Source organism: Calidris pugnax, unplaced genomic scaffold (genome assembly GCF_001431845.1).
Source record: "Calidris pugnax isolate Ruff unplaced genomic scaffold, ASM143184v1 scaffold103, whole genome shotgun sequence".
In the NCBI taxonomy this organism is placed as follows: domain Eukaryota; kingdom Metazoa; phylum Chordata; class Aves; order Charadriiformes; family Scolopacidae; genus Calidris; species Calidris pugnax.
Genome location: NW_015090990.1, coordinates 1,921,192 through 1,992,842, shown reverse-complemented (window position 1 = coordinate 1,992,842; position 71,651 = coordinate 1,921,192). Strand labels below are relative to the sequence as shown.

General features: G+C 44.4%; 2 protein-coding genes across 8 annotated transcripts; both read right to left on the bottom strand.

Annotated features, from left to right (window-relative positions):
• Positions 1-5,075: 5,075 nt before the first annotated feature.
• Positions 5,076-8,593, bottom strand: RPL37A (ribosomal protein L37a). The gene is made up of 4 exons (XM_014954074.1): positions 8,449-8,593; positions 7,730-7,858; positions 6,499-6,581; positions 5,076-5,230 (listed from the first exon to the last, which is right to left on the bottom strand). Exons 1-4 carry the CDS (start codon positions 8,449-8,451, stop codon positions 5,167-5,169), a joined length of 279 nt encoding a protein of 92 aa, XP_014809560.1. The 5' UTR covers positions 8,452-8,593; the 3' UTR covers positions 5,076-5,166.
• Positions 8,594-11,552: 2,959 nt separating this feature from the next.
• Positions 11,553-54,033, bottom strand: SMARCAL1 (SWI/SNF related, matrix associated, actin dependent regulator of chromatin, subfamily a-like 1). Of its 7 annotated transcripts, XM_014954740.1 has the most exons (19): positions 53,990-54,033; positions 52,142-53,084; positions 51,420-51,470; positions 49,111-49,173; positions 48,455-48,715; positions 47,222-47,272; positions 43,212-43,392; positions 42,117-42,267; positions 39,239-39,397; positions 37,384-37,449; positions 29,395-29,535; positions 23,706-23,924; positions 22,835-22,905; positions 20,533-20,635; positions 19,244-19,426; positions 18,636-18,736; positions 17,036-17,132; positions 16,551-16,656; positions 11,553-11,687 (listed from the first exon to the last, which is right to left on the bottom strand). In XM_014954740.1, the coding sequence occupies exons 2-19, from the start codon at positions 52,992-52,994 to the stop codon at positions 11,596-11,598; spliced, it is 2,949 nt and encodes a 982-aa protein (XP_014810226.1). In that variant the 5' UTR covers positions 52,995-53,084; positions 53,990-54,033; the 3' UTR covers positions 11,553-11,595. The 7 variants fall into 7 exon arrangements, 5 of the variants coding, with proteins under 5 accessions (XP_014810226.1, XP_014810223.1, XP_014810225.1 ...); XM_014954737.1 differs by lacking the exon at positions 11,553-11,687 and having other exon boundaries at positions 15,525-16,656; XM_014954739.1 differs by lacking the exons at positions 11,553-11,687; positions 53,990-54,033 and adding an exon at positions 53,485-53,626 and having other exon boundaries at positions 15,525-16,656.
• Positions 54,034-71,651: the final 17,618 nt, after the last annotated feature.

Genomic DNA, 71,651 nt, shown 5'->3' with positions numbered 1-71,651 from the left:
GGCGTGATTCCTTAGACAGATTCCTGCCAAGAATTTGCAAGGGGAAAGTATATTTAGCAATCCAAGGCATGCCAAAGCCTTGTCAAGAGAAAAAAAAAAAAAGACAAAAAAAAAAAAACCACCTTGAATATGTGGAATAGCAATTAGACATTTTCTAAGCAGCCATTTTCAAAATGCACCCAGGCATCTAATAAGGGCACCTGAGGCATATCCACAACTCCGCCACACTCCAGGCCCCAACAGACATCCGCCACGCATCGAATACTCGGAGGAAGGATACGTTACCAATGGCAACTGCCCACTTCCAGAGCACTGGGGCTGGTTTCAAGGAGGAGATTCTCTGTCACCCTGAACCGCTGGAAATGCAGGGTCTCATGCCATCGAGTATCACTTCGTAGCATTCTTTAAGGAATCGTTTCTCCGTGAAAAGCTGTGACCACACTGCAGAGCTGGGAAGCAGAGAGGTGTTGCCTGCCCACTACTTTTCATGGGAGCTGGACCACCAGCTCTGTGATGCTCTGATTCCCCAAGCGGAGTTGCTGAACGTGCAGGTGAGATGAGCAGCAGGTGGAAGCCAGGACAATATGTAAAATCAGATGATGACTTGCAGGCTGTTAAAGCGGTGCTCACATCATCTCCCAACTCTGGCTGATTCTCTCACTGTCCAATGCTTCGAGCTGCAAAGCCAGCAATAAACTTCATCACTCAAGCTCCTTTCTTTCTAGGGAGAGACCTAGAAAATTGTCCCAGGACATGGCATACCTGCCTCAGAAAGGTGACTCACCTGCATTGGTCACTCTTGTTTCTGGAGTGCTGTTGGGAAGGTCCCCAGGATGCAGCATGGAGGAAGAGGCATGAAGGAGCTCAGGAAGGCAATGGGCAGCACTTGATCTCACACAAGGATGAAGGCAGCCAATCATACAGACACCTGCTATTCATATAAGTTAGAAATCACACTGGCATATGCTTCTTAAAACACAGTGCCCATAACTTACAACCAACTGTCAGGCTATATTCCAGTCAGATCCCCAAGACAGACACAAAGCCAAAAGGAAGCACTCAGCATGGGCTGAGTTCACACCATCTTTAAGTCAAGACCCACAGAAGGGACAACCAATGCCTGTGGCTGAGGCTTCTCATCCTCAGGAATCCTAAGCCCCAGCAGTCTTCAGTATGTGGCAAAACACAAATGGTGCCTACAAGGCTTAGGGTCATGATCCCCTACAAACCAAACAGGCTGTGAGTGAGCAGGAGGTGTAAATTGGGTAAAGCCAAAACCATTATTTTGTAAATGCTTAACAGAGATCTCAGAATGAGGGAATTTGCCCTGCGCTCTTTCAGTTTTTGGTGTGCAATTTCCTTTAGGCTCCTAAAACATCTTCGGGCACCTGAGAAACCACTTTGGTTACATCCTCCATCCTGAAAAAAAATAATCCCATGGGACTGACACAGATCACTCTGAGAAAGAGGTTCCTCTTATCAACTGCTCTTCAAAAGCAGCCAGGATCATCCAAACCCCTCAGCCACATCTACAGATCATTCAATCAGATTCAAAGCCCCTGTTTCCATCAAACCCTCCCCCAATTCCCATAGCTGTAGCAATCCAGATGGGTCAGACGCTGCTGTAAGCTCCAAGACAGGTGCCAGCACTTTGTTCTCTGCTCCTACAACATCAAAGCTCAGCATCAGCTCTGTCCAGGTTCCTGACTAAGGCTCAATGAGAAGCATACTGAAAGTGGTAAGTAAAACTGCAAAGAATTCCTGTTTGCACCCTAGATTCACAGAGGAAAGAATAAATTTTGAGGATCACTTGGCCAAATCACCTGGTTGTTGATACAGCAAATTCCTCTAGGATATAGACAAGGTTTGGACGGAGCAATGACACAAATTCAGCTTTTTTATAGGTGACAGGTGACCACAAAACTCCCGTCTCCAAGCTCCGCGTTTGCATTTCTACCTCCCGATCTCTTTTGGCACAGAGCCCTATTTCAGCGTAAAATCTCTGCCACCCACTGCCTGGTTTGGGGGGGGCAGCATGAGAAGCCGAGCAGTGATCCCAGGTGAGCAGCGCCTTCCCTCCCGCAGCAGCCGGGGAGCGGGGGAGCTGCGGGGCAGCAGCAGGCTGGCAGGCGGAGCGGCAGCGTCGCCCGCTGGCCGCTCGCTGCATCGACACCCCGCGGGGCTGCGGACACGGACACCCTCCTCCCGCACTCCTGGGGACAGCCCTGAAGCTTCACCAGCACGAAACATCTCTGGTGCTCCTGGGAGAACACAGCAAGCCCAGGAGCAGCCCATTTAGGGACGCAGATTAGGAAAAAAAAAAAACACAACACCAGTCAGTATCAAAAAAACCCATCTCGTACCCTTATCTTCTCTTCCTATTCCCACCCTGCCCAGCTTCCACTCCCTGCAAAGATTAATCCCAAAGGTAAGTAATAACTTCCTCAGCAGGAATGGAAGGTCACCACAGACCTTGGGGACCAGACCAGAGGGGAGACCTTGTTTATAAGTACCTAAAGTATAAGTACCTAAAGTATATAAGTACCTATAAAGTACCTAAAGAGTGAGTTGAAGGATGTTGGAGCTGGACTCTTTTCAGTGGTTTCCAGTGACAGGACAAGGGGCAACGGGCTCAAGCTGGAACACAGGAAGTTCCATTCAAATATGAGAAAAAACTTCTTTATGGTGAGGGTGACGGAGCACTGGAACAGGCTGCCCAGGGATGTCATGGAGTCCCCTTCTCTGGAGATCTTCAAGACCCACCTGGATGCAGTCCTGAGTGACGTGCTCTAGGCAATCCCGCTTTAGCAGGGGAGTTGGACCAGATGATCTCTAGAGGTCCCTTCCAACTCTGACAATTCCGTGATTCCGTGATAAGGCATCTGTGCAATCATCCTGTGATATCAAAACAAATCCCCTGCACCTGTTAATGAATGGCTACTTCATAGCAGTGGGGTGGGTGTTAATCAGAAATCTGTACTTTAATTATGACCTCTGCATTAACGAAGAAAGCAGAGGCGTGCAGTTATATCTCAGCACTCAGAACTGAGAGGGGTGACACAGACATGGAAACGTGACCCAAGCATGCTTGAGCCAAGAATAAAAGGCAATATGGGGGACAACTGCTTGTCAAGAGCCGGTGACAGACCCTCACCCAGCAGCTCTCACAGCCTACAAGCCTTCAAGACAGCAGGTACATCCAAATTTGCCAGGAGCACGCTCACCAGCTTGCACTTACATCTTGGTTTAGCAGCTCAAGAACTCCAGGAGAGAGGAGGACACGTTTAACCAGGGAGACACCTGCAGCTGCTCCAAGGACTGAGCAGCACTTTGCTCCAGCAGATCACTGAGGCACAGCAGTGACTTCCTTGTGGCAGATGAGCCACATCCATGGTCCCGGTATCGCTGTGGGTCCCTGTGAAGTTTTGCTCCAGCAGGAGCACCTCATGCAGGTAGTGATGGAGTTTTGGAGCTCTTCTGCAGCCTGACTGAAAGCAACATTCCCCTCTCCCGTCCTCAAGCCCACCACCCAGGAAGGTGGGCTGCTGTTTCCAAGCCGTGCGGTCTCCCCTGCCTCAACTGGCTGCATGGTGCCTCCTTGTGGGAACATGGGCAACCCAAGCCCCTCAGAGCCTGAGCTCTACAGCCACATCATCAGAGGAACCTCCCCCCCAGCACATCGAGTGTTTTACCCACAAAGGCTTTTGCACAATGAATTAGCAGAGCCATGAGTGCTGATGTGGTTTCAGCACAATTTCCAAACACAAGGGCTCAGGTGAAGACACCTTTAGCATAATGGAACTTGTTTTTATTTTGATGCAGCTCAATAAATGTTGTCATTGCACTGAAACGCTCTCGACAGCGCTCTCCCATGGTGATGATACACAGAGGCACGGCTGGCTTATGAGCTGGCAAATGGAGTGGGTTCCCCCCCATCCACTTCACCCCTTTGGCTGGAGGTCCAAGCAGGACACAGAGCTGGTTCTGGACATCCAGTCTGTACCAGCTCCCCAACCCTTTCTCCCCCCTGAGGTTTCCCTGAAGGATGGCTCAGTTACCTGCACGGCAGCTCCTGGACCACAGCATTTCATGAACCTATGTAGGAAGTTAAAGCTGGAGCAGGAGCAAGGAACCGCTATGCCACCTGCTTACTATTTTTCCTCCAGCTGCTATCAAGATTATTACCAACACTTGTTTTCTCTGAGCTGTACTGCTCAGGGCAGGAAAGGTGCTGCAGTCACCAAAAAGACCGGACAGAAAAAAACCCAAACCAAATAAAAACTCACCTGACAAACACAGCATAAAAAAACGTCCCAGCATTTTAAGCTTGGTAGTCTAAAGAGATGATTTAGAGGCAATTATTAACTAAACCAGCAGCTTTTCTTCCACGACCGAATGTCCCAGGAGTTGGCTCAACATGAAATTTATTGTTGCAACCCAGTGTGGATTAGGGAACTTCAACAGCCGGACACAGGAGCCTGCTGTCACACCCAGGAAGAACAAGCCACAGGGCACATTCAGGTGGACTGCCCTCAAGATCTGCAGACACCAGAATATGCTATGGGCTGTAGTAAGCAATTGTCCGTAGCTGGTGCTGGGAACTAGTGGCAGCAGCCAGCAGAGGACAATAGCTGCTTTTCTATCATTCCAATCTCCACCCCCAAACCAGTCATGATGCTGTTCTTCTCTCCACCTTGCAGCACACACCCTACTCCCCTGAGCCCTCCTCGAAGGCAAACGGAAGGAGGCAGAGTGATGTTTTATATCTCTTCTCCTCCCCCCTTACATCTGTCCATTCCTCCACTCCTGGAGCTCCAAGCTATTCCTCAAGGCACAAACTTGAAGGACATACCGAGATGCAGCAAGGCTTCTTCGAGCTACTTAAGCTTTCCTCAGATTCACCTCAGTGCATTCAAGCAACAAAGTACACAATTAACTGGAAAGGAAAAGTGGTTTTTAATGGCTTCACCAGTAACAAGAGCCACTCAGCTACTGGACTGAACTACTAATGCCTCCATAGTAATAAATACAGTACAGCAAAACAGACAGGACTTTTTGTAGAAAGACGGACATGATTCCACTCCATTATCACCTTTTTATTGTTAAAAGGACAGATCTTGACAGTGGAAAAAAGGGATGTTTCATAAAGAGAAGAGGATGCAGCTTCTACTGGTCCTTCAGTTCCTTCAGTCTTCTGATCGCAGACTTGACTGTCACTGCAGAGGTGGTACTGGAAGAAGAAGCAGAGTCATCCGCACGTGGCAGTAGAAAAACCCGCACCAATATTCTTTTCTGGAGAAAGCACTAATCATTCCAAATAGTTATCGCCCGATTGCACTGTCAACGGGGGGCTAATTCCACTTTGATTTTCGTGACAACAAAGCGTAGGCCTTTGTCTACAGAAGCACATGCAACCTCACAAGCTACATCTCAACCCAAATTACCCACTCATGCATCGACTACACGCACAAGTGCGTGGGCTCAAATTCCCAGCGACTGTTACGCATGGGGCAACAGTGTCTTCTACCAGAACTGGGGAGGGGGGGGGAAGGAAAGGAAAGGAAAGCAAAGCAAAGCAAAGCAAGGGAGTAAAGCAAGGGCATCACCACAGCAAGGATTCTAATGATTCAATGCTTTTAAAACAAAAACAAAACATGGAAATAATTTTCCTTGGAGTAAACTTGGTTTTGCCTATTCTATGTGTCTCTGGACTGAAAAGGCGAGGGTAGCATCACCAAAAAATGTTTCCTAGGCTTTGAAAGAAGCAAAAATTCCCTTACACAATTATAATTTTTATACAGTCAAAAGAATCAAGGAAGGAAAAGAAACCCCCAGCTCAGAAGCATAATTTATTAGAAGCTGTTGAGGCTCTTTTTTGAATAGGTCAGAGGTACATCTGTCAAAGTGTCACCTGTACAGATGACTCCACCCTGAGACAGCTGGATGCACCAGCCACCCTGATCCTTTTCTTCCAACATCACCAAAAAACTGGCCCAAGTGTAGTATCTCGTACAAGCAACACCCATAGTTCACATCTCCAGTAAGAAATGCTACTAGAGCTGAGGCACAAAAAAGAACACTTATGTAAAAATATTTGTTTCAGCATTTGTAGCTGTTTCCATTTCCTTACCTGAAGTTTGGGAAAAGATGCAGAGCTTGCATTTTTTAAGAATGAAACAACTGCTTTGATAAAGCCCAGAGAGATAAAGAAATTTTGAAGGATCACCAAAACGAGCAGCAGTAACATTATGGACAAAATGCAATATTCTCAGAAGCTGCACAACAGATACTGGAAAGAAAAGCAATCAAATCCAATTTGACCCATCTAATGAATTTTAACCATGCAGGTAAAAAAAAACAAACCCACATACCACTAGTTCAAAACAGATCTACTTAATGGTTAGTAGTTTTGGTTGTTTTTTTGTTAAAAAAAAAAAGCTGTATTATGCCTCAACTATGTGAAAATAAATGCTGACAGGAGCTTCTTCATCTCCTTACTTGTAAGTCCAGGCACCACCAGCAACTGTCTTCATGCAGGATCCACAGTGCCAGATACCCACAGCCTTCCTCTTCATTTTGGTCTGTAAAAAAAGAAAAAAAAAAATTGCATTCTCCCATCAGCTGAAAAAGGCAAACAACAAATTTCAGGCGAGGACTTCAGCATCACACAACAGTATCACCTAAAAGATTAGTTAAGACAGGCAAAGGATAAGGGAATGTTTTTATTAGGATTCTACAGAACAGGGAAAAGTCCTTCTGAGACACTTTCATCCAGATATAGAGCAGGTCATTTTTAAGTGCATCATCAAAAAATCAGCTTATTTTGAAGGAGAAAAATAATAAGGAGTTACATTGGTCACAATAACTGATATTCTCACCTAACAGTGAGAACATTGGTGATAAATGTAATACCGCTATTGTTAGTGATCCCTGGACATCCCAAGATTGCTTAAACCAGCTCCCCTTTGAATTGCATCTAACGAATGACTGGTGGGTACTGAGCTCCTTTCACCTGGGCAAGTCTCCATCACCTCGTGAAGATGACACTGGGTTTGCCTAGGGCTCCTATCAAATGGGCTTATCAACATTCTCATTTCACATAAGAAAGACACTATATAATATATAAAAATATATATATTACATAAATATATAAGTTTATATAACATGTATATATAAAAAAGATAGAAGTCTTTTTAAGTTTCCAGCCACTTAAAGATACCTACTTCGTAGAGTGAATTTTGAAAATTACTTATCAGACAGTTCTTCCCCATCCAGAGTTATACAGCACACAAATACAAGTAAGCAACTGCAATCAAAAGTTTTAAGTAGGAAAAGCAACCTCTCTTCCTCCCCCAGGCAAGCTGTAAAGTTACTGAATGGAAAATAAAACCCCAAGTCATGCCTTAGTTATCAGGATAACAAGCATGTTGTTTTAATTCTGATACCTAAAACGTATAACATGACAATATTTCTCACTATTCCGTGTAATAAAATATAATTTATGTTTACTTTCATTTAACTACCACTAAGTGTGCACATGAAATGTCTACTATCTCTTTTAGTTTTATAAGGGATTCTGACAGCAGCCTAAAGCTCACAATAAACGAATCACTGACTCAAAACTATCTGACTTATCCCTGGTAGAAAAATTACCAAAGCTTCAAATTGTAAATCTAGCATCAATAACAAAGTTATTTTAAAGGCTATTTTAGAGAAGAGGGTCTCTCACCTTGCCACAGAAGGAGCAGGTATACTTGGCATGCTGGCTAATTTCAATCTTCTTCACCATTTTCCTAAGGGACGCACCGTAACGGGTACCATATTTACCCACAATCCCAACCTTCTTGGTGCGCTTAGCCTGTTGGGAGACAAACCAGAACAAGGCCCGATTTTAGCGAGAAGGCCACCTCCCTCGGCTGCTCCCCTCTCCTCACACACGGCAGCAAAGCGCTCAACAACAGCGCTGTAGCCGACAAACGCCTCTCCTTGTAAACAAGGTGTCAGTTACGGAGGGGCGAGAGGCTCACGCTGCCTCAGGGCCGTTCGGGCAGAGGGCCGCGGTCCGGCAGCCGAGCCCAGCAAAGCCACCCCGTTCCTCAGGGCCAGCCCGCTCTCACACGAAAGGCGGCGGCCGGCAGAGCCCCCGTACCCCGCTCCGAAACCGGGCCCGGCCTCCTCCAAGGACGCCTATTCGGTCTCCCAGCGCCCCCCCCGGCCCGCCGTTCCCCTCACTCGGCCACCTCCCACAGGCCACCCGGGCGGCACCGAGCCCCTCCGGCAGCGGGAACGGGGCCTGCTCGGGGGCTGGGCCCACACCGCTCCCCGGCTCGCCGGCCCTCCCGGTCCGCGCTCTGCGCCCCGCCACCCACGCCGTGCCCCGCGGCTCCACGGCGGCGGCCCCGGGGGCGGATGGTGGCGGATAGGCCCCGGCGCCCCAGCAGCACTCACCATCTTCCTGCCCGGCGCCGAGGCGGAGAGGAAGGCCCCACCGCGCAGGCGCAGTATGAGCCGTCGCCGCCGGAAGTGACGCTAGAGGCGAGCGCGCGTGGAGGGGGGAGAGAGAGGAGTGGCGAGGGGCCTCTCTGCAGCGTGGCGGTGCCGTGCTCTATGGTCGCGCTGAGTAGTCTGTATATACATTTCGCCTATAGCTATAGGGTTATCTCAAAAGACAGACACACACACACACACGAAAACACCGTGTTTCGATGGGAAACCCTAGGAGGACAGCAGCCCCGGCAGAGAGAGAGCTCGGGTGCCCGGGTTTCCACCCAAGGAGGTCCCACCAGGAAAGGATCCCCTTCACCCACCTCACTGTTAAATAAAATAGGTGGTAGGGAGAATTAAAAAAGGAAGAGGTGTCCACAGGCAGATTGACTGACTTCACTCCTAAGAGAGAAGTGGTGAAATATTTATTAAGGTGAAACAGTGATTTAACAAAAGCAGTAGTAAATGTGACAGTGTTTTAGGAGGTTCAGTGTCAAGGTACACTGGGTTATTTACTGCTCAGAGGACAGTGTCAGAGTTCACCCACCTCACTGTTAAATAAAATAGGTGGTAGGGAGAATTAAAAAAGGAAGAGGTGTCCACAGGCAGATTGACTGAGAGAGAGAAGTGGCGAGGGGCCTCTCTGCAGCGTGGCGGTGCCGTGCTCTATGGTCGCGCTGAGTACTCTGTATATACATTTCGCCTATAGCTATAGGGTTATCTCAAAAGACAGACACACACACACACACGAAAACACCGTGTTTCGATGGGAAACCCTAGGAGGACAGCAGCCCCGGCAGAGAGAGAGCTCGGGTGCCCGGGTTTCCACCCAAGGAGGTCCCACCAGGAAAGGATCCCCTTCACCCACCTCACTGTTAAATAAAATAGGTGGTAGGGAGAATTAAAAAAGGAAGAGGTGTCCACAGGCAGATTGACTGACTTCACTCCTAAGAGAGAAGTGGTGAAATATTTATTAAGGTGAAACAGTGATTTAACAAAAGCAGTAGTAAATGTGACAGTGTTTTAGGAGGTTCAGTGTCAAGGTACACTGGGTTATTTACTGCTCAGAGGACAGTGTCAGAGAGAACTGTCAGGGAGACCCTCCTGTTGAGTCACGAGGTTCAGAAAGGACCTCCTTGCTTTCTAAACTCCTTTTCAGAGAAGAGTCTGGGTGAGGCTGGATCCAATTACAGAATCATCTAGGTTGGAAGGGACCTTCAAGATCATCTACTCCAACCATCACTCTAACGCTGACCGGTAGGGAGAATTAAGAAAGGAAGAGGTGTCCACAGGCAGGGTGATTGACTTCACTCCTAAGAGAGAAGTGGTGAAATATTTATTAAGGTGAAACAGTGATTTAACAAAAGCAGTAGTAAATGTGACAGTGTTTTCGGAGGTTCAATGTCAAAGTACACTGGGTTATTTACTGCCCAGAGGACAGGGTCAGAGAGAAGTGTCAGGGAGACGCTCCTGTTGAGTCACAAGGTTCAGAAAGGACCTCCTTGCTTTCTAAACTCCTTTTCAGAGAGGAGTCTGGGTGAGGCTGGATCCAATCACAGAATCATCTAGGTTGGAAGGGACCTTCAAGATCATCTACTCAAACCATCACTCTAACTCTGACCAAGCACCTCTGTGTCTTTTTTGTGGTAAGGGGCTCTAGTCCCAGACTTGGTCAACAGATTATATATGCACAATCAACCCTTTCAGTTTTTGCCCATTCCAGTGCTTGATAACCCTTTCAGGGTAAAAAAACCAATGCTTGATAACCCTTTCAGGGTAAAAAATTATGTTAGTCACTTACCGAGAATCTGTTGCGGCGAGGAATCTCTCAACCCTCAAGGAGCAGAACCTCAAGCCAGTTGACTTGGGAGAAGAGACCAACCCCCACCTCTACAACCTTCCTTCAGGAAGTTGTAGAGACCAATAAGGTCTCCCCTCAGCCTCCTCTTCTCCAGGCTGAACAACCCCAGCTTCATCAGCCTCTCTTCATAAGACTTGTGCTCCAGATCCCTCAACAGCTTCGCTGCCCTTCTCTGGACCCGCTCCAGCACCTCAATGTCTTTTTTGTGGCAAGGGGCCCCTAGTCCCCAGACTTGGTCAACAGATTATATATGCACAATCAACCCTTTCAGTTTTTTAGCTAAGGTTTCAAAGTTTAGCATGCTGTTAGTCCCTTCCCGAGAATCTGTTGCAGCGAGGAATCTCTCAACCCTCAAGGAGCAGAACCTCAAGCCAGGGCCGTCCCTCAAGGGAAGATCCTGGCGTGCAGCTTGCTGTCAGCCTCTCTTCATAAGACTTGTGCTCCAGATCCCTCAACAGCTTCGCTGCCCTTCTCTGGACCCGCTCCAGCACCTCAATGTCTTTTTTGTGGCAAGGGGCCCCTAGTCCCCAGACTTGGTCAACAGTTTATGTCTAAAGGATTATATATGTATAATCAACCCTTTCAGTTTTTTAGCTAAGGTTTCAAAGTTTAGCATGCTGTTAGTCACTTACCGAGAATCTGTTGCGGCGAGGAATCTCTCAACCCTCAAGGAGCAGAACCTCAAGCCAGTGCCGTCCCTCAAGGGAAGATCCTGGCGTGCAGCTTGCTGCTGTACAGGAGAGCTCAACGTGCTCTTGGTCTGTCCACCATTTATAGAGTAAGATAATTGACCTATAGTCAAATTTTCATGGGAACAAGGTATCTAGGTCCCCACTGCAGACAGTGTTTTGGCTGTGTTGCCAGCCATCCCCCAAAGTCCAGGTTCAGCTTCTCACAACTCCTACCAATGGCCACGGCCCCAGCAGGAGCCGTGGGGAGGAAGAGGAGGGAAAGCAGGGAGAGCACGCCTCACAACAGCAAACCACACTGGAGCTGCAGAAAAGGTTAAAAAAAAATGTTGCAGCGAGGAATCTCTCAACCTCGAGGAGCAAAACCTCAAGCCAGCGCCGTCCCTCAAGGGAAGATCCTGGCGTGCAGCTTGCTGCTGTACAGGAGAGCTCAACGTGCTCTTGGGCTGTCCACCATTATAGAATAAGATAGTCAAATTTTCATGGGAACAAAGTATCTAGGTCCCCACTGGCTGTGTTGCCAGCCATCCCCCAAAGTCCAGGTTCAGCTTCTCACAACTCCTACCAATGGCCACGGCCCCAGCAGGAGCCGTGGGGAGGAAGAGGAGGGAAAGCAGGGAGAGCACGCCTCACAACAGCAAACCACACTGGAGCTGCAGAAAAGGTTAAAAAAAAAATATATAAAAATATACACACACACACATATATATATATATATATAAATCAATGAGGATGAATTCTGATCTTAAACCACACCAGCCCTAAACCCAGAGGTTTCAAGACAACCCGATCAGGTGCAACCACAGCATCTACCCCTTTTCCTTGGGGTCATCCTGTGGTGTTTTGGCTGTGTTGCCAGCCATCCCCCGGAGTCCAGGTTCAACTTCTCACAACTCCTACCAATGGCCATGGCCCCAGCAGGAGCCGGGTGGGGAGAGGGGGGAAAGCAGGGAGAGCACGCCCCCACAACAGCAAACCAGACCAGAGCTGCAGAAAAGGTTAAAAAAAATATATATAAAAATATACACACATACATATATATAAACCAATGAGGATGGATTCTGATCTTAAACCACACCAGCCCTAAACCCAGAGGTTTCAAGACAACCCGATCAGGTGCAACCACAGCATCTACCCCTTTTCCTTGGGGTCATCCTGTGCTGGGACCACCATCCATCACAACCTGCACGTGCTGTTGGTGCCCGGGGAACTGGAGCCCACCAGCACCAAATCCCCAGGGCCGGGAACTGGGGGGGCTCTTGTGCTGCTCGAACCCGGCCTGTGTCAAACCCATGCACTCAAATGTACCAACGCCGCCAAGCTGCAACGCTTCTAACGGGATTAACAAGCCATTAACCTCCATTAAGAAATGTAATCCTGTTAACCGGAGAGTCTTCCAGTGCGCAGAGCCGGCTGCAGCCTGGTCCCACCCGGGGGTGGTGGGGGCTGCACAGCCCACCCAGAGAAACCGGCCCTGGATACTTTTTGCAGGTGCCCTCCTCTTCATTTGCAGTCTATTTAATTAACAGGGAATTCATGGCTGTGTCACTGTATTAGCCTTTCCCTGGCTGAGGTCCGTATATTTGGAGATGCTCACGGACAGATGCTGCATCCCCTCGTGGCTCTTGCTTTGAGGGTTCAAACACATTTTTAATTCCCTGTGTCACAACAGGTTCCCTGTTCCCCAATGATCCCTGCAAGCTCTCCTGACATCCCAACAGGTCCTCCCAGGAGCTGGTGGGTCAGAGCCCTGTTCCAGGTGAGGGCTCAGCAGGGCTTTGGGCAACGGTATTTATTTATATCTCCCTCTGCTGAGTCAAAATCTCATTTGATATATCCTAGGAATATATCTGCCCTTTTCAGATCCTCATCATAATGATGACTCACAGGATTCCCAGGGTACATCTTTGACACCAACGTATTGAAAGAAAGAAAAGAAAAACAAAGAAGAAAATAAAAAGTTCCTTTGGCTGCTTTGTGACTGTTTGGTTAAAAAAAAAATATTGTCAGCCACACATGCAAGGCAGAGGCTTTACTGCTGCTCTCCAGCCTGAACATACAGAGTTAAAGTTCACTGTGGCAGTACAGCGCGTGGTCACATCCTTCATATACCGGGACTACAGGCAGCTCTGCCAACAGCCCAACACAGCCCCCTCAGACAACAGCCATTCCAGCAGTGCCAAATCAAACGTGTGTTTCCAAGTGACTGAGAAGATGGATGCAGATAGGCCAGCACAGCTCCAAAACCCTTGCCTCGACACTCCACCACCTTCAACCCTTCTGCAGGCCCCAGGCTTGCCAGCTTCCTGTGCTGAAGACACAGTTCAAATTTCTCCCTTTTATTGTCCATATATTTTAACCTGTTGTTCCTGGTTTGGCATCCTCCCTGGAAACACACCTTTCTCCAACAAGGGTGGGAGCACAGAGGCAGGCATACAAGCAGGCACCCAGTCACATTTAAAATGCTCCAAGATCCACTAAGATGGGTCCTTCCCCCCAAAAGTTACAGCTGCACCATCTTTGATGGGCAGGTCTAAGAGTCCCCAAGAGCACTGCACGTTCCTCAGCCTGCCTGTGGGTCTCATTGGCCACCTGCACAGTGCCTTGGACACAATCTCATCAGCAAGCCTCGGAGATTCTGTCTGAGCCTGCTGGCAGCTTCCCAGCCACCTCCTCATCATATTAATGACAGACTAATGGTGTAATTTGGCTGAGGCCTGCACAGTCTTTCCAATCCCTTGATGTAATGACTAAAAGCACTTTCCAGCAAGATGCTTCTCCCCTTTTTCATCTAGTAAGGATAAAGTGAACGTCAAGTGTACTTGAAGAGCCTTTGTAACTCTGCAGCAAACTGGCTGAGATTTTCTGGGTCCTAACAAAGGAAGAGTACACCTAGCACTCCTCTCACAGGGCTGAGATTTATCAATATATGGGTAAAATAAATTGAGTTTTTAAGAAGCAGAATTCTCCAAGGGTACTTTCAGCAGATTTTAGAAAAATACTGTTTTGAAGTAGCTGTAGCTTTACAAGGAGGAAGAGAATTACTCCTATAGGAGACAATAATATGGGTATACAAATAATGTCTCCCGTATTTTTTTTCGGTAGGCAGACAGTGACATTTCTCACCCCTTAGAACAACCACCTCCGCAAGTAGAAAGATCATGTGTCCTAGAAACAGGTTAAATATTCTGTGTTTAAGAAGAAAGATATTTAAAAATGTTGAAAAGCGTGCATTTCTCTCCTGGCCAGCTGTTAGGGCAAGAGAATGACATTTAGGTCTCGGTCTCAAATCCAGAGACAAAGCTTTTCCTCCAGTTGGCCAGTCACACAACCCTCTGTCCTGCTCCTCTTCTCTTGCACACACACCAAAGCATCTTCTGCAGTCATGAATGAAAAGCAAGCCTCCACCCAGCACAATTGCATACACAGCCTGCAGGGCATTTCCATGACGACACTTGCTGAAAATGGGATAATCAAACCCTTCAATGCAGGAAAAAATATCCCAGTTATTATCAGGTTGATCTTGTAGCACAAACATTTTCTTCCCCGACCATGGAAAAGAGGGCTTTTTGTCAACGTCAGGTACCTGCACATGGCCAAGCATGTCACCTGCATAGCATCTAAGCTACTAGCCTCCAGAAGTTAAATGCAAGGCTTCAGGTTTGCTTTCCCCTGACCCTTCTCTACAGATTATGGGTGTAAAACATAGCTCATACCTCTGTGAGATTATACCTTCTCCTGTGCTCCTTGGTCACATTTGCTTAATACTAGCTCAGTTCCAAATCTTCTAGTACCAAAACCAGAAGTGTGAAAGACAATAATTTAAGATCAAGCTACACTGTACTAGCAGTAATACAGGAAAAAAAAAAAAAATAAAGACAGACATGCCGAGATACCTAAAAAGACCAGTTGTGACAAACAGAGCCATTTGTCTTTACACCAAGCCCACAGCAAAAGTGGCCTCTAGAATTTTTGCAGAGACATCCCTGCTGTGGAGTCAGGCTGTGGCCAAGGGACAGTGAATGTGTCACAAGCTCCTGAAAGGAATCAAAGAGCATGTTTGCTCAGGTGGCACCGAGGTTGGGAGTTCAGGACTCCCAGTTAATGAAACCAACAACACGACAGAGACTATCACAAATCAAACCCAGACATTTTAATCCCTGCATCAGGCAACAGAGCTGCTTCTGGCATTCTCAGTGTAACCTGCACAGAGCTGTAATGGGAGCAAATAACAGGTCTTATGGTACCAGCCTAAACACTTTATGGAAATAGTTGTTGATTCATCTATAAGCAAAGTATCATGGGAGTTTCACTTTTGAAAGTTGATGAGTTATAGAAAGCACAAAATGAAGTGTCCCCAAAAAGACTTCTTAGACATTGTAAATATTTTTTAAAAATGCCAACATTTCCACTGCATCACATTTCTCAAGCTTAAGGTCCAAATGGGAGATGAAAATCTAAAATAGAAAAAGTACCAAAAGCTTGGGAACCATGACTTAAACGAACTTTTTATTTAAACAGCTCAATTCAGAATAATTTTCTTACAAAACAAGGGCAAAAGTCTGCACACGTACCCCTCTCCTCACTCACCTGTGGAAATCAGGCTCAAGTCTTGAAGAAAACACCCACCTACACACCCTTCCCAAGCAGCCAGGCTTAATCCTGGGCAGTTAGCACAAGCTTCACCCTCCACTGACACAAGAACCACGTGCCATGGAACAGGTCCTAAGATTTAGCAGGTAAGGCCACAGCTCAGTGTGCTCAGGCAGACACGTTGCCCAATGGGCAACACACACCTCCCGGCAGACAGTTATACTGCTTGGTTTCAAGGTACTGACTGCTCTGCACAGACAAAAATCTGGGGCTCTCCCTCCTCTTCCCCACCTCCATAAAGCATTGAGATCTGTCTGGATCCTTTCTCCTCACTGCCAAACTAAATATGAGAGAGCCAGTTTGTGAGCAACTGAGGTGAGGGCCAAATTTTGCAAGTTACAGTTAACTCCTATAAATACAAACTGAAATTCTTGGAGATGGAAGACTGATTTTTAAAAGCACTCTGCTGCTGAGAAGTTAGTTCTCACAAGAGTTCTGCCCTGTGGACAGACAACCATTATCTGCTTTTTAAACAAAACAACTGTGGAAGCTGACATGCTGAAACAAAGCAGCTTGCTACTTGCCCGTGGCCACTCAGTCATCAGCAAAACCAGGACTGCAAAACCTGCAGGCTGCCAGGTGTGCACCGCTCATCTGTCACACTGACAGACTGCCTTCTCACCCTTTGAGATGAAATGCACTACAGATAAATAAATCTTAAAAGTCTTTTATTTTTGAAAACTGAAAAAATAATACTTGATTGCTTTTGTTGTCTCTTTTTTATTTAAAGAAGTCTCTTAGCCACCTTCTCTTTTCCTGTCACCATTACTTTTTAAAAAACTCCTCAATCCGCCGCTTTCTGGGGGGACTCACTGAACGCGTCTCTCCTGTATCCTGCAAGGCACTGCCAGAGTCGAACTCACAGCAAGCATCAGCTGCCTCCAAAAGCAAAGCTTCATCAATGTCATCTCTGCTCTCAGAGAAGGTCCTCTGGAAAAGGTCATAGATGGTCTTCTGCTTTGGATCTGGCTGAGAGATTAGAACAGGCAGAATCTGCATAAACATTGGCATATAAAAACACAGTGAGCAACAATCAGAGGGCACGGCCCCCGAGACAGTGCCCATGTGCGTATATATCATCTGATATATATATATCATACATACATATATACACATATATCTCAGAAACATATATATGCTACGGAAGTTATCATGTCTCCTTGCATGCAGCAGGTTTGGGAACTCTCTGCACAATCAAGGCATGGATCCTGGGAGCAATTGGAGAATCTGATCTGTAGCAGAGCAGGTATAAGGTCAGCCTGCCAGTCACCTGCCAATCTACATGCACACAAGACAAAGCCCATTCAACCTCTCCCAGGAACCATCAATGTTCTTTTAGGTCAATTACCTTAGGGCAGTAATTAGTAGATTCAGCTGTTTCGGAGAAATTGGTTTCTGAAAGACCAGCCTCCCCCAGCACTTCAATTTTCTCTTGAATCATTGGCCTGGGAAGGATAAACAGATATTACTGAAAGGAAGAAAATATCATGCAAGGACACTGTGTCATTTACTATGTGTAAAAAAAAAAAAAAAAAAAAAAAGATGTAACAGGGGTATTAAAGATGGCTTTTCTACCAAAGCTTGTTAGTTCCTTAACCTGTCCTGCTCTTGTTTATGATGACTGTACGCTGTCTTGAGGTATCAATCAATATAATTTAAATAAGTATCAATACAATTTAAATAAGTAAGAAGAAGAGGATTTCAGGCTATAAGTATTTGAAGAACACACATATCCAATAGGGAAACTAGCTGACTGAGGCAACACCAACGGTAGGAAGTCAGAACAAGAAATGCAGCAAAAGGGAATCCCAATGGCCTTCATGTTCAGCAATGGCAATCCCCATCAACAGACACATTGGCATTTCTAGGGCATCTCCTGGTGAACTGCAGGATGAAGAATCTATCACTGGCCCAGGAGGCTGAGAGGTCCCAACCACACCTGCAAACTGGACACTTTGAAAGAAGCAAAGGCTACAGCACAATTAATGCATTTACCAAACAGCCTTGTTGTCTTTTTTTCTTGCCTTTAAAAGGGACACCACTGTCCTCCTTTGAAGAGCCACATTTCCTTCCCATTTAGCATTAATGACTGCACGGACAGCATTTCACAAATAAAGGCAGAATTACTGTCATTAGCTTTCCATGAAATGTGGGTGATGCATCAGTTTCCAGATCCCTGCATTGTAGGGTTATAATTATTTGCCATCATGATATTCTGGGAACTGCACAAGTTCACTTAGTTCATTTGGTCCTTTAAACAAGGTAATAAAGATGTAATTTTGGACTTTATCCACCAGCTGGTTTGTTTAATTTCTTTTCATCATTTGCAGGTCAGTTCCCTTGCAACACTAAGGATTCCTCAGATCACGCCCTTCCCCAGGATGTCAGATTCCCCATCCCAGTGTCCACTGAGAGCTCTCACCAAAGCCAAAAGGCTCAGACCCCAGAGGTGGGTCAGTAGCGCTTCTTTAATGCATCCAAAAGGCTCACTGAATAGAAAGAGGAAAGCAACAGCGCAGTCCTCCTCCATGTCTCCCTGTCCAAGCTCTCAGCAGCCAGATTGCTGATCCACAATACACTGACCCATCTCCAGCGTCTGTTGACTTTACTTGAACGTACTCAGCACTTTACCTCAACACAGAAATGCTCTGGGCTGTATCTAAGACCATTGCTTCTCCTTATACAGAGACCGTGAAGGTTTTAGATGTATCAACTCTCCCAGACTTCTCTCAACAGCCCTTTCTTTGTCAGATAATTACTTTTATTCCTCCTGCTTGTCATCCACTTAGTTATGTCCACTGTGGCCAGGCCATGCCACCGGCTCACAGCAGCCCTGCTTGGCAGTTACTGCTCCTCTCCTCACAGGCTGTGGAAACCTTACATCACATATGTGACAAGCAGTGGAAATAGGTAGCAGGTGAACGAAAGTGTCTTTCCTCCCTTCCTACCATAAGTAGTCATCTGCTGTGCCTCTAGCCACCAGGTAGTGAACGTTAACGGAGCTGGTCTGTCCAATTCGATGCGCCCGATCTTCTGCTTGGATCAAAATCTTTATGTAAAAACATGACAAAGAAAATAACGTCAGAGCTGCAACATCTAAGAAATAGTTTAGGCACCAAGGAGACCTTGTTTCTTGAGCTTAGAGACTATTTCTCATCTGGATCCTGTTAACACCTGCATCTTCAGACACAGACCAAACCAAGAAGTAATTTGGTGCACCAGGTTCCCAAAAGACACTGAGTGTTTCTCAAAAGTAGAGGGTCAGCACTGATGAGGGACCCTCTGAGGTCTTGGCTGGGTGAGCTGTTGAGAGCTACGTCAAGTTAAGAAAGAGGAGGACATTTCCCTTTTATGCCATCTTCTCCACCCAGCAAGCTGTGTAACCAGCCCCACTAGTTCAAGCCCAGGCACCTGGAGGTGCACAGACAAGTAGCCATCAAAGAAAGAAAGACAAAAAACCCTAGAGAAAATCCCCTGCCCATTACATGTCCTCCTAAGCGCCAATGTTTCTGCTCTCCAGGGAACATCTAACCCTTGTCCCCTGAAGAATACATACCCCTGGATTCCAGAAAAGTTCTGCAAACACCACCAAGTCTGCAGCAGACAATGTCAGGCCCATATTTGCAGCAGTGAGGGACAGGACGGCCACAACCTGCTTCTCCGAGAACTGGAACTTCTGGCACAGGGACTGCCGCTCAGCTGAAGGTGTGGAGCCATCAATGCGAATGTACTCAACATGCTGTGAAACAGCAGAAGACTATACTTTACAGAGGCCTTGTGTCCCCTTTCCCGTATCCTCCTTCCATGTTTTAGTGGATTCTGTTTCCCTTCCCCATGGCAGAACCAGGAAAGTAATAAAGCGAGTTGGATTAAGACCTTTCCTCATCTTTAATGCAGAGACACTATAGCTCAGCATATAATGTACCTTCCCTCTGTTCACAATGCATGACAACGCTGTTATGTCCATTGCTCTCCCACCAGCCCTGAGCAACAGGAAGGACAGCAACAAGCTGGCAACTCAGGTACAGTAGAGAGGCAACTGACCACATATGAAGCTGAATGAATACTGTCTGCCTGTCTTCAGCTGCTACAACCTCCCCAACCTCCCTAAGTCTTCTCCTGTTTGCAATAGAAGATGGGATCCTACACATCTCAGTTGCTCTGTGGTAGGCTCAGGAGAGGCATGACACACTTGGGTGATGCAGGGCCATAACTCTTCAGTGTCCAACCCCCTTGTTCTACTGGAGGATGCTGTCACAGAGTTAGCAAAGTCATCACTGCCACTGTGATTTATTGCTTGGAATATTAACTTAAACCATCCTCCACATTGCCCCAGCATGACCCAGAACTCTTTAGGGGTGCATCCATGGAAGTCTCATGTGAATAATTAGGAAAACACTTTTGAAGTCAGAGAGATGATTGGCAGGTCTGACAAGTCTCTTCATACATTATCCCAGTTCAAAAATGTAAGAGCACCACAGAGATAAAGGAAAGCAGCCATAGCTGGACTTGGGGTGTTACCTTCTCCCTCTCTGAGGAAAGCAGAGATGGCCACACAGGGTAACACTCCTCCAAGAATTCACAAGCTCTAGGGCAGATGATGGAGATTAAAGAACATTAAATACAACAAAAGCCATTCAGCTAATACAAAGTGCATCCTGTGAGGCATTCATCCTGACAGCCCAGCTGCCTCAGTGAAGGGTACATCCAGCAGCACAGCAACTAGAAATTATCTCTGCTACTAACTTTCGTAAACTATCTGACCAGCAATAACTCTGGGGAGCTCTTAAACAGCTTTGAAGCTGGAATAGTGATAGAGTTAAGACAACTTATTCAATTACTTACTTTCTTTTCCAGCTCTGCAACTATTGCATCCAGCATTATCTTGTGATGAGCAAACACCAGGAATTTATCATTCCCCCTTTCCAGTAACTCCAGGATGTATTCTCTACATGAAAGAGGAAAAAAAAACCCAAAACTCTATAAACTATGTCCTGAGAAAATACAGGCTTTGCTCACAACAAATTTTAAAGATACTCTTATCTATACATAGAAACCAGGAAATAAGCTAGCATGAAAAAGTTGCAGTACAATGCAAGTAGCAAGTCAAGCCTCCTACAGATTGAAAGAGACATTGCAGGAAAAGCCACTCATTTTTCTTCACCACAGCTGGATGGTTGCCTACGTTTAAACTTGTGTATTAATCAATTTATTAAATCCTACTTGAAACATGACATCCCAGACCAATCAACTGGAGGCCATTTATACTTATTTGACAACCTCATCCACCCTTCTGCATTTCTAACTTTTGCACAGTCATTAAGGTAATCTGTATACAATTATCCTTTCTATGTATACTTAGGATTGCTTTTCTTTTAGAAGAAAAGGTCTCTAAACCCAAACATCAGAGTACCATAAAAGTAGCTTTGCTTGGTAGGGTTCACACTTACAATTTACTCCAGCTTAACAATCTAAATACATCAGCTATTTCTAGGAACTATCTATATGCATTTAGGATAATGACCAATGAAAGCTAACAAGACTCTTTTTAAATACAGTTAAACGGTGATAATTAAATCTGGCTTTTTCCATGGACTAATAGCTGAGCTGTAGAACTCATTTCCATGTAGTAAGTTGTGATACAACTGGAGCCTGAAAAACACCTAAAAGCCTAACATTTGTAACTAAGTATAGCAACAGCTATTAGAACAGATGATACAAATGTCATTTTTTCTTTGGAATAACAAAGTCATTGTGAAGTCAGGAATACCAAGTTCTCAGCTAAATACAACACAGCTTAGGTCAGCAGCAACTGTCAGAAAACACCAAGCGGGATTTCCAGCGCTGTATTAAGATGTATCAGTGCTTTGCAGACAGATGCCAGGGTTCATGATGTTCAGATCCCAATTACGTGAGAATATCATTTAACAAAAAAAAAAAATCTTGGAGAGAAGCAGGATTGCTGAATTTTAAAGCAAATATCAAAGTGATCATTCAAGCATAGCAAGCAGATGCCAACACATTACAATTACTTTGTATCTCATTCCCTTATTGCATTTAACAAACAGCTAACCACTTCAGGAGAAGCAATGGAAGACACTGTCATCAAGGGTAAGACGTGGGAGGTGCTGATGATCACAGGACAGTACCATTAGCTAGATGGTACTGTACATTAGCAGCTTATAATAAGTGGTATTTTAAGTGCTACTAAACCCCGGAAAAAAAAAGACTAGCTCCTACCAGAGAGTCAAGTAAACAGCACTTCATAGTTTTATATTCAGTTCACACTTGCAACTGAATATAAAAGGAAGAAAGTCTTCTAACCGTTCACTAACAAAAAAGGAAGAAACTCTTCTACAGAAATGAGTACTGGGACTCTGAAGTACAGATCTGTGCCAAACAGGCAGATTCTGCAGCAAGGTCTGAGACTGTGAAATCACACAGCACACATCAACTGGTCCTTACATTCAGAGGGCTGTGGAAAAACTGTTTTCATGTTATGAGCATACTACTTATTATAAAGGCATGCTACATGACCTAACAGAACTCCTTTGCAGACCCAGCAACAGGCTAAGGATAAAAGGGCACAGAAAGCCACAAAAGGAAATTACTCTTAGGGAAGGTAGAGTTAAGAGCACACCTATGATAGAAAATTTTTCCTTCTGAGGTCCCATGTGAGCTCTGTGAAAAAGCCAAGAACTTCAGCAGGGGCTGTGACATCCTTAGTGCACGCTATAACTGAAGCTCAGTCCATCTCATTCACTTTTTGGCTCGTGGTTCCTGCTGCAGCAGGACTGCAGCATTTGTTTTCTTAAATTCTGTTAATACTTTTTAGTTTCATTACTCCTTAAATTGAAATATGGTCTAGGCCAGGGAACTTGATCCAAGTTGCAAACACCAAGTAATTTTAGATGGTTCAAATGACAGTCTAGATCCAAATCTGGAATGAAATCAGAGGACTTACTCAGCCTACGACCTCTGAGAGAAGAAAATGTTTAGTGCATTGTAATTAAAATCAATTTTTCCTAAGCTGGCTTGAGGCTATGCTTCATGTCCCTGCACTGTTATCTCTAAGGCACCGTTTTCCTGTTCTCAGCGGACAAACACATTTTACTAGGCAAGAATGAAGTAATGACATGCAGCTTACACAACTGAATGGATTTTAGCTTCTGCCGTTCTGTTGTAAAAGAGAAAAAGAGCTTCCCTCTCCTGTTGTTTCTGCAGAGAGAAAGATAAACAAGCATGAGTCTCAGAAATGCCTTTTCTCCTTCTCGCTTACAGATCAGGGATATCTGAGGCTGCCAATAAACACTTTACTAGGAAAAAATATCAGCCTAAAAATGCACAACAAAAGGGGACTGGAGGGGAAAGTCTCCTACTCGCCACCGGGCATGGCAGATACTCACTCCTATTTCTGCCACCTCCCTTCCTACCTCCTACTCAACTCCTACAAGTTGGATGACAAGCACATCACAAACATAGTTTTAGTTGAGAAAGCATTCCCCAACTAAAATGGCAAGGAAAAAATCTTAAGTTCTTGCAGAACTGTATTAGCAACCTAGGAGCCTACAACATGCATTTGCTACCCATACAAGAAGAACAAACAAAAAAAAAATTAAAATACACTCTTCACATTTTTGGCTACCACTGTGCTCACAACACAGCTTCACCAAGGCTGTGTTTGTAGGGTGAATAGGATTATAAGGCAAGATAGAAGAGTAAGTACAGAGGCAGGAGGCACAAAAGACAATTAGAAAGGACTAACGAGAGAGGAAGAAAGAGAGAGGAAACGGTATTTCACACAAAAGGACAAAGTAGACCACATAAATCAAAAGGAAAAAAAGCTGAGCTGTTTTGATTGTGTTGTACGTTCATTTAAAACTGTACATTCACATGAGGTGTGGCTCTGACCTTCCTGGGAACTCAGGGTACTAGTTTTTTTATCAGTACCACTGATGTTTTTAAATAAAGGTACCTGAAATACCACTGGCTCATCATGAAAATAGTTTCTGACTTACACTGTCATATCCTTTGGTCATCTTCTTTGCTTCATCTGCCAAGACAGCTTTGGTCTTTGCACTGATGCCTTCAGGAGCCACCACAACCATTTTGCGTTGCTTTGCTGGGAGCTGGGAAAGCACATCTGATTTCAGACGTCGGATCATGATGGACTCTTTCAGCAAAATTTTCAGTTCAGTTAAGTTGGATGATCCAGAGTAGTCCCAACCCCATGGCATCTGGGAAAGATCAAAGCAGTTATCAGTGTCAAACATACAAAAGACTGGTCCCCAGGCAATCCAAGAGTAGAATTAACTTCCAGGGAAGCTGGACAAGCCAAGAACTTAATGGTCAGTAGGAAGGGAGATCTGACAAAAATGGCAGTAAGACAGAAGTGTACAAACTAATCCACCCAACCTCAAGAAGGTTACTGACAAACATCCCTTTTTCCTATCTACAAGTGCTCAGGGAGGTGCAGGGAAGAGGACTATGCAGAAAGGTAGGGATTCCTCCCACTGCACTGCACCCTCGTATCCATCCTCGCACGGCAAGGTGCTGTGCTCCTGCTCTGCTCTCCCCCTGCAGCTTTGGGCAGGCTGACAGCACCCACTGCAGCTCTGTGCACACACATTTACCTCGGCTTTAAGCAGAGAGAGACAAAAATCTTAACAGTGTGAGGACAAACAGCCTTAACCCAAATGCGTTCACAGAGATGTTACACTTGTCTGACATGCCTAGTAAATGCTAGGTCAAAATTGCCCATTTTTCCACTGTGACCTGTCTCTTGATCTGCTTCCTGACACGCTCTGTTTCTGCCATTACCATGTTTGGCCCAGACTCAAGCAAACCGTAAATAAATTGTGGCCCAAAATAAAATCACTCCAAACATTGTCTCTTCAAAGCACCATCACTTGAAAGCTCCTCTGAACAAAACCTTCATTACTCCTCCCTTGAAGCACTTGCTTCTGAACCTGCCCAATCCTCCAAAATCTTGTGTGCAATTAGTCTCAGCTCATCACTTCTACCAGTAACCCTATGGCCTATCATTTGTTCTCTGGGAAAGGACAACAAAGCTGACAAACGGTGGCATCAAAATTGGTACATTCCCCAAAAGAAACATCTTTCTTTTGGAGAGGAGACCGATAAGGTTTTTATGCTGAAGTAAAGGATAAAGAGACGCCTTTCTGCTGAAGTTTCACAAATAAATATCTGAAATACAGCTACTGTAATACTGAAAACCAAGGCAAGGGGGAGGGGAAATCTTCCTCACAGCTCTAATTCCAAGTCTTACTGGCAGTGTCACCAAAAAAGCCAAAAATACAATCTTCAGTCCTGGAACAACAACCCAAAGTAACCCCCTACATATGTATACGTAAACCTTAAATTGCATATAATGGAGACATGAAAAGCCTCAGCACCAACTTCTTTGATCTGCTGCTCCACTCCCATTGAGCCACATTAATAGCTAAAATAGATTTAACCTTAAAAATCTATACATCTTTTATTTGCCTTCCCCAAGAGAAACCTGCTGCAACACAGAAATGGAAGTAAAATAGGAAAAAGCTCCAAAGAATCCACTGCACCCTCCATCCTCCTGTGGAAGGCATAAGACAAAAAATAAGTCATACCAGCCATGAGGTTAGTCGTGTTACTGACTGTATTAAGGGATGGTGCTTCGATGGAACAGGGATGAGAACATGCTAGGAGACAGAAAGAGTAGGAATCAAAGAGCTTATAAGCAATTAAGACCTCTCTGATATCTGGAAGCGAACATTCCTACTTCAGGTTGAGACATAACAGGACATTCTGCAATTCTATTGCCCTGGTGGGAATAGATGGGAACCTTTAACTGACTTAGTATCCTGGCACTTTTGGCCACCATTAAAACCGATTTGGCTTAATCTATTCCTACATAATTATGGTAGCATCTGATTATCTATAGTTGGTTCATTAAATTTGGAAACAATTCAAACCCTAGACCCAATGCCAGTTTGGATCCTGTAGAGTTAAAACTCCAGCTCTGACAGCAGCACAGTGGTACACAGCTAGAGGTAATAAGCCCACCTGGATGGAAGCCAAGCCCTCAAGAAGCAACATGGGTATTACTGCTCTGCTTCCCTGAAACCAGGAGTGCAATGCAGATACATCCCTCCAGTCTGAGCAGAGCTGGCTCAAGTCTAGATGGGTTTATTAGCTTCAGGCACGCTGCAGGAAAGCTGACCTCGCTGCATCTCTTCAGGCTGTGTGGACCCAGCAGAGCAGAAGTATGGAACCAAGAAGCCCCGTAAGCCCTCAGCCCACGCTACTCAGTGTGCTGGTAGCTAAGCAGCAGGGATCAACGCTGACCAGGCTGCAGAGCAAGACTTGCTATGGAGCCTGAACAACTCAGGCTACCTCATTCTACTCATGCACCCCATGTTTTTCCACTTTCCACTTCCATAACAAGTAATACATATGTTTAGTGTCCACGTCCATTTCAGAGAAGTAACATCATCGTAATTGAAAGAACAAGGCATGAACAGAGCCAATATGCTATCTAGTGTCACATTAAAAAGCATATATGGGCAGAATCCCTCCAGTATGTTCAGATTACTATATTTCTTTTATGGTGACTGTTGCTGGAACAATTTGCAAACAAAGAAACATGCTAGTTCTGTACTGCACCTAGCTAGTGATAAAAAATATTATTATTTTTGGAATTACTAAAACATAGTTTAGTATATCCTATTGTGGAAAAGGAGAGAGAGAAAAAAGAGGAACAGTTATTTTGCCAAAATACACATCTGGCTTTGATCCATATCATTCCAGAACAAATGCTTCCAACTGTGATTTTCTTACCAAAGTGTTACAGCATCTTACATGAGTCAGTAAACTTATTACAGCGTTAGCAGAAGCTGCCAAACTCTTACAAATTCAGAGCATGTGCTCAGATAGAAATTATTTAATATTTGCCAACTTCACCCAGTTTGAAAAATGAATTCACAGCATGTATTTTGGGAAACAGACTTGAGATATTTTGTAAATAAGCAGGTGACATTTCACTTGCTGCATTTTTAAGAGTAAAGATGCTGGGAGGTTGAATTATAAAATGATAAACTTTTATTTTATATCTTTTCTAATCACATCTGCCAGGTATTTGCAATTTTCTGTCATAAAATCTATTATCTTCAAACAGAAACTAGTCAGGTTTTAGTTTTAAATTGAACGGTTCAGGGTTTTTCAATTTTTTTAAATCTTATAACGCAATCAGATTTACTATTAATATCAAAACATTTTTACATAGCACCTTTTATCCTGACAGATCTCCAAAAGCCTTGCACAACCTCTCTGTTTCTGCGCAATTCCATCCCCACTCATAATGCTGCCACTTTCAGGACAGAAAGAAGAACCTATTTAAGTAATGACAGCAGAAGTACCACAAGAGTTCTTTAGAGAGGATATAACTCCTAACACAATCTCAGGTTAGAGCTGCAAAAAGGAACATGAGGGACATACTACAGTCATGAGGGAACAACTACAATCATCAAAACACCTTTTAATTTACTCATTGCTGAGTGGATCTATCAGAACTCAATATTCAGCAGCCCCATTTTTTCCTGTAATACTATCCACATCTCTTCATTGCCAGCAGCCCCACTTCTTCTCTAAATAACCAAATTCTTTCTAGGTTCACGCTATCATTTACTGACATTAACTGCAGCAAAATGTCCCAGGCGAGCACTGAGAAGACCAGTAATGTTCTACTGTCTAGTAGAGGCAGGTCAAACTGAGAAACAAAATTGTACTAGAAACCCTGCAGAGGTTTTGAAGGGAAGCTGATACAGACTGTGACCTCCATGCTGAGTTTCACTGTAGGTTGAAAACTCATTTACACAGAATACACTGTTACAACCTGGATCGTGCAAAACAATTTTATTTCTTTTATCCAATTCAACATCTTACCTGAGTTTCACGTCTGGTAATTGAAGCAACAGCTAGTCATGCAGAACTTCACCCTCAAAGGGTTTATGGAGCTCCAAACCTATTTAGATTCACATGTTGCAATTCAACTTTCCTTTTTACTGCAGAAAACCAATGAGATTAAATTGCATCTCTTAATTTCCCTCTAGGAAGCATTCTGGCCACTGCTCAGACAGGAATCTTTCAACAAAGATAATGAAGCTCAGGAGAAGACGTGGCCCTCTCCCTCCATATGATTCCTACTGTGGATGGATGTCATCTGCTAGAACTCAAGCTCTGTGTTTGTGACTCCGCATGCTAAATGACCTTACTTTCATCAATGGCAGCAGCATATGAGTATCAAAGCCCATGAAATGCTCATCTAGCTTGCATGTTTGGACACACACAGCACTACACTAGCAATGAAAGTAAAAGAGGGCTTCCAGATCTAGGAAAAAAGGGACTTGAGAACTTTATACAAGACTGGAGTATGAATGAATCATCTTGATGGAAACTTGGCATATGTTAGCTACCCTAAACAGAGAAAACACACACAAAAGCCCTACAAATAGCTATAACTATATTTATGGCGTACACTGACGACGTTCAGTTCTTCTGTAAAGATTTTTGAGCATTGAAATGGTCATCTGGTGTTGCAACCACTCTGCTGAAAGTTATTGCCCAGTCTTACAGAAAATGCAGCACAAGAAGTGAAACGGATACTCAAGAACAAAGCAGAGCAAGCAAGTTCACATGCTACAAGTCCATGCTCACATTGCCAAGCTATTCCATGCCACAAGCCAACTGCTACGTGCTTGTCCTGGAGGAACTGGAGGGCAAGGCAGATTAGAGAGCTCCTGCTCCAAATGAGAACTTGGGGGAAATTTGGTTTCCCTTTTTGTGTCTATGCAACCAACACAGAAGATCCTAGAGCCTCCTCGTACAACAGGCAGCAGCAAAAGCTCTCCTCCTAGCAATGTGTGTTCTACCCTAGAGATGGCAAATCCAAGCCAGACAAGTTGCCCATACGTTGAGAGCAAGGCAGACACCTGCCATCATGGCTGCAATTGCTGGCTTCCTGCAAAGCCAAGATCTTACAGTGGTTGGACTCAATGACTCCATTGAAACCACTGCTGAGCAGCTGTCAGAGATAAGAGAAGTTGATTTATTTTTTTTATTTTCAAGATATGCTAAGGACCACATCCATTTCCTGAATTAGAAGAGGGTGGAATGCAGAGATGGACTATAAGTCTTCATTTTTCACTTACCTGGAGGTATGAAATTCAATATCCCAAGCAGCTGAGACCTTACTTTGTTGAACAGTCACTAAAGCAGATTAGAAACTGGTTTGGGGATTGTTTTTTTTAATCAATTAGCTTAAACTTGTAGCTGCCCAAAGGCCCCAGATTTACTCTGCCCACTTCAAACACTCTGGGGGCAAGTTCTTTTTAGAATAAACTCATTTCCCTTATTTCCCCAGCTACAGCTTTTTTTTTTTTTTTTCCTTTTCTTTTTTTTTTTTTCCCCAGCTTTTTACTTCCATGGCTTTCAGGGCAGATTTTGACATGACACAGAGAATAACCACTTTCACATCTCAGGCCCACCACTGCCGCACCTAGAGCTTCTCACGTTGAAAGCTTTCAAAATGTTACTCTGCAGTGAGATTTTCTCAAAAACGAGGTAATACGAGACAGAAGGAAGGCAAGAAAAAACTTCCACATAAAATGCTGTTTGCAGAGTCCCAGTCTGCCACTCCCCCCACTGAAGTACCTTCTTGGCATCACAGTAGCGTAGCCCAAAGGAGTGGAACTGTGGAAAGAAGGCCGGCTGCACTGCCATGATCTGCGTGTAGAGCTCTGCGGGCCGTGACATGGCAGGGGTTCCCGAAAGCAAGATCACTCTCCTGGCAGCCTGGGAAAGCAAAATGGAGCATAATTACCATACAGCTTACAGTATAAGCAGAATCTGCTAAGAAGTCATCCCCAGTCCTGAAAGAAAATCCCAGAGCCATTGTCCAAGCACCTAAAGAGAAGAGTACTTGACCTTCCACAGATACTTTCAGCCTTCACTGCCTGAAGACAGTGCTACGGACTCAGGGACAGCGCTTAACACTTGTAGGAAGCAGGACAAACCATACTGTTTATTATTCATCAACCACATGCTGTAAGGGAAGGGGACATACATAAATTTTTATGACAGTACTTTCTGAATTGGCATTTACCCACTAGACAAGTTAATATCTTGTGCCTGACTCAACCTTTCATTTGGCATCAGATGTCACAGGAAAATGACACACCCTTGCAGGTACATCCTCACATCCAAAAGAAACTCTCTGGTAATAAACGTGGCACAGTGAGCTATAAACAGACTGTCTTCCTCATAAAAGCAGAAGATATCCAGGGAAGTAGGATTCAGATTTCTTACATTTTGTTCATTTTTTTTTTTCATTTTAAATTCTACCAGCAGGGAAAGAAAGATGAAGCTGTGTGAAGCAGGACCAGAAGATGTCCGCTTGACAGTCATGGTGAGTCTAGGCACAGCTGGCTAGATGCTAGAACACAAGTTAATAAATATGAATCATGTAAGAAGATTATAAAACACGTGTTGTAGGGGAGACAGGAAGGGGGTGGGGTGGGAAACCTGTATCTAAAGCAGGTGCTCCCAAAAAGTGGGGAAAAAAATTATACTATAGACATAAAAGCCTTCAAGATGCATTTCTATCCTCATACCTCCATTATCATCTAATTCTATTATTAGATCAGAGCTGTGAATTTCTACTGCTGTAAATTCACATATAGTAGTTAAATTACAAATGCCTTGCAATTTCCTGCATGGTTTAATGCAGGTTCATTAAAATAACAAAGAGATTCTTGAGTGACACCTGTACCAACAGCTCATTCACATTTAAATGAAAAAGAAAATTAAATTCTTTTATCGTTTCACTGAGATCTACCAGTCACCCAAATCTATTCAGCTGATTCATCCACTCACCAACCAAATCTGGTGGAAAAAGAGTTCACAGATCAGCTACCGGAAATTAATTTCAGGACACTTTATCAAATATTTATATATAGGTTGTAATCAAGGTGGGACTTGCCTTCTCCTTCCATCCCTACTAAACAGATCAGAAGGAAATGTGATCATCCCCAGAATCAGACAATTCCCATAAACATGTAAAAAGAGCAGGATATTTATTGAACTAAACAAGAGGAGAGGTCAAACCTTTGGACATGTCGGAAGGTGAGAGTTAATTCACACAAGACAGATGCCTAGGCTGCTCAAAAAGAGGGAGGAGTCACAGAGGCCAAAGATACCAGATCCCATAAGGAAACAAAGTGATAAAGCAGAAATTAGGTCAGTTTTTAAGATTAAGGTAACAGTGAGGGACAACTGAGCAGAACCTAGACAGTATCTGATGCCTTGCAGAGACCTTTGAGGAGTAAACTGACACCACCCTGAGAAATCTGCTGAAACACAAGACAAGTTGGTCCCACATGTGCAAGAAACCTCCAAATTAAACTTTTTCCTCCTGGACTAACAAAAGGCCACTGATAGGTAAAAGACAACATGAAGGTCATGCAATTAGACAGCTCACTTAAAATATCTCCGGATCAAGCTAAAGCAAGTTCACTCAGACCAAGGACATACTAAGTGCAACATAAACCTGACTGTCTTGAAGGGTTTTATGCCATTCTTCAGGTTCCTCCTCTTTGGAGGGTGCTCCCCAGGAGCTACATGAGACAAACTTAGAAGACTTATTCTCTAGTAGCCAAAAGAATTAGTTAGGCTCCTTCCCCAACCCCAAGTAGGTATCAAGAGAGAGAATGATGAAGTTACAGGTTATTTGAATTCTAAACTTGTCCAGCCACTGTTTTGCTGTGCACAGCTTAATTTTGAACAGTTAGGTTATCTAACAACTGCAAGCGCTTTCCAAGGGCTGTGATACATCTTCTATAATTAACCTTTTTAAACAAATAGAGGAGTAAAAACAACAGTAAAAAAAAAAAAACACCAAAAAAAAAACAAAACCTCAAAAGACACTAGCTCCACAAGAGCTGTGAAGATCTTGAAGAAATTAATTCCAGAGAATTGTGTGAAACATAGGTGGTCTAAATAATCCCCAAGGTACCTTCCATTTTAAATTCCATGACAGAAGAGCCCAAGAGAGAAAAGAAAAAAAAGTAATCCTCAAAGACAAGTTTCTTAGTGTTGAAAGCCTACTTAAATTCTGAATTAAAGAAATGGCTTTGATTCACATCTCTTTTTTCTAGTGGCAACTCATTTTGAATAGATGCCAATAAAGATTTGCTCCTGCAGAAAAGTCTCTGCTGATGATTGCTTGTTTCCTGCTGAACCTTCTTTTCTGTCAAAAGTGAGAACTTACCCTTTTTTTCCCCGAGGTCTATAAGAATAACATGGAACAACAGCACAGAAAGTAAGATTACAGTGACCAGCAAGGACTTTCTAGAAAAAACAGGTCTGTAATCAATTGATACCTATTTCCACATAGAAGAACTAACTTTAGCTGGTCACTAGAATTTAGGTATGAAGTTCAATCTTCTCCAGAAGCATTCCTCTCTCTCGTGTGTCCTTGTGAGTGTTCTTACAGCTGCTTTCTTTTGAGACTGCTGAAGTGAACTATGACAATGAGTTGACCAGTGGAAACCTGTTCCGTGGCTCTCATTTACTAAGTAACATGAGTGGTGCACGCACAATGCACCAGCCAGAATGAATTCCACAGCTGTGACAACGTTTACAAATGTCACTTTAGAAAGTCAAAGAATAATTTATGAAATGGTAACCCCCAATGGCACTTATTTTAGAGATCATAACCCAACACCCAACTGAATTGAAGGGGAGTAGGTAAGGAGGAGGAGGTATGCCACAAAAAATAATTGAACATGCAAAGAGCCTCATTAACATACAATGATTGTCTCTGTGTTAAATGCATTTCTCAGCATGAGCTCTGCCATATGCTAACGGACTGACATACTTTTTTAAATAAGTGTGGCTGGTTCTGGCTGTACAACTACCTGTGTCCCCAGTTTTTGCTTACTCTGTCATTTTGAACTGCTTAGCATAAGAATATCTTATCCTGTGAAATGAAAAATGTGAGAGTGGTCATAATATAATAGAGATAATCACCTGATGAAATAGAAGATTTGATAAAGGGAAGGGGTTGCAGCTGTGTTGTTCTGCTTCTGTACTTGGGTAAGATAGATAAGTCTCTGCATTTCATCAGATGATCCTGCAGTGGTTATTCCAAAAAATATAAATGTCTTTCCCTATTCTTAAACGACATCTAGACAGAGAACGTGTATCAAATGGCAATGGTCAACTGTGGCCAAAACAAATTACACTACCTCCCTCTTTTGAGAAGGAAGGGAAACTAGAAGGTAACAGCAGATCCGAAGATGCAGCCTTGAGGGCCCCGAGCTTCTCCAATTTCAAGATGAAGTTCCTTCTCTCAGCAGATGACAACAAGCAAAGGCTTATTTATCCAATCCATATGAATCTGTAGTGCCTAAAGACAGCTGCTATTTATTTCCCACTGGTAAGGGAGATTTTTGTGTTCCCTCCTCACCTTCTACCTTCAATATTGACCTATTTCCCTCTATTATTTTAAAGCAACTCTTTATAAAAACAAGCACAAAGATATTAGATTCCAGCCACACCATGTGTTTGGACTTCCATAATAGAAGCAAAGACCTTTAACCCTGCAGACATCAGTATGTGCATCATGCTATTAACCTGAACAGCAGCTCAATAGGAACAATCACATTAGTAATACTACCCAAATGTTGTGGAACAAAGCCCATAGGGAGCACAGCAGACATAAGACCATTTTATGCTACTGGAATCTTTGATTAGATACTTTTTATTTCTCAGTTTCTAACCCAATTCTTCACTGAAAACTTACTGTCTTGCTTCCAAAAAACTCATCCATGTTCCATTGGGACCTTCCCCAGTTTCCACTGCCTTGCAATACTCCATGCAATTACAGAAGAACAAAGACCATGCAGCACTTTGGCTGGTCGAAGGATGTAGAATCCTTTTCACTTCAGTCCTCAAGAGATCCCACCACAGATCAGTGAAAAACTTCCATTTTGTTGTTTCCTCTTCATCTACACCCTTGGGGCTTTGCTGGTTTATGGATATTGATAGCACATATACCCCCTCTCTTATGCTCACGTCTCTAGACCAGCCTAATCTTGTAAGGAAAAAAACAAAATGCCTACAAAAGATGTAACACCGTGACATTTTCTGCCTCTGAGGGAGGCAGATGCAGGGCGGAGGGAAAGGGAAAAACTAATATTGTCAGTACACTCAAGAACTTGTTCCTAATCATGAGAACTAAAGAAAATAGCAAGGTGACAAGTAGGTCCCATTACTGGTTGCCACAGCTCTGGATTAGGGGCAGGGACAAACCAGGTGTGAAAATGGTGACTCAACCAAAGCCCAACAGTATGAGAGTATTCTCATATTGCTGTGCGTGGAAACAAGACAAAGGGACCACTTTGAGCCTTCTTGAGTACCACAAGAGATGCTGAAGCTGGGGACAGATCTCATGCAGCTGCTGGCACAGAGTGGCCAGCGCAAAAGCTGGCTAAGCTTGAAAGCAGGATTTTTGCCACATGCCAAAACATCAAAGAACTGTTTTCTACTATGGCTTTCAATCCATCCGCCTCCATAATTTTGCAGGGATGTGCACAGAATGTGTACAAACTCTGCCACCTGGTCCCATGTAGGCGGATGAAGTGTTCTCCCCCATGTACAAGTGAAGGGAGTAAGAAATCTGGCCCAAACACTTTGCTGCTATTTCAGCTCGCTCTATCTCACTGTTTGTGTAATTACAAGTTCCTCTCGAAGTTTTGTCCAATAACAATACATTGGGAATAACATGCCTTTATATACTTACTCCAAACTAAAGGCAACCTGAGGCAAGCTACCAGGTAGCCAGTGTGGTCACTGCATACATTCAGCCATTATAAAAGTGCACTTAGAAGTCTTTCTGGTCACGCTTCCCACTGTCCCAAGCAAAACTCCTAAATCTCTGTCAGGGTAGCAGCTAAGCATGTCACAAAAGATACTGAATAACACACACCAAATACGGCACACACAGAGAGTTTGTGGGTTTTTAATATTAAAAAAAAGTCTAGAAGTTCCCAACTGACAAACTGAGGCCACATGTTTAATACATGGTTCTACTTGATAATTCCGTACCACACTTGCTCCACAATATATACAAAAGAGCAGGAAAAGATTAATTATTGAGTGGCTAAAAATACCACTTCATTTTGAAAACTGGTCAATGTCAGATATTAAAATTAAAATGGGGCTTTAAATGCTGTAACCATGGGTTAAATACTTCAGAGGTGAAAATTCAGCTTGGCTCTAAGAAGGAAGATTCAAAATTAATATCCAAGGTAAGTCATCTTTGTTATGAATGTATTGATTTAATCTGATTATTGTGCAGTTCTGTCTAAACACTCGCAACAATTTTTATATTTTACTTATTATTCAAATGGAGAAGTCACAAGAGCAGATTCTATCAAGATAAAAAGAATCCATTAAGTAGAGATGGAAGTGACAGAAACATTTCAGGCGCAGAAACAATTTAACTTAGATCTGTCCAGTGTCATTATGGACTCATAAATCTTTGTAGCATACGAGGACCAAGGATCACATTGCTTTGGTGGATTTTTTTTTTTCCTTTTTCTGTCCCCAAAAGCCAGCGCAAGGCTAAGCTTCAATGCTTTAGGATGTTGAGAATCTTGTAAGAAATGTAAGCAACTGTGGCAATTTCATAAAGTTTAAAGTAATATAACATTAACACCAGATAGAAGTGGCAAAGCTTAGAAGGTAGACAAGGCACCGACTGGCTCCAGGGGCTCTGGTTATGGCACCAGCACAGCTTCACACTGTGACCTTAACGTAGGGCCTCAGGTGCTAGAAGCAGTGTTACCTATGAGGGGCTTCCCTATGGATACAGCTTTTTTGGTCTCTTCTCAGAGCCCCAGTACTGCTCTAATCCCTTTAACATAAAGGAGGCAAAAGCAAGAACATTATCCTCAGCAGCATGTTTATCAATGCCTCTTATTCAACAGCCTCAAAGTATCATGTAAACTACTGAAAATACTCCCAATTTTTACCCCATTGACTATTTACTGTAAAGACGACACAGCAGAGTTGTCAAACCCAGTTCTTTCAAATACGAAAGCATTGCTGCAATGTGCTGTGCCAGTAGTGAACACAGCATCACTCACTAGTAGTTGGAGACAAAGCTGCCAAAGGGGCTAGTTTTACAGCAAAACTCCTGCGTTGGAAAGCAAGGAGGGCAGAAGAGCGGCTATTACAGTAAATACTCACTTCAGAAGTTATAGTCAGCAAGCAGGAAAATACAATTTACCTGAACATCTAACACGAAACATCTGGTTCTGTATGGTGTTTGCAGGTCAGATAATGCATGATACAAACATGCAACTCTTAATGCTTTCAGAAGACAGAAATTCAGTTTCAGAAGCACCAGTTCTCAATTTTCCAAGACCCATGATGTGACAGTATAAAACTGTAAATTCTCAGTAAGTGCATACAGGCAATTAACCTCCGCTTAACAGCTACCATCTTTCACTCTCGTATCTTGTAGCCTGCAAATAATTTTGACAAGCTAATCCTTACAAAGGTACAAGTAGGAAAGGATAAGACTGCTTTTTGAGCATTTGCAATGAGGTAAATTTGTTATTTTCCTCCATTTTCAGACATACACCCTAATTATTGTACTTCAAACTGCTCATAAAATTGGACCTCCTACTTAGTTTCCAAACATTAAAAAGCATGAAGTACTTTGAAAGCCAAGAGAAGACAAGAGTCAGGCCTTTAAAGAGAACAATGAAGTTATTCAAGGACAACTACTTTCAGCTTCCCCTTAACTTGCTTATAAAAGTTGGTTGCTATAAAGCCATCACAATCAGATTTTCTCTTTACACACACTTCTGTTAATTGCTGAATAGGAACTGTGTTTACCTTGTTCTAATGTACAGACTCTGCAGTGCCTAGAAAATACTCGTAACTTTAATCTGCTAGCGGCTACCAGGGAGTTTGATTTCTTTGATCGTGGAACAACAAGCAGACATTAAAATTTACATCTCTCCTGTTATCTCATACTAGAATATTGCCTCCCTTCTGTGGGCCACTTGTCTTGCTAACCTCACGTTCTGCCATTTCCTACTAGTTCCGTACATTTAACCAACGTGAGTGCTCCTGAACCCTAGTCACACAGATACATTGGATGGTTGCAGTAACAGAGTCGAGTCCAAAACCAAATCCAAGGACAGGACCTAGGTAATGTCATTTTGATATACAGCAGCTCTTCGTGTGCCAAGAAGTAACTGAAGTGCCAAGAAGTTCCATTAAACAAGCTACGTTGACACTACTATGTTCTTTCTACTCTCCCTGAATACGTGCAGTAAGTTTTGACATTCCCTTTTTGCCATCACCACAAAACTCATTAGTGGCAGTACCACAATTAGTTCAAGGGAGCTTCTAAAGTTCTTTTGTTAGGTCTTACCATCTAACATTTGCATGGAAACAACTGGCTGGGCCAGTGACAAATTTTGCTCTTGGATGTACAACATGACCTGGATTTCCACTTGCACAACGTCAGAATTCAGCTGTTGGCTCCTAAACCAGACAAATGGAGCAACACCGCTTTGGGAGCCTGACCTGAGCTGCTGAAGGTTTGGCACCCAGCATACGCACCTTGAGTAGAGGCATGGCAGCTCGGCATCGTGCAGTTTTTATGTTCTTTAGGAAATGAGATTCATCCTGAAACAAAACAAGTATGAAAGTGAAGACAGTTCTGATCCATAGTCCAACTTCAGGCTACAGAACAAATCCCCAATATTCTCAGCTACCTAATATTACAAACCTATCATCCAGAGGATACTTCAAGCATTGGGATAGTCACATCAAATTCTAAATGAAAAGACAGCATGGGGGAGTAGCAGGCTTCCTACATTCAAACCTGCAGCTGCAAGCAAATGGAACAGAAATGAAACCTTAAAGCCATGAATCTCAAATGGTTGCAAACAAGTGAGTGGAGGGGGCTGGAGAGGGAATGAGAAAGAGGTACATTATCTCCACCACCGATACTCATTTGCCCCTATGTGTCCCTTAAATGCAGCAAACACAGGAGGCCTATACAGTGCCACTTCCCTAAATAAGGGGTTAATGAAAACGACCAGGAAAAAAAGAAATCTAATTAGGATCCAACTGTTCTGCTGATAGGGCTCACCAGGTGGATAATAGCCTCCTACTTGAGACATCACCCCCAAACAGGCTTCATTTCTACTGCTATAGCAAGGCAGAACTTAAGACACAAAAAAGTAATCGGGGCCCTCCAAGGGTACATTCTCATCTCTTCATGTGTGGATGAGCAAGCAACCATGCATGCAAAGGCAATACAGCTGCTTAGCCTCTCAGGCACAGCCTCCTCCCTCCTGATTAACACATAAGCTACAGTAATGTTCCCAGACATCAAAAGAAGATTGGAAGAAAAACCAGGGAATCTCAGCACCCAGTAGAACTATTCTCATCTGCAAAAACACATACAAAGCCCTATAAACACACAGAAATAACATCTGTCAGCTCAGGGCTGGTAAAAGGTTCCAGGACAGTAGCCCTAGAGCCCAATTCCTTTTACTTCAAGCACCAGCACACGAAACTGACAATCCGTATTTCCACCCTGACAGAACGTCTTGTCAGAGACAGGGTAGGGGGAAAAAAAAATTAAAAAAAAATAATCAACTCCCCCATGAGTACTTTGGTCTCCAAATAACTCCATCTATTGCCACATTCCCACCTGATGCTGAGAAACAAAAGGATTATTATGTTCCAGTTGTCATGATCTTAGAGACAAAGTGCATGTGTGCGCTGAAAACTAGACTGAGAACATCAAACACCCATAATAAGCTACGTAGACACTTTTGGTCTCTATTGATCCAAGGTGGATCTGAAACACTAGATGTTTTGAATTTTTAGTAACTGAAATCTAGAAAAATGCCTTTTACCATGGCTCTGTAAAAGGTTAAAAAATGGATTCCAAGTAATTCACAAAATAAGTTATACAAGTGATCAAAGGAGATAATGCAGATTGTCAGTGGAACACAAGCAAAGGAAGATTTTTTGATGTTTTACCCGCATACTTAATGTTGAGAGGCTATCTGCTTTACCAGATAAACACTAACATCACCCTGAAGTCCCATCTCCTCCAGAAGGTACAATTCCAAGACTACTGTTATTGACACACCGCATTAAACACTTTGCTCTCCAGTAGAGAGCATGCCCAACCAAAGTGAAACCAGAGAGGCTAGAAACCAGTAAAAGAGAAAACACAGCCTCAGGAATCAAAAAGGAATTAAACTCTACTAGTTATCTCAAAAGGTTTCAGAGAAACATCCTGCTTCTACTCAGGAGAAGAGCTATGATCACAGCCACAATTACAAGATATTTTAAATCCCAAATGAGGCCCACTTCGCGCTTCTCTGCTGTACAACACAAAGGCTACCCCATTTGCAGCATACAATTAACTTCAAAATTTTAGTATTCCACTTACAATAATAACTACTTGGAAAGTGCTCTTAAGTTGCTTGTCCATCTTGCTGAGAAGGTCAAAGCTGACGATGTTGACCAAGCTCGCTGTTAGGCTGTCTTTGCCAGTCACTATGACCTTGGTGCTACCTGGACTCAAGGATGGAAGCCACCTGTGAAATGCCTGGAGGAAGAAGAAAGCAATTAATTGAATTCTGGTGCTTATGTCCTCTGTCAGGATCCCAAAGCACTTCTCAGAGCATCGTCATGAATGCTTAGAACATGGAACCACCCCCCCCCTCCACCATTAGACATCAGCTGGGAGCACAGCAAGGGTAAGCAGCCTTCCCAAGGCAACAACCATAGTAACAGCAACAGAGGCTATAAACCTAAATCTACCTTCCAGGGCTAGGAAGGCTGAAATACACTCTATTCTTGCTTCTTACTGCAAAAAAAACAACTCCTGACAATGTTACCCGCTATGCTCAGAGAATGCAGTGACCACTACTGAAGGGAAAATTGTTTTCCCACTTAACAGGAAACCTCAGAGTGTGAAACACAGGGTTCTAAGTAGTAAACATCTCTCACTATAGCAATGTTTACTCCACGACGAGGATGAAGTACAACTCATCCAGATCAACAAAAACTCTTCCATTATCTCTACTTCTTAAAAAGTCTACCAAAAAAAAAAAACCCAAAAAACACCACAAACAAACAAAATTAAAAGATCAAGTTGACAATACACCAGCTGCTCTATGACAGCAGCTGAAATACATGTGGTGGTAGTCATTCAAATCAACCTCTTGAAATGCTTCACGCACCAGAGCAAGATATCCTCCCCCAAACCCATCTGTTAGTTACTGAGCACCCACCATTTCCCTTGTAATTGTGTCCCCAGTGACACCAACCTCTCTGCAATGTCTGAGATCTGCTGATGTTGCTCTGCAGAGAACTGAGTGGAGCTCTGGCAATCAGGATCTATAGATATCCTTTGGTGTGGTGATGAGAAATAGCATCTGTCTCTAGGCCCTTCACTTGTAGAAAACCCCCAAGCATCATTCCTCTCCTCTGTTCAGGAACCACATGCAGCAGCCTGTGGAGTTAAATGTGAGCTTCTCACGTTTCTCAGTATGTGAGAAACTATCCTTCACCAATTATGGTAAGCACCACAACCAAAATGGGCCAATGTGTGGATAAGGTTAGATCTCAACCGAAAAATAAGTGTCTGACACCAACCCAGAACTTCGATAAGGATGGCAGCAGTGGGAAAGCACCTGGAAGCTCCTACCTGTGCTGCCCTCTCCTTTTATAAAGGTCACATAACTAATGCACACTGTACAAGTGACCCTGTATTTCTCACTTGATGCTAACCTTTGTCCACCAAAAAGTGCTTAACAGCCAGAACAGTTTCAAGTCTCAATGCAGAATTCCAAAGACACGGCTGCAGTACTTCTCACCCAAAGCATGCCTCCTCATATCTTCCTGCTAGCTTCCTATGGCACTTTGAATATAAAGGCACTTGGCGGCCTGAGCCCAGAAAGTCAAAATAAAACGCCGACAACTCTGAGATAAAGACAATTTCTGGCAATTCAGCTCCAGAGACACCACAAAAGTTTCTACCATTACAGTAAAATACATCTGTGCCAGAATGAACTGAGTAGATTACAGACCATAATAAACTCCACCTTCTTCCATTTTCTGTGACATTTTTCTTAGACCTGCATCCTTCACATACCCACAAAGCAACACAAATCATTGTAAAGCAAATGTCCTAACAAAACATCTCCCACAACAACCTCCAGGGCAGTCAGAAGTAGGGAAAGGAAGAGAAAAATCAAGCATTTAATGGAAAAAAACCACCTCATATTGCTCAAATCTCTTGAAGCAGGATGTAAGAGTTTAGCTGCAAGTGCCCAATACTTAGGAAACCAGGCACCAAACTGTTCCTAGTAGATATCCCACAGAAGCCATGGTTTCAGGTTAGGCGTTGATCCAGAGAACTACAGGACTTTGAAATATCAAACATGATGAGCACCACTTCCTTGTTCAGTAAACCATTTTCTTTTCTTGTTGCCCAGCATTTTGTTGCACTACTGGGCATGAAAACACACATTAAGATGCTCTAACATCCTGGTTACAGCACAAAACCAGCAAATCCCAATCAATACACTTCTCATCAGCAAAACGTCCCAAGGAAAGCTAAACTCCTACCCTCTACTGCTCAGGCATGAAATTACTGACCTAAAACCTCTAGCTCACCTTTTTATCTCACAGCCAACATTTCACTAGCCTATGGCAACCCAATAGCCTCAGTGTACAAGCCACGACGGTGATTTATTTCAAGAATCGTTTCCCAACCATACAATCTTTCTTGGGCTTCTGATCAACATTAACAGAGGACTCAGAGGAGTCAGCAGGATAGGCCAAAAAATGTACTATGACAGACACTTAATGATGATGATAATGGGGCCTCTTGAACAGAGTGGAGAATCCCAGCATCTGGGCTTCTATTCCAGCCAAGGGACTGGCAGATACAACATACAATTGCTTCAATGCAACTATTCTATTTGAAGCTGATGAGTAGAACACCCCCTTGGAGCCAGCTGACTTGCAGGAACAACGTTATCAGATGGCCAAAGGAGATACTTTCTCTAGATCTCCCTCTTTGCAAGAGATCAGCTGGACCACAAAAAGAAAATCTACCAATAAAAGACAACAGGCATATCTTACACAGTCAATGTCAAGCAATTTCCCCCCCATCAAGTTTATAAATGAGTACAAATTTTAGTCTCTTCCCCTTAATATACTTCTTTTTAAAATTTTAACTTGTACAGAGTGCAACATAGCATAACCATCCCATATGCCCACTACTGGTCACCTGCACACACTCAAGCTCACAGTACCTCTGCCCATGTAAACCTCACAGAAGAAGGAGTCACCACCAGCAAGGGCCATTCCTTTCGGTAATACGCAGCAATGCAGATTGCCTGGAGAGTCTTGCCCAAGCCCATGTCATCTGCCAGAAGTAAACGTCCATTTCTTGAAATTGCGAAGCTGGGGAAAACAGAAAATAAGTAAGAGTCAAGAAATGGCTTACTATCTGTCCTGGCAGCCAAGATGAGCACAACTCATCACCAAGCCTATAATGTGCATCACCTGGAAGTGATCTTGCTTCTTCAGTAACCCTGGATCTTCTCCCTTAGTCTTAACACAAACAAGCAACTCCCACATATCTCTCAAAGCTTGGAAGGTCCTGAACAGAGTGGTTCAAGCCCAGTCCTTAGAGACTTTGATTTCATATGAGCAGCAGTCTCAAGACCTTACGATTATTTAAACCACGCTTTTTCCATGATATCACTCACATTATGTCCCCGAGTTCATCCTACCTAAGAAAATATTGCTAATAACAACGCCACTTCAACATCGGTAAGTACAGGCTTTCCTGGATTGCATCTTGAAGTCTCCAACTAATGACCCTACATGATGGGGACAGATAAAAGTTTATCTCTACATAGTCATTTAGTCATTTTAAATCTGTCAGGGCCTGGGTCCCATTTCCTGGCACTTTTCCATGTGTAGTTAATGTTTAAAAAACATCAACAAAAGAGGTGCACTTGGGAAAAAAAAAATGACCTTACAAAATAAAAAATCATATGACAATTAGGCACATACTGAATCACAAGATGGAGATCAGAGATGTATCATTTGAACATTTTATGAGACTAGCAAAATGCTACTTTCCTCCTGACTCATGATGAAGAATTCTAGCTAGAAACAGAACAGATGTGTCACTCAAAAAAAAAACCACAAAAAAAACAAACCCCAACAACAAAACAAACCATACCATAGCAAACAACCAAAAGCCCAATGTGCCAGACTGTAACCGCCCAAGACTCTGGGGAAATGTGGAGACCACCATGGAAGTGAATGCAGCCTGGGCACCAATATAAAGTACATAATTCTAGGCAAGGACTTAACAGCATGCAAAAAGGACATACTTCACACCTTCCCGCTGAAAGGGCATGAGGCTTGTCACAATTTCAGAGTCCACTACTGAAAGGTCAGCGTCAGGAATATCTGTCTCTGATGTAGATCTCTGTATTTGAGCAGCAAAGGTTTTTATTACTGCCTCGGGCAGTGGCTCCACTTCTACCGACACAAGGCTCTGTAACACTTCCACTGCAAAGAACAGAGCAGTTTATTATCAGAAGGGGCAACATACACACAATTTACATTATAGATATCAGGCCTCATCAACAATATTATTTCCTATCCTGAAACAACTCAAGAAAGCACTGCATCATGCACAGGTGTTGCCCTGGCCTCCTCCCTGAAGTCTATTTCAGAACCACATGATGAATCACATCTCCTCCCCTCGTATTTAGACTTGGTTATAAAAAACTGAAAGTCTGATGCCATCATTCAGAGATGATTGCTACTAATACAGCTGGAGCTGGATTATTCACACTGAGGGCAGCTTAGGGCACACTTTACTCAGAAATAAAAGTATGGATTTAAACAAAAGAGATCCTGAAGCCTAGAAGGCAGGGGCATCTTTATCTTGACCTTGGGATTCTGCATTAAACACCTCTGATGTCTCCACCATCCCCGAGTCATCCGGAGTGACCTGAGACACAGTTACCTAAAGAAGACGATGCATCTTCAGCTTTGAAAACTGTCTTCTCCTCCTGTTCCCCAAATTCACATAGGTTTGGCTCTGTCTCCCCTTTATCACCCCTCATTTACCATGTTTGGATAAGAATGCAGGAAGCACCTCGAGACTCAGAGAAACGGCTCTTTTACAACCAACAGCAGCACTCTGATAGCCATCCTTCAGGGACATGGTACTGTAAACAGCAACTCCCTGCTCAGCTGGTGTCCACTGCTATTCTCCTGGACAGAAGCAGCGTGTGGACCAGAACAAGCCTGCAGGCAGCCACTTGAGTCGCTCACCACCACTGCTGTTTCTCCCAAGAAACCTCTCAACTTCATCTGCCACATAAAACCCTCACAGTCAAACAAAGGGGATCCCCAGTCCCCATTATACATTGGGGCCTTCATCTTTTCAACCCATGGATCACAACAAGCAACACATCAGGGCAACTCTTCTCCCGGACAACCTTATTTCAGCCCCCTCCAGTAGCGCCTCTATCTCATCGCAAAAAGATAACAGTATTTCTTTTTCGACAAACAGCAAGTTTCTATGAAAACAAATACCAGTGAAAAACATGCAGTGAGCTGGGACCAGGAAAAGATCTTTAGCAATCCATCTTTGACCACTGACTGAGAAACAAAAGACACCTCTACACTAGGAACACAAACGCATGGGCACAGATCCTTTATTGCAGGAAGCATTTGTTGTTTTTTTTCATTTAGTAGTCAGTTTGTATATGAAGTCAGAAAGACATAAAACAACTCTGTTTTCAACAATAACCAGAGCTATGCAAACTGAAATAAGAACTCACTATACCAGCAGTAGATGCACCTCCAGAATTTAGTTAGGTATTTTCATTTCAGTTATTTCCAAGAGGAAAGCAGCAGGATGGACCCCTGCCACATGAAGGGGGAAAGCAATTCCAAGAAATATACATATGAAAAGACTTCCATTTGTGGTTGGGCAATGACCAAACTTTTTAAACTCTCCAGTTTAATTTATACTTCTTCAATAGCAGGAACCCTCTCCACCCAAAGTACAGCACAAGCTTGTTATTATACTCACAGACTGAGCTACGTGTTAGCATAATTGCTACAATTTGCTCACTGATAATTCTGTTGCTATTGTTCTGTACATGAGCTGGGAGAGTGATTAAGACATATCTGCCACCAGCATGATTCATCCAACAGACATTTTTTACTGAAGTGACCTTTCTATAAAGATGACTGAGCAACTAAGCAAAGAGACATTAACCTCTACAAACAGTTTCCAGCTAACAGATATCTCTGCTGGAAATGGCAACCAGCCTTTTAAAATTTACTTTTTTTTTTTTTTGACGTAGGTAAATGCACAGGCACAAAACAAATGCTGTTTCTCAAAAAGGCACGTGCTAGAAGCCTCAAATGCCCTCACCAATTACACCCTGCAAGAACATATACGGAGAGATGTTTTTTGCTTTCCTTAAATCTGTGTGATTCTGAGTACTTCATGTGGTGTACACAACAGCCAGCTAGCATGGCCGAGAGAGCAACACACTGGGAGATGATGTGTTTGCTCGGACTGCCTAGGATGTGCACAGGATCAGGCCCTTTGCATGCACAAAAGGCCCTCATAGCAAACAGAGAGATCAGCAGCTCTCATTCAAATCAGGGCCTGTCAACGTTGCAGTCCTGGGGTTTCCTGTCTCCCTCAAGACACACTCACTTGTTTTCATGACCTGGCATTCCTACGAGGCTCCACAACCTGGCTTTCAGCCCTACAACCATTACTAATGCTATTAAGACATGCATCATAGGAGCATGTAGATACTCAATTATTAAACGTGCTTTGGTATTCCATGGAAGCAGGAGCCCATGCTGGAGAAAAAATACTCTGAGCAACAGCATTTCAGCTCCGAAACACCCAGTCACACTTTCTAAGGAGGTGTGTATGCTCTATGTGTAGAGCACCTCGCTTATTATCTTTCTGAAGCTTATCCCAATCAAGTTCCACAGCCACATACCCTCACACGAGTACCAAGGCAAACACAGCAGGCCAACTGGGATGATAAATAATAATTTAATACCTGGGACTTGGTAATGCAAACCTCAAAGCACTTCATAGATTTAACTAAACATAAAAAACTCAGAAGCAGATATGCTGCTGTGCCTGGATTATTCTGCAAAATGTAGGTTGTTTTTTTTTTTTAAAAAAAAAGAAGAAAACAATCTACACTTCTACAATTCAGTTCAGTGAGTAACAGTTTCACCAGCATTACACAGATGTATTGCAAAGGAGTCTAGTGGTCAATTTCTACAAGGAAATTAACATTGTAGTGACGCTCCTTGCTTAGATTCCACTTCCAAGTGAAAATACGATGCCTTCCTAAAAATACTTTTTTTGCTAAGCTTTCTTTTAAGCATCTATCAGCCAGCACCAAAGCATTTTAGTAGAGTATGAAATTCTGCTTCAAGAATGCTTCTGCTTCAAGCAGATCCACGCACTTCTGCAAGAGAAACAGCACTCCTTGTTTGCTCAAAATCAACTCAGCTATGGAAGCAACCTGAATTCTAACCTGCCTCATACATCAATCAAAAACCCAACACTTCCGTGCTGCCTGTAAAGCCATTATTACCAGCAGTAACATGTGAGGCTGAACAGTCAGACAGTCACCAGCCAGACTCTAACTGTCGATGAACTGGTTGTTACAGAAATCATCAGTTGACTTGAAAACCTAGTGCTCTGACCTGAAAAACAAAATTTGCTAGGTGTGAAGTGAAATAGTACAACACTGTGCACACTACTTAAATCTTGTAGTAAACTAAAAGGTAGAAAAGGAAGTAAAACAGCCCGATAAGTGTTTGTTTTCTAAGCAAGGAGTGGCTGTGCCAGTTTATGAATTGATATACACACAAAAGGGAGCAAGGCAGGATGGCACCGAGGACAAGGGGAGCACAGCTAAAAACAGTCAGTAAGACAGAATTTCTGCAAGGACAGGAAGATATGCCAGCCATCATGACAATCTTTTCAAATTTAGCTAAGTTCAAGCAGAGCTGCTGCACCTTATAACCAATAAAAATAACTGTGATAGTAAACACATGCATGTGCTATAACAAACTGCACAGAAATTCAATGCAGAATCTGACAAAACAGAGCTACCACCTCAAGAGCCCCTAAAGGACTGGCATGAATAACACTTTAAAAGTTTTGAGTCTGGGCAAACAGTGTAAGTGTCTGACAAAACAGGAAGACACCTGCTTCACAGTTCGTTAGCAACTTAATTCCCCAGAGTCAAATGGCCGTCCCAAGAAATTAAGTTAGAATTCATTTGGCTCCGCAGAAAACAGCTCTAGCAAGGAAAATACAGCTACTCACTCAGTTTGGGATAGTCCTCCAGCAAGAAATTCCACTTTCTGGTGTTCATATCTGCAACAGGTACAACACTGTCATAAGTCTCTTTTAAAAAAGCCTGAATCCTTTGTCCAAAAGAACATGGCTATCCATCCATACCCTAAAAGAATTCTTATCTTGCCCAGCAATCAATTCTCCTCTGGTCGCCTTCATGTTAAGCAAACACTTTGAAGAAAACTTAAAAGTATGAGCGCACATCTAGAAGTGGTGGCATCACTGGAGTAAGCCAAGGTCAGCTCGCCTCTTGAACCATCATAAAGAATCCATAAAGGATTTTGGCAACTACTTTATTTTTTGCTGCAAGAAGAATGAAGAATGTGCATGGAGGTTCCTCTTTGTTAACCAATAAACTCTGACGTCAGATAGTAACATAATCACTTTCAGTTGTACCTCTGTACCCTACAGATGATGGATGATGTGTTCAGGATGGTACAGAGGAAATTCCCCAATTTATCAATACCCAAAATGTAACATGAATGTCAGACTTGTCAGGTTTATCCCTGGGTGGCACTTGCCTACAACTCCTAGGGAAGGCACAGTGAATTCAGAGACAGCTGAAGACATGAGTCATGTGGGGCCTTGTCCAAAGAACAAGAGCTCCAGGATTTGTTCCTCATGCTGTCACTGACCTGCTGCAACACTGTGCAGGTCACCTCATCACTCCGTGCCTCATTACAGGTGGAAACGGTGATATTCAGCATTGAAATCTGAATGCCAACATAAAAACTGCTCTACAGTTCCCCTTGCCTCAAAATCATCAGTAAAGTTGCTGGTAAACTCAATCTGCTCAGGCACTTGCAGCCATTATACACCACAGTAAAGCAGGAGAAATAGGAGAATGTCCAACTGCAGTTGGTAATAAAGACAAGAACTTATGCATGGCCTCCGTACTGCTGGAAAATTATCAGAGCATCCCACCTCAACAGTAAATGGAATCATGCCAAATCCTGAAACATGCCCTTGGCTAACAGGCCCTGAAGACCCAGGACATGTTCTGGCATGGAGTAAAGTGCAGGACACAGAAAGAGCACTATAGGAGAACTGCAGGAGCTCTCAAAATCTGCACCAAAGCACATCCTCTTGTGCTATTTCAGAAGGATGCATTCTCACAATCTCTCTCCTCCAAAGCATTCACAGCACTCCAGGAGCCGCCCCAACAACACTATTAGGATAAAGCAGAAACAACCAGAGACTCACCATAATTTCTGGAATCCATCCGTTTGAACACTCCAATCACTTCTGCAGAATACCCAATATCAACCTCAAACCGCAAGCGGGAGATCAGCACGCACTTCCCTTTGACAAGGGCTGAGGGTTTCTTCCAGTTCTTACAAAGCTTCAAGAGGGATTTCTCATCAGCACTACTGCCAACGAAATGAGAGTCTGATGCCAAGCCAACAGCATTTTCTCCTTCCAGTGGTGCCAGAATTACTGACCGAAGTTTATTTGCTGCTTCCACTAGGGAGAAAAGCATGAGATACTGAGAAAAGAATTAATAACAAAAAACACGGATAAACTAAAGATGCACAGGATGCCTTGGGAAGAGCAGGGACAAGAGGATGACAAACCAACCATACACCTTCAAGTTTAAAAGGAACAACGATTCCCTGTTTTCACTCACAGGGACAAAGAACAGAGTGATGTCCTGGAGGAACAGGTTGGTGGGAGTTTCCACAGAAGGGCAGAGGGAAGATATGACAGCAGGTGCACAAGGGCCTGGCAAGCACTGTCACCACATTAGGTTCCCCCTCTGTCAGCAACCCCAAAACACGGCTCACTAGGCCAGGGCAGACAATCTGCAGGACCACACTCAGCAGGTAAATTGCACACAGTCATAAAGTGTTTTCACTTACGAAGTTGCAGGGACAAGCGCAGGGCGATCAATACTATGTGCCTGAAAAGATGGGAAGGTACTTCTGCAAACAGCAAAGGAGAAGGATCTAAAAATACCTGCCTCCTGCCTCATGTCAATGTCTGATATGCAATCTCATATAGAAGGAATGCTGTATATTCACAATACTGTAGGAAGGATACCAGGAAGGAATCTAGTCCAACTCCCTAAATCCCATTTGTTACAATTTCAGTCCATCACGCTTTATTCTACCTCTTTCAGTTAGACTTATCCTTTTCCCAAGCCACCTGCACTCCTCTCACTAATCACTACCAACCACCTCTCTCATGATGCCAGGGCACGGGGCGAAAAGGGACACAGCATTTTACAGCTGTTAGCCCAAGACCACAGCTATTCACCCTAATAATCATTCCACTTTTCCCTCTGTGTCTCTGCCAATCTACACCTTTATGTTGTCTTTATTGTTATAGCTGAACTAAGTGATAGTTAAGGAACAAGAACCATTTTATCTTGCATTTTTACAGCACCAAAATAATGAATTTTATCCCCAAGACTCCAACTTACAGGTACTACAGCAACACGAGACTCATTAGTATCTCCAGAGTCTGTTGGACTCAAGAGCAGGGGAACACTAACCATATTGTGCCTCCATGTATTTGTAAAGAGAAGCAACCTCCCCAATCCAGCACCTGTTTAGAGTAAACCCAGGTGAATCTAGTCCTTTGAAGGTTAAAAAGAAGCAGGGTGGGTGCAGTTTAAATAGTTCATCTTACTGATATGCAACAACTTAAAGAAACTTACGTTAAGATTTGGAAAGGAAAAAAAAGGGAGAAAGAAACAAATTCAGACACTTTTTTCCTAAGCAGTTTGTAAGCCATTTGGATATCATCCAGCTTTATTTTTAAAAAGTGACTTCCGGAATAAACCCAAGCTTTTGAGATCTCTCTTCCAAAGAAAAAGTTTAAGACAGTCAAGTGAAATTAATTTTTAAAGCTGAGGACTAGGAAACCACCAGTTTAGATGTTCTCCTCCCAATGCACCAAGCAAAAGAGTTTAGATACTACTGTTTTAGCATTACATAGTTAGAGCTCATCTCTACAACTAACACTGAAAGAAATTGAAAAAAAAAACCACAACAAAACCACCTCATATTTTACTCTTTTGCTTCAATATTTGTTTATGGGCTTGACTGCGCATTTAATTTATAATACAAAGGAAGAAATGTAATACGGGACAACATTATTCAGACGAACAAAATTAACAGTGGGAAGTTGGAAAATAATTGTTTTTACACTTACAAGACTTCAAATCGAGGCCCTTTTAAATCAATTCCCTTTTCTAAGGGTATTTTTTCCCCTGCTATCATTATCCAACATTGATCCCATATTGTCTTCTCACATCAAGAGAAACTTTCCACAGAGAACTCGTATTTTCAATAGCTTTAAGGAAAAAAAGGCTGATTTCTAAAAACCATGCTCTTCATTTGCAAGCTTCTTGGTGCACAGACTCTGCTCTCATCTGTACTTCATACACTTCAAGCAAACCAGTAGCATTTAAATTATAAATGTGTGGCAACCCACATGGGAAGCTAAAATACCAGCACTCAACTGTGGGTTTTTCAAAGTGCTCAACACAGGCCTAATTCTGTTCCCACTGAAATCAATAGTGATTTATCACTTGCTTCAACACAATGTGCTTTTGAAAAGCCTACCTGAAGCATTTGCCTCTATCAACTCTCAATCTTTCCAGAATAAAATGACAGGATTAAAAAAAAAAAAAAAAGATAAAAACCATCCTCGTTATGCCAAAAAAAGGCAACTTCATTTTCAGTCTCAGTCAAAGCTCTACAGAATTAACATTTTTCCTTTTCTGACACCTGAAATTAACAGGAAAAAATGTAAACAAAAAAACCCAAACCAACAACAAACAAAAAAAGCTGTTTAAAAACAGCATAAATGAACAGACCTAGAAATTAAGCATTAGCCAGTGGAACACACTCAGTTCTCAATACAGACTTGTATGAAGCACTCGCACAGAAGATTCTTTCCTATGATCAGGCTTGTTGGTTACTCAGACTCAGCAATGGCAGAAAAAGTTAAACTCATGGTTGGCATTTAGATTACATGAAAAATCAAGTTATTTCTAATCAACTACAAAGTGTCAGAAAAATGTTATGAGCTAGATGCCACTTGAGTAGCACTACTTTAATTATTCCAAACAATAACAAAGCTAGACAATAATTATGGAAGGCAGGGGAATCCGGTTCAAGACTTTGATCCTTTCTTACCATTCAACAAACCATTTACTTACTTAAACTGCTGTAATCTTCCAGGCTGAAATTCCATTTTTTCATAGCAGGATCTAAAGTAGGGCAGAATATGAATCATTTGGTGTAGAAATGTTGTTGTGAAACGTTCATGCAAGATAACATAGAATTCATTCTACTCATGCAAATTTTTTGACACACATCTGAGAAACACTATGTTCATGGTTTACAGCTACATGACACCAGAAAAGCCACAGGGCATATCAATACTAAGACAAGGAGAATGCAGCAGCCATTCACAAGGAGCAGCAACACATGGGGGGAAAAATAAAGTAGAATATAACAAATAAAGGACAGGTAGAAAAGATGAGAAGCAAGCCAAAAGGTGGAGATTCCACAGCGGTCAGTAATCCAGTTTACAGAATCAACTCACCAACTCAACTACAGCTGAAGTGACCCATTTTCCCATACCAATTTATGAATAACTTCTCTTCCTTCACTCCCAAAAAATTCTGACCAGCTGCCATCACTAAACTTCTTAGAACACTGTTCATAAAGCATTTCTTGGCTAAACCCAAGCTCAAGCTATTTCCGCCCAGAATTTCTTTCCAATTTCATCTGTCTTTACGTTTCCAATCCCCCATTAATACCACATATTCCATCCCAGCCATAGCTGTCCTGCTAAGACCATATAGCAACTACAGTTCCAGCAGAGGCTGAAACTTAGATCTAACATAAAAGAGATAAGCAAACAATCAGTTCTTACCATAGCTTTTACTTGGCATCTTCTTAAATATAGCAATAAGCTCAGCATTATACCCTATTTCAACCTGGAACCGGTCTTCCCCGTATTTCACGCATTTTCCTTGTGTAACATTATTTGCTTTCTTGCAAGAGGCAGATTCAAATGTAGAGCCTGCACCAGCACAGCTGGTCAGCTTCTGCATCCCACCACCTCCCCCCTCTCTTTCCATTGGTCTGCTTGTGTTTATCAGCATTTCTGAATCACCCAGGGTAGCGCTGCTTGATGGTGGAACATATTTTATGGAAGATTTGTTCTGACTTTGTAAATTTTTAGTACCGTCAGGGTGCCCATTACCAATTAATCTAGGATGAGATGGTTCTGTAGGGTTTTTGAAAGCTGGGTAGCATTTGGGCTGCTGGAATGTACCAAGATTAATTAAAGCTTGTTGTCCATGTTCCTGACCACCAGCATCCGAGTAATGTCTATGGGAATAACTCAGAGAATTTGGGATCGTTGTAGGGAACTGCTTAATGCCACTCGCTTGTTCCGAGTCCACTGAACAATTCTTTTGTTGCTCTCCATGTGAACCAGCCATCTGTTGGTTTGCAGTGTAATGACTATAATCTTTCTGAAGATAGCTCTTTTGCTCCGCAGGACTGTTTGGATTCTGTCGGTGCTGGCTAATGAACCTGACATGATTGTTTTCTTGTTTCAAGTTTCCCCGATTGCCTGGATTCTGTTCTTTCACCTGAGGTCCAGTGATCCCCACCTGCCCACCTCTCTGGGCTGCTAGCCTCTCTGCTCTCCTAGCCAAAGCCTTCTGGCGGTTCTCTTCAATTCTTCTCTTTTGTTCCTCTGTAAGGCTTGATGCCATCTTCGACAATTCAAACAACAAATCTGAATCAAAACCGCATTGGGAATTAATCAGAGAGGCACCTGCTTCTTTACAGTGATGAAGGCTGATCTACAAAAAAAAAGGCAAGAGACAGGAAGTTTCAACTCTGTTCCCCCCTAAAATGGCTATTGTATTGATAATTCAATGTAATTGGTGACTGAGTATTACTGTTAACTGATGCTACACAAAACCCTACTAGTACAGCAAAGCTGTCAGACCAATGCTGAGCCATTATCAGCAAGCAGATACTGACAACCACTCCTGGGGCTTTGCATGCCAGGCTTACATAGATAAAACATACAGAAAAAGGTGAAAACCCCCATTCCACTACAGTTCTGAGCACTCTCCTCTGCAAAACCCAGCAGAACTGCTACAATAGCCAAGCCCTGCACTGCAGAGCCAGCCCTGTAAAGGCAAACACAGGTAAAGCAATACAGTCACGTGTGGAAGCGTTTCACAACTGTGGTACCTAAAGAGCAAAGATGGGACAACGCTCCCTCTTTTCTGGACACCTTCCAGTTGCTGGGCATCTCACAGCGTGTAGCAGATACATACTCAACCCCAAAGGGCTGAGTCCTCTCCTGCCTTCAGAAGGGTCCACTCACAGGTCAAGGATCTTCTGACGGCAGTGAGGACCCGGCTCCTGCTGCATCTCCCAGGAGCTGGCCTCCATCTCCTCCAGCAGTCAGAGACCAGCGCTCAGAGACCAACTTTCCTCACCACCCTGTAAGAGGCGAGGCTCACTCCCTGCCCCGCTCCTCTCCCAGGCACCACACTCCCCTGTCCCAAACTCCACCGAGAGCCCGGCCCCCACCCCACAGGCTGGGGGCCCCCGCCATCCTCAGGGACCACCCGCCACCCCACAGGGGCCCAGGCTGCGGTCCCTCCTCGCCTCCCGGGGGCTCCGCTGCAACCCACCCGGGGCTCAGCCCCGGCCCAGCCGCCGTCCCCCCGCCACAGGCCCGCACACCCACCTGCGGGCAGAGGCCCAGTGCGCCACCGATGGTCGCGCAGCGGCGCAGACTACAACTCCCAGCAGACCCCGCGCTACGGCCCAGAGGCACAAAGCGGCCGGGACGCGCAGCATGCCGGGAAATAAATGCCGGCGCGCGGGGCGCTCGGCGCTCTGGGAAGTGTAGTCTTCCGGTCACGGCGCCATCTTAGGGGCGTAGAGCACTGCGCGGTTTCGCTGTGGGAAGCGGCGGGCTGGAGGCCGCCCTCGCAAGGGTTTGGCTCAGGCCCACATGCGGGGTGCGGGCTCACGGCTTTGCCACAGGCAGTGCCCAGTGCTGGGGCAGGGCTCCCTCACCGGCAGCGTCTGGTGTGTGAGGCTTGGCACACCAAGGTGTGTCACTTATTTAAAATAAGTGTCTATGAGTCGGGAATAAAAAATGGAGGCAATGCATGAGAAAGGATGAAAACGCTGCTGTCAGCAGTGAGGAGGGAATCCACCCCAGGGCATCAAGAGCAGTGACATTAGTGCAAGGTCTGTAGTCTTTGAAAAGTGGAGATGAGGGGCTGAACCCTGGTGACGGGAAGAGGGTAGATGTCAAAGCTGTCTACGAGAAGGGCTTCAAAGAAGACCCAAGAAACTACAGGCCCATTAATCTTACTCCAGGCCCTGGGAAGCAGTAGAATGAGTCCTCCTAGGAACTGTCACAAACCAAATGAATCAGGTGATCCAGAAAAGCCAGCACCAAAGGCAAATCATGCCAGACTAACCTGATTGCCCTCTACAACAATATAACATTTTCTGTCTCTTGTTTACCTGGACTTCAGCAAAGCATTGGACACTTGTTTCTCACACCCTCCCGCTGGACAAACTGGGCAGACACAGACTGGAGGGGTGGTCTGTGAGGCACGTGGGGAATCGGCTCACAGGCACTTGCAGAAGGTAGTGATCAGTGGGTTTTCCTCAGCCTGGCAGCCTGTCACAAGTGGGGTCCCTCAGGGATCAATGCTGGGCCCCATGCTGTTCAACAAGTTGCACTTGATGGAAGAAAGAATATTTTTACGTTGAGAACAAATAATTGATGGAACAACCTCTCCACGGACATGGTGTGGTCCTTATCACTGGGGTTTTTTAAGACGCGAATGGACAAAGTGTTAGATAATCTCATCTAGGCTCCGTTTCCCACAAAGGGTTGCACCAGATGATCTTTCGAGGTCCCTTGCAACCTGGACTGTTCTATGATCCTGTGAACACCTTCATAATAAAGAAATTACTCATATTTGCATCTAAGTTCTGAATAAAAGGGTCTCCCAGGGTTTTAATTATACATAGAGCTTGATTTATACATACCAAGTTGCTCTTCCTGGACAGTTGTGATCCCCATGAGCATGACCAGAGTGATAATATCTGAGCAGAAAGCAGAGAAAAGGCCCTGGGGAGCACCATAACCCCCTCCCATCTCTGACTTCCACTACCCTGCCCAGTGGCAGGTCTGGAGCCACCTTCCCTGTCCCCAGATGCCATTTTCTCCCACCTGACAGACCCTTTGGCTGGGGATACCAAAGCCAGCTGGCTGTTTCACAGTTTATTCATTCTTCTCTCTGCTGGTTAATTAGAAAAGGTTATCCTTAAATTGCTTCCTGATTAAGCAGCAGTGACTGCCATTAGTCAGGAGCTCGTCAGCCCGAGAAAAACAAGGCAGGCAGCAAGAGCGAGGTGCGACTTGACACACAGCACAACCCTGGGAGTGCTGTTACTCGCCTGGGAATTGCACACGCACAGACCTGGGCACGCCACGTGCCCGCAGGGGCTCGCAAACACGCCGCTTTTAAAGAAAACCACAGGCCTGAGGAGGGGTCCAGGTCCAAGGTTTTGTCCCAGCTTCTCTTAAGAAAAAGAGTAAAAGCCAAACCTTTTTTTCCAGCTTCCAGGCGCCCCCACTTCAGAGTGGTTTTGGTAGGAAAGGTGGCTCAGCCCTGTGGTCTCCTCTGCCATTGCCCTTTCTTCCTCTGCAAGCCAGCAGCATCCAGCTGGCTACACAGCAGAGAGAGAAAGGAATGGATGAGGGACCTTTTTTTTCCTCCTTCTTGCCACACTTTTAACTGCCTAAAGCCAAACCAGATCCCAGTGTCCCATATGGAAGAGAGAGAGCGAAAACACTCAGAGCATAACCCTGCAACTGCTTCCAGCCACCTTCTCCCCATGACAGCAGCAGGTCTCCAGTTCCAGGTCTCTGGTGATGGCTCCCTATGCTTTGGGAGATCTGGGGAGGGGGGGGAGAGGAAGACAAACTTGGAAAAAGTGGAGAAAAGCCCCTATCGGGGACAGTCCCCAGCTCATGAAAAGGATGACAGTGGAGTGTTGTTTGCAGAGAGCTCTTGGGTTGCGCGGTCAGGCAGACACACAGACAGACGTTGAAGCATTTGCTCCATATGGCACAACTTCAGCAAGGCACGAGGAACAGCCCAGCCATGCAGAGAACAGACCTACAAAATGAGAGGCCGTTTGCGAGCAGTTTGCTGGTAGCACTCCAGGTGTCCTTTCAGTCGGAACATGCTTCCAGCAGTGGCTTGGACTCACTCTCCACATACTGGGTCAGGGAACAAAGATGCAGTACAGAAATAATGGGAGGACTTGGGAGGGGGGGTTAGCACACCCCAGCTTCCCAAGGAGGAAATGGTTCACCCAGTTCCAAAGACATGGTCCCATCGGTGGAAAAACATAAGGAAATGGGGTTCTCAGCGCTGTTCTTATGAGGATCTTTCCATCACTTGGATTGTGCTCTAAACATCCTGTCATGGGCTGGCCTGGTCCTGACTGCTGGCTCCCAAATGAGGACAGGACTGCCTGGCCACGCATCGTACATCTTATATAAGCAGCAGCTAATATCTGAAATGCAAGCAACCAACCCAAGACCCCAGAGCTGTTCTGGATTCTCTCGGCTTCTCCTCTGAGCTGCTCTTACAAGGTCCTGCTGCTGTCATGCTGAATGTATACACCTCACTCTGCCACCTTGCCAGCACACCTTTTTTGGTTCTCCACATGGACAGAGCTGGCCCTGGCTGCCTTCATCCTGGGTGTGTGGCCAGCCTGAACTCTCTGCTGGGGCTGAACTGCATGCAGAGCTACTGTGTGTAGCGAGGCCATCCAGCAGACAAGTGGAAATCAGCCCAGGCTAACAGCTCTCAGATGCCCCAGCTTCTTGGAGGGGTTTGGTAGCCCACTCCGAGATCAGAGACACCATTACCAGTGCCCAAACGTGCCAGTCTTTGACCAGCTATGGAGAACCTGCAGTTGCACCTTCTAAAATAAATTAATTCCACGCTCATGAGCCTTATCAGTTCCTTCTCAGCTAAAACCAGTCAAGTGGCTGGATTGGGGACATGCAGGTTGGCTCTTCAGGGACAGTCTTGGGGCAGGAGAGTCAGAGAAAGCCCCCTGGACTGGCAGAGCCTCTTCTAGTTAAGGAAACCCTTTTGTGTGGGCTGCTCTGGTCTCGTCTGAATACTTTGTAGAGGACCTGTCCTCTCTGGGACGCAGTGTTGTGCTTCCTCTGCTTTGGTTTGGGGTCCTGAGTGGGGTATAAGCTCCCTAACAGGGAACCAGAGCCATAGGCTCAGAAGGGCCAGGGTGTGCTTGGGTTTGGAACTGGACCTTGTCACAGTAGCTGACCCTGCATCCCCCCTTGTACCTGTTCTCCCCAAATTTCTTTTGTTAGAGAGCTGTTAATCCCCTCTGTTTTCCCTGTGCCATCAGGGCACATCGGGGACCGTAGCCTGCTGGCCCGTTTGACAGCCCAGCTACTACCACAGACTGGCTCTGCATCAGGCCCTTTCCCCGAACACCTTAAAACACCAAAGACAAAATTTGGAGTTTGCTGAATCCAGCTGCCCTTGAAACCCTGATGAAAGAGGACCCGCAGAGGCTTTTCTGTGAGCTTTTCTAGCATGAGAAGGTTGCTCCCCTCCTCTGACCGCCAGCTCAGTGAAGACCACTTCTTTTTCCCTGCTCTTTGGCCACCCGGTGCAAGGAAAATTAGTCACCCTCCATTCTTTTGAAGCAGCCTCTCTTATCTACACAGCTTGTTCTTCCCTGGCACGCTGAAGCCTTCCTGCTCTTGTTTATAGTACAACCCCTCCAACAGATTGCAGGGTCTCTTTTCTGCCTTCTGTCCTTCTTGGCTGGGTTCCCCTCCACAGCTCCAGTCCAGAGCAATGGTCTGCACAGCACATGGCCTCCCCGTCGCTGCCAGGCTGCTGCCAGGCTCACGGGGCTGCTGCAAGGCTGAGCCCACTCTTGATCTTTTATGCGATGCAGCCCAGGTGTGGGGGGCAGTTCATTGGCACCCAGAACAAAGATTTAAAAGAGAGGAAAAAAAAAAAAAAAAAAAACAACACAACAGTTTGCCTACATTGAGAGGCAAACAGTGTTTCCAAAGCTTCTGTGTTGCCAGCATTTAACACAAGGTGAGCTGTGATCCAGCTGGGATGAGGGCACGAGCAATGGGGCCTCTCCAATGTCTTATAATATGCTGGAGTTCAGGGCAGAGCACATCCCTCTACTCCACACAACTGGTTTTTTTTGTCCAGATGCTGAACAGAACTTTAAGCATGGCTGAACTGGAGAAAAAAAAAAAAAAAAAACACAACACAACAGTTTGCCTACATTGAGAGGCAAACAGTGTTTCCAAAGCTTCTGTGTTGCCAGCATTTAACACAAGGTGAGCTGTGATCCAGCTGGGATGAGGGCACGAGCAATGGGGCCTCTCCAATGTCTTATAATATGCTGGAGTTCAGGGCAGAGCACATCCCTCTACTCCACACAACTGGTTTTTTTTGTCCAGATGCTGAACAGAACTTTAAGCATGGCTGAACTGGCAGAAGGGTATAAAGTTAGAAGGAAAAGCTTGTGTGCACAAGCAGAGAATTTAACTGCATAACCTTTATTTCCTTAGGAAACCAGGGTAAACAAACCAAAGTTGCATTCCAAGTTCTATTCTGGAGCTTAAATTACTGGCCTGATTTTCAAACTCGGAATAAACAGCTAATCCTATGGCCTTAGTGTTGATGTGAAGCCAACTTTTGAGATCCTGTTCATTAAAGCCAGCCATGGTTCTCTGCCCTTTCTTTTCCTGGTGTGTGAGAGACCCAGAGATATGGAGAAATCCTTTAAGCAAGAGCATCAGAGGTCACTGATGCTAAATAATTAACCACAAATGTAATATTAATGGTCCTCTGCCCTTGCACAGGAGCCGTAGCTCTCCTTGGAGGATCTCAAAGCATACTCCAGACCAAGAGGAGCTGGTGGAGCAGCTCTGAACTTCCGTGGGACACAAAGGCTGATGCCAAGGGGTTTTCCAAGAAACAGCCCAAGGGTTGTGGCATGCCCAAGGCTTTCCTGTAAGCTGTGAGCTTACAGTGGGTTCTGATACAACTGTTTGCCATCCTCTGCTGTGACTTAGACAAGAGGAGCATAAGACAAGTCCTTTATTTAGGAACATGGACTTAGCCCAGGACTCTTCTCTGCCTCACTCTTCACTCATCCAAGGATGCAGGAAGGTTACTCTCATCTTTGAAACCTCCGTGAACGCAGTGCATGGAAAGCGAGCCAGAATCTGGCCTTGGCAAACAGCACATTTGAGCACACGTTTAACTTGAAGTGTGTGCTTAAGCTTGTTAAACCTCCTCCTTCTTGGTTTTCCTGTATGTTGGGACTCTCATCTGCTACAGAAGGGGGGAGTCAGAAGGTGATTTGTTTGTTATATTTTGTATAGCAGCCTGATCTAGAAGACACTTGCTGTCAGCTGCAGGATTTTGCTACCAGCTTGTCTCAGTGAATTCCACTGGGCTCCTTGGGATAGCAATTATTCCACAACGGGGAGTGCTCTTGAAGTGTCAGGGCAGCATCCTCACAAGGCGCTGCTGCAGCCTGCCTGGGTGGTGCTATACGGCTCTCATTGTAAATAACAAGAGTCATAGGCAATGGGAATGCACACACTTTATTTATTTGGGGTGGAGGGGGGGTATTTCCCCATTTAGATCACAGTAAAAATCGTGATAGCCAGATCCTGAGAAACAGCTACAAAGGTTCTGTTTAAAAGAATGTGACTACAGAAAGCAGATGCTCATCAAGTTAAATAAGGAATTTAATTAGCCTGCATTTTATCTTGTTTTCAGCTATATGATGACAAATCGCATCTTAATAAAACAACATTAGGGAGCAGCACAATTCCAGTGCTTCAGGAAATGAGAAGCAGTATAAGTTATAGTCCTGTTCCCACCGAAGAAGTCATTCTCATTCAGAAATCTGACATGATGTTAAGATGGATAATGTTTTAGCAAAATGGTCCTCTGGCATTTAGAAGGATTTACTACCACTTTCAGCTTCAAAAGGCTTAATATAGGGTGGTGGGGAAGAAGGAAGTGGCATGAATAGCTCAAGGGACAGGTAGTGCAATTAATATTTTTTTATTCCTATGGTGGCACAGGCATGCAGGGTTCTTTACAGGTGAATAAAAAGAGTTTTCCTTTTCCCAGTAGGGCTATAACTAAACATAGACTTTATATGCTGTAAAACAAGCAGCAGTTTTAGTGTTTGTCATGCAGTGGAATATGTCCAGATTCAATTACAATATCACATTTGATCTATGAAACCAGTTTTGTGTAACATCGTGAGCACAGGTCTTACCTCACCCTGAGAAAGGTTGATGAAAGGTCCTGGGAAAGTTTGCTCATGTCATGGTTTAAGGGCTGCAAAAGTTTGTCTAAGCTCAGTTGTAACTTCTGGGACTGGAGAAACTAGTGTTGTTTGGAATATTTCTGTCCAGTAAAAAGGATTACAAAACACAAGAGTTACAACAATAACAGATTATGAGATTTAGTTTCATTATACAAGAACAAAGGAACTACTCAGGCCATTCAGCGTGCCTGTCCACTGTATCCTTTCTTTTGTCTGTACCACAGAGCAGATCCATGGTTTAGGTGATAGATCATCGGATTATCACATAGCTCTCCACTATAAAATGCACAGTTTGATCCTGGGTGATACCTTGAGGCAATATGTTTCACTTGCTGATCATATGTACTAACAACAGTTATTCTTGATGGTTGATTCGACATTTTCCATCTTTCAGATTCAGTGGTTGCTCCATAGATCTTTATACTTACCACTATCTGAAGGGAACCTACAGGAGAGCTGGAGAGGGACTCTTTGTCAGGAAGTGTAGTGACAGGACAAGGGTTAACGGTTTTAAATTGGAAGAGGGGAGATTTAGATTAGATACCAGAAATAAATTCTTTACAGTGAGGGTGGTGAGGCACTGGAACAGGTTGCCCAGGGAGGTTGTGGATGCCCCATCCCTGGAGGTGTTCAAGGCCAGGCTGGATGGGGCTTTGAGCAACCTGGTCTAATGGGAGGTGTCCCTGCCCATGGCAGGGGTGTTGGAACTTGATGATCTTTAAGGTCCCTTCCAACTCTAACCATTCTATGATTCATTGATTCTATTAGGAAAGGAGAAAAGTATAAGAGTGGTCTGATTGGATCTTCTGTCATGCGAAGATGCACACATACACACACAGTACACACATTGAGTTTGTACATGTATACATATTTGTGCATATGCAAGTATATATATTTTTGCTGATAATTTTCTGGATTAATTATTTAATGTATTAATCTGAGATTGTGCTGCTATTGCTGAGGACAGAACCGCTTCAGGAGTCATTGAATTGGGAATCTCCTGTCAGTAACTTCCTGGCCCGCATTTAGTTCAGGTTGATAAGGGCTGAAAGCTGTTCCTCTCTGACAACTGTTCACTGGTGTATGTGAAATGAGCTTATGATTCTTGATCCAGGTCCTAGAAAACAGATGTCCATGCTACAAAACCCACCTTTGCTATTTAGACCCTGCTAACACCGTCTAGAGGGATGGTGATGAAGCTTTGCTCATTGCCATGGGGCAGCTGTGAATCAAAAGGCAGTGCAAAAGTATGGCGTGGGAGTGGGTCTCCTCTTTTAACAGGCAACAAATTCCTTTTACAGTTATCTTGCAGGAGCTAGATTTAAAAGTGAATGAGGAAGGGTGAGGTTTTCCCTTCTCTCTATCGATGGAGAAAATTTTGAAATGTATTGGCCTGGAAAATCCAAGCTCAGAAGCAGCAGCTGGGTTTTCAGCAAGTCTCTTGTCTCTTTCCCTGTTGTCCATCTGGATTCACTGTAACGCAGAGAAATCAAGCATTGTCTCTGAAGTCAAGTAAAGTTTGGAAATGGCCATCATTTCCATCCAGTTTTCCCAGGATGAGTGGTGCTGCCCCGTGCTCTGAGAATGCTACTTGCCAGATGCGAAGGGCTCAGATCTGTAAAGCAGTGGTGAGGGCTGACTTTTCTCATTTGCAGAGCTGTTTGCAGAATTGGACCCTAAGCCCTCCTGGAGCGAATTGTGAAGCAATGCACAGATCAAATCAAGATGCTGACTGTGACTGCATCACGGCACAATATCATGCTGGCAGAATATGAGGCTGAAAGCAGTGACATTCATGTCTAGCAATGTCTAATACATCATATGGTTGTAAAGTGACAACTGAGTCCTGGAGGACAAAGACTAACCCCTGCATGCCCTGCAAATATTTTCCAGTCCACAGACAAGTTAAAGACCAGGTCTTGAAAATAATTTGATGCAGCCTGAACTTGATCTCTTAACAACAGAACAGGTAGTTCCCTCTGAATTTGCACACGCTGTCAGGTTTTATTCATGGTTGTGACACCATGTGATATTAATGTTCCCTCTGGATGCAACCAACTTTTTTTATAGATTTTCCAGACTTTCATTAATTACTTAATTGGCGCAGAGCAATATAAGAAATGAAGTGTATTCCTATAGGGCAGTCATATTTCAGACAGGCACCAAGCTATTTGCAAGCAGAATTAAAAACAAATGGGAGAAACATGTTCAGTTGTCCCTGCTTCATCCCCAATTTCAGCAACAAAGCTGATATATTGCCAGGTACTGATCCCACTACCTGGGATTTGTCCAGGTTGAGAACTTATTAGTGTTTATTTGAGGGAAAAGAGAGAGAGTCAGAGAGAACACAGCTTGTATAAATCAGATTAAAGTATTGACAACTCCTAAGCAATGCTCATTCCAGGAACACGCTCACTGTGTGATAATACCACTGCTATAAAAGAAGTGCATTTTGAATTCATGCCACTTTGCAAATACCTGGTGGGTCATGAGTTCTTGAGGGTTAGTTCCTAGAAGAGGAAACAGGATTGCTGGAAAGTTAAATACTCTAGATGGAGATTATCTGAGTGATTTAATAGGTGAGAGACTTAACAGCCACTGGACCTTTCTTTGCTTGTAGTTAATGGTTCAGAACCATCTCGGGTCACCATAGAGTAGAAATTGTTGACTAAATTAAAAAATCTGGGTCTTGACCCTAATGAGCAAAGAACTCCACCGTGTGCCATGATTAGCCTTGACTTACACATTCAGTGGGAAGGGCATGGTTAAATGCAAACCCAGAAGAACAAATTCCTGTCTCTCCTCTCAGTGTGGTTGCTGGATGTCAAAAGCATGAAATATTAATAGTCAGTGTGTGTTAAGAGTCCCCCTCCATGTCTGATCCACAGACGACGTGCATCTGTCTCTGCTTTCAGCCACAGAGCTCAGCTCAGGCTGTGGACGCTGGTGCCTTTCGCTACCCGGCAGCAGGGCAACTTTGCCACTGGTGCTTAGTCTGGGCTTGGCAGATGGCTTCAGCTTCCTGATTGTCACCCTGGCATCTTGCATCAGCACTAAAAACCCCTTCATTATTTTTATTTTATACATTAGGGGTTTTTTTGCGCAAAGGAGAACAGGAGAAAAGGGTTGGAGGCATCATGAGGTGACCAGAGGAGGGATGGGTAGCAGGGTGGTAGGAAGCAAATGGGAGAGCTACAATTGCAGGTGGAGAGATCTTCAGTGGCTCTACCAGTTTCCCCATCCCTCACACACACACAGGGAGTTGAGCAGTGGCAGATGGGGAAAGAAAATAGATAAATAAAAGTGTCAGTAGGATGGATTGGTTTGCACTTGGTCTCATCTCATCTCTCTGCATATGTCTGCTGGTATGTAAAGATCACACAACCAAGGGACTTAGCACTGACCCAGAAAATTTATACCACTGAACATAAAAATGAATCAAAAAGACAAATGTAGGAAGGGGGTGGTCAGAAAACAGAACAAAAGGAAATTAATTTTTGTTCCTGTGTACATCAGGATTTTGTTAGGACAGCAATTTCGTGGGAGCACATATTGCCAATGCCACCGCATGAGCAGCTCTGCCTCAGAGGAAAGAAACCGGGTGGGCAGTTCCTGCGCTGAGATCCCTCATGTTTTTGATCTCTATCTGCCCAAATGAGGACTCCCCAAAGGGCATCAGAGCAGGGCAGGGGTGATCTCAGCAGCAGAGCCCCAACACATGATGGCTTCAGACAGAAGGGGCACCATCTCCCTCTGCAAGCTCCCCTGATATCATGCACCCAAACCACATCAGGGAGGGCATGACCGGGTACTCTGGGCTAATTCTCCTGAAATTTTTCAGTTTTCCAGTAAGCTTGTCTGTGCCCAGAGGAGGCTCTTCCCCTCTGTGTAGTGCCAGCATGTAACTGAAAAAGCAATGTCCCAAGGACGACATCATCTGTCTGCCCTCTCTGCCCTTTGTCTGGATGACCAGATTGCTAGCCATGGACTTGATTTAGCATATGTCAGCAGCAGCTCCTCAACATCATAATGTGATGGTTGGGAGCAGGGGAAACAGCTCCTCTGGTGGGGCCACTGTGGGCTTGAATACCATCCTTGCTTTTCCAGGGGTAGATGGGAAGGAGCCAGAGCACCATGCTGCCGATTCTTCTGGCCTCCGTGCCTGGCATGGGGGCCTTGCCCAGGACTGCAGGCAGGTTCAGGGGTGGGATGAGGTTCAAATTTGGCCTGTGTCTTCTGCGTGGAAACCTTCCTTTTCAGAACGTGCTGGAAACTTTTTTCCTAAGGCACTATCTATCCTCCAGGGCATCCTTTCCTCCTCGCTGCTAGTTTCTACACAAATGCAGAATCTTTGGTGCTTAGTCACTCTGCCATTCCTGCTGTTTATTGCCTCCAACAGGCGTAATTCTCTGCTCAGGAGACCTTTGTGAGTTGCTGTGAAGGAGCCGTGGGCTGTTGTCATCCCATTTCCAGGGGGCAATAAACAGCAGCAGTCAAACTTCCATGGAACAAAGATTGTGTGATTATTCAGTCGTAAAGAGAGGGGGGGGGAAAGAGATATATCTTGTGTGTGTGCTTATTTGCACATCACACAAGGACGTGCAAATTGCTCTCAGAAGAGAGTCTTGCTATGAGGTGAAATAGGTCCCCGTGTAGCGCTTCACTGCTGACTCGGATGAGGGATTTCGCCTGCCTGTGCCTTGGTTTCCCTGTGCAAATCAAAGGGCTTGTAGCTCTTCCTACCTAGCGTATGTGTTTTCAGAGCCAGGAGTTTACTCATGCCCTTACAGGGCAGTGAGTTTGGGGGTGACACAGGGAAGTGGTTCCTGGGGTTAACGGCTTGTGTTTTCCCCCTCTTCTTGAATGAGACCAAATGTTTTTCTGGGAGGAAGATCCAGAGAAAGTTAGTGTCAAGGGCTGGTAGCGGAGCGAGCCCATTGCCACAGTCATCTGCATCTGACCTGAAGGTTAAAAAACCAGCAACAGAGAGAGCTAAAATCTGTTAGGAAGGAAAAGCCCCTTCAACAGCAGGGAATTGCTGCCTACACGCAGACACTGGCTCAGAAGCAAGAGCTTTTGAGGGTTTCCTTCTGTGACCTGTGCGACTGAATGCTTCAGTCTAGTGGGGCTAAGTCATTAAGAGCTGCGTGACCCCAATGACCAGATGGGGTTTGCAGCTCATCAGCAGGGAGGGTTCAGCCCACTGGGAAACCCAGCTGCTGAGCACCTCCGTGGAGGCGTTTGGCACCTGGCAGCATTCATCCCTAAAACACTCCCCCCACCATAAAATGTAATTACAAAACCCTTTAACTACATAAACTTCTACATCAATTAATTATCTCGCCAGGAAAATGTATATGGTTTTGAAATCTCCCTTTAATTAACATGAAGTCTGTTAGGCAACGGTAGATCTAGGCCATCACTTGGACGTAACAGTCTCTCATTTCACATGCTCCTGAGGCCCTGGGAGACTGTGTCAATGCCATGCTCAAACTGCCTTTAAATGCTGTGTCTGGGCCATATGCAAGGCCAAAACTTCCCTTTCAGGATACTGATATACTGTTTGGGGACCCTTCTTAGGGGTGCAAGAGTCAAAAATCAACTTCTGTTTCCAATGGTGTAAATCCATTAACTTTCCCCACTCGTTGCTCTTCCATTCCTCTCTGCTTTCATCGCCAGCAGCACTCCATCTCCAACAGCCCTGCCTTTAAATCCACACTTATCCTCTTATCTCTTCTTGATGGAGACCTCAGTTCTTTCATCGTCAGATACTGTGTTTGTCCTTTGTGGAAAAGTGTGGAGAGAAGTCACCGGGGAGAGTGATACCTGCCAGTGAAGTCTTCGCACACTTATTTGCGACAATTGGGAGCCTTCCTGTGTTTCTGATGTGCATTGGAGCACATTCAGGGCAAGGGAGAGAGGCAACATGGCATCTTAACAGGCTGTGGGTTGTCCCAGTGTTTTGTACCTGACATTTCCGGGCAGATCTGGAAACCTAGTGACTGCTCCTGCTGTGAAAATGATGTGGAGCTGGTGCACGTGGTGGATGCTTCTTTAGCACAGGGTAAAACTAGGATGTCCTCCCACAATGTTCTTCACTACGTGCCTTTCTCTGACCTCCAGTGTCCCCTGCCTTCTCAAGACCCAGTATATGCAATGAGGGTCACTTAGGAGACACCTAAAATGGTCTTCTCCTCACGTCTGGAAGATTATCTGGCTTTTAAGTGGCTTCACTGCCTGCATTGTACTTATGCAGCATGTGTATATTTGCCTGCTGATCCAGAAACAAGCTGCTGCAGCTGAGGAAGTTATCTGGGCAGCCTAAGATGTTAAATCCTAAGATACGGATTTGTAAGAATTTGGGGAAACAGTCTGAAATGTTCAAGCTGTTGATTACACTGAAGCAGAGCTGTAGTTCAAGAGGGATCTCAGCTTGGCAGAGGATTCACAGGATTCATCTCCTGGACATCCTGGCACATCACCACACTTGACCCCTTTGTGCCACAGATGCTCCTCCTGAGGACAGACATTCAATCTTCCCATACAGAGTTGCTTCTGTTTTCTTAAGCTGAGTATGGCAGTGCTGTGCCACAGTACAGTCATGATGGACCTAAGAGGAATATCCTCAGTGTTACTGTGTCTGATCATGAATCCTGGTAGCGAAGCAAATGCCTGATGACATGCTAGATCCTCTCAGTTCACCTTGATTTGGAGAGCATGGCATATCTCTTAGGATCGTCCTCTAATGAGCTTGTTTAATAACATTGTTTTCTCTAGATCCCATGTCAAATGAGGGAGAGGTAGTTCTAGGACTGTTGCATGTCACGAAAATAACATACAGCTGAGAATGCAATTAGAGACTTGAAACAAATTTGACTTGACTCAGGAGAGTAGTGGAAATATCCAGGGGACCTGTGATTATATACTTTCTCTTTTTTTTAATGTCTAAATTCTGGGTCCTTTTAAGTTTGGGATTTTATTACAGTTACTGCATTCCTGGATAGTTAAAACCACTCAGCGTTTGGCTAAATGCCTTCTGAAGATATCCTGAAATGCACCATCTATTGCAGCTGCTCTATTCAAGTCACAGTTCTGACTAGTCACCCAAGGGGACAAGGAATTCCGTTTGTAGGAGTTAGTGTAGGACTTGTTACCAGGCAAGCTCTATGTTTGGGGTTGTCTAGTCCAGAAGAAGAGTGCTGTGGCTTTGCAAGTTTGAATTTGAAATCGAAATCCTAAAGGAGGAAAGGGGGGGGCTGTCCTCATCAGCAATTGTATCGTCTCTCTCACATACTCCTCCAGAGTATGGCCTCAAGACTGCTTGTAGAGAAAGCTCAATAGAACAAAGACCCTGGTTTCTTCCTAAACCCAAGGAAAAATACATGCAGTTGTAGTTCTTTGCTTGGGCTCGTGTTACGGGACCTGTCTGGTTTTTCAAAAAAGAATAATTCCATCTCTTCACTTAGCAGAGAACAAGCTGCCATGGAAGCAGAAAAATTTGCTGTGTATCAGCTCAGAGGCAGACCCTGATCCTTGCGGGAAGAGAGTGAGTGGAAGTTCAGTCCCTGCTTGGGGAGGAAGCACAGGGAGTCCCTGTGTGCAGAGTACCATGTTTTTTGCTGCAGCCCAAAGCAGCAGAGATACCAAGGCACAGCACTCTGGAAATTATTTCTGATGTCCCTGAGAAGATCATTCCAATCAATACATGGATTATTTCTGGATGCTTGTAAGATGCATAATCCCCACCTGCTGAGCCCAGCAGCAGCATCCTTTGCATCGGCACATTTGCAACTGCCCAGAAAGAAAGAAAGACCAAAGAAAATGTGATCAAGCTCCCTCCAGCCCCTGACTGTGTCTGCCCACAAGCTTCGTCAACTGAGTTATGGTAATTACATCACTTGAGATTTATTTACTATCTCCATCCGGGGAAAAGAACCAGGAAGTCTGGCTGTGACAAGCAATCAGAGGGTACTCAGCTGATGAGCAGCTCCCCATCACTGAGAGAGCAGTAGGAACCTTCGACGGATTGGACTTAAGTAATGGTTTGCCAGAGGGATGGGGCCCACGCCACGGCAATCAAAGCTCCTCTGCACCATTAAGGAGCTGTAAGTGGAGCAGGAGGCACAGTGCAGCTATTGACCGAGTAGGTGGGCATGAAAATGGGATTAGGTAACTGTTTACTTCCTGAGAAATGGAAAACACAAAGGGATGTTTCTCTGGCAGCTTTCTGGCGCTCTGATCCTGGCTGTCCACATCAGCATTTATATTGTCTGTCTCTCACATACTGGTGCACAGTGCCCGGTGTGCTGTGTTCAGGCTGTTCGGCTGCAGTCCTCGCAGCGCTTTCCTGCTTGCGTTTGCCTTCTTACTGTCTCTGCCATTTTAAAAATCTCTGACCTAACAACATTTAAAAAAAAAAATAATAATTCTGATATGATTTTATATCAGACCATCCCATAGGCAGCTCAAGCATCACTGCATCTCCAGCCACCCTCTTTCTTGCCTCCTCCACCCCCTCTGTGCTGAGCGATGGCTTGTACAGAGAGGTGAAGAGGAGGCACATAAACAGCAATACTGTTTTCCTCCTTGCTGAGGTGGTAGGTAAGGGCCAATAGGCCCACACTCTGCTCTAGAAGACCAGAGTTAGAGTATCTGCCATGAGTCCAACCTGCAGCCCGACACCTCAGTCCATCCTTATGCAGGATCTGTAACAAACAGGTTCTGCACAGAGATGCCTGGGCGTCTCCTCTTCTGATTTCCCAGTCAGTATCTCAGGTGCAACCAATCAAGAGGAACCAGATCTCCACTCACAGCTGATGGATCCATGTATTTTTCTTCCTGTACTTGAGGAGGGCAAGGGTAGTGTGTGCCAGAGCTGATGCCACCTGTATGTTTCCTCCCTATGTTAACCTCGTGACCATTAGTGGGCTCAAGAGACACAGCTTCGTAACTCCCAGAGACAGGCATTTCTTCAAAAGGAGAAGGTGTTGCCCATCATTTGCTGCACGTTGCTTCCCGTGGAGCAAAGTTAGGAAGGCTGCATTGGCCTCCTGACAGCCCCCTACTCTCGTTGGAATCTCACCAAAGTGTCTTGGGCCCACTCTTTCCAGTGTGAGCATTTTAAGGCAGGCACCTTGATCCCTACCAAGGGACCTGAATGCAGCATCCAAGCGTGAAAACATTGGCTGCTGTCCTATTTACACCAAAAGAGGAATAATCACCACTCACCTCTGGGAAGCATATGGAGCACCTCCGATTTATTATTTGTTTTATTTATTTTGTCACATTTATCAGCCATTCAATTCTCTGGGCACACAGCCCGTACATTAAAACCCAGAGTATAGTACAAAGATCTCCTCTACCCTGAGCATATCCTTTCTGTAAAACCAGACATGGGCAGGGGGGAAGGATGAAAGATGCTTTACACAAGCAAAGGATGACAACAATATATTTTTCTCCAATTCTGTTATTGATGGAACCATTCTGAAAATGTTGGCGACATCAAGACAATAAGATGAGGGCAATAAAAAGCAGGGAGTGGTGGAAAGCCATCCTGGAGCATGGGCACAGAAACTCTGCCTCTAGCCAGCCTGTCTCATGCTCAGGAAGTCCCTAAAATGTTCTTTCCGTTATTATTTCTCTAATGACCCCATTAGACACATGTGAGAATTCTGAGAAGCCTGAAATATGTTGTAGAGAGCCACACTGGCAAATCTGCCCAGCTTTTCTGAGAAATGGCAGGCTGCAGTGATGAATGTTTTACCTTTAGAACATCCCAATGTGTAATTTATTTGCTGGAAATTAATTGCATGTGCTGGTTTCATTTTCCTGTAGCGAATAATCAGTTTTGCTCCCATTTTAATTAGGCAACAACATAGATTCCTCTGCTGATCATGGCACAGTGGTTTATGCATGTCACGTCTCATTCTAAGGGAAACAATTTCAAATCGTTGTCTAGGGCCCAGCACAACTTTTGAGTGATGTAAGGTTCTATCTTCTGAAACTGTTGGGTCACTGCCAACGAAGACCCCATGCACAGACCAGCTACAGAACCCAGCCTGGGCACTGGTGTATGCTATATCTCGTTGAAGAAGGAGTTTGAGGAAACCCTGTGGAGAAACAAAATTAAGGAGCCTGAAATTTCAGTGGTGTTGACGTGATGTCAGACTCAGGCCCAGCTCTATGTCACTGAAAGGTGTGTCCCATCTGGTGGATGTTCACTGCTCCCTGGGCTGAGACATTCCACTGACGCTGAATAGACTAGAAGCCTTCAGATCATCTGTATCATTAATACTTTTGGTCCACATCGAACCCAGAACATTTGTCAGCTGTTCCAGCTGGGATGGCAAGGACAAAGTCCCAGTGGGGACCTAACTTTCCCCCTGTATTTGGAGGCTGGATGGGGCTGCATGGACACATATAGCAGGACAATGTAGAGAAAGCCACCTGTGCTGATGTTTGCAGAGAAAAGCTAATGGTCTCCAGCAGCTGCTACTTAAAATTTTCAAATAGGTTGAAGAGCGTAAAAGCTACCAGCTTTGACTGTCATTGGTTACTCTCAGCAAATCTCTAATTAAGCAATAGCGTTCAGTCATATTTACCCTTCACTGGGCTACAAGGAGCCCATATTTCTACTGAAATACATGCTGCTGAAACAAAACAAATCTATCAGTGAGCAAACGCCGCTGGAGCGAAATGAAAAAATATTGATTATCATAGCTATTAAACCATGAAATCCTCTCCAGCTAATTAATCTGCTAGGGAAAAGTTTGATAGTGGGGCTTGGCTTCCTGCTGGGAACCTGTAAAGCAGGCACCGTCGCCCGAGGAATCCCCCAGCGCTCGATCGCTGCCACCTGCCCCCGAAAAGTTTCCCGATTTCGATAGGAATAAGGGTGGGGAGGCGATAAAGCAGCCTGGAAAGACGCCGGAGCTGCCGAGGCGGCG

Excerpts from the sequence above, each read along its gene's own strand:
- RPL37A (XM_014954074.1), bottom strand. Across the intron at positions 6,582-7,729 it reads CCTGCTCCTTCTGTGGCAAG|ACCAAAATGAAGAGGAAGGC; the intron begins GTGAGAGACCCT and ends CTTTTTTTACAG. Across the intron at positions 5,231-6,498 it reads GGTGGTGCCTGGACTTACAA|TACCACCTCTGCAGTGACAG; the intron begins GTAAGGAGATGA and ends TTCTTCTTCCAG.
- SMARCAL1 (XM_014954737.1), bottom strand. The coding sequence starts at position 52,994 with ATGGCATCAAGCCTTACAGAGGAACAAAAGAGAAGAATTGAAGAGAAC. Across the intron at positions 23,925-29,394 it reads GCTACTGTGATGCCAAGAAG|ATGCCATGGGGTTGGGACTA; the intron begins GTACTTCAGTGG and ends GATCTTTCCCAG. Across the intron at positions 19,427-20,532 it reads TTGCAGAGCTGGAAAAGAAA|CATGTTGAGTACATTCGCAT; the intron begins GTAAGTAATTGA and ends GCTGTTTCACAG.